General features: G+C 40.8%; 4 protein-coding genes across 4 annotated transcripts in view; 2 read left to right on the top strand and 2 right to left on the bottom strand.

Moving 5' to 3' along the window:
* The window catches only part of rrh (retinal pigment epithelium-derived rhodopsin homolog), a 28,699-nt gene extending 4,276 nt beyond the window's left edge, over positions 1 to 24,423 (bottom strand). The window contains exons 1-4 of the mRNA XM_082515774.1: positions 23,881 to 24,423; positions 21,214 to 21,404; positions 13,993 to 14,092; positions 2,846 to 2,999 (exon numbers count right to left, since the gene is read on the bottom strand). Coding sequence (XP_082371900.1) covers positions 2,846 to 2,999; positions 13,993 to 14,092; positions 21,214 to 21,404; positions 23,881 to 23,992 — 557 coding nt within the window. The 5' untranslated portion in view covers positions 23,993 to 24,423. The remainder of the gene's footprint in view (positions 1 to 2,845; positions 3,000 to 13,992; positions 14,093 to 21,213; positions 21,405 to 23,880) is intronic.
* A 12,278-nt stretch (positions 24,424 to 36,701) lies between these two features.
* Positions 36,702 to 40,169, top strand: cox8a (cytochrome c oxidase subunit 8A). The gene is made up of 2 exons (XM_082515998.1): positions 36,702 to 36,922; positions 39,833 to 40,169. The coding sequence occupies exons 1-2, from the start codon at positions 36,806 to 36,808 to the stop codon at positions 39,926 to 39,928; spliced, it is 213 nt and encodes a 70-aa protein (XP_082372124.1). The 5' UTR covers positions 36,702 to 36,805; the 3' UTR covers positions 39,929 to 40,169.
* Positions 40,170 to 44,261: 4,092 nt separating this feature from the next.
* LOC309695248 (glucosamine-6-phosphate deaminase 2) lies at positions 44,262 to 50,415 on the top strand. Its single transcript, XM_082515788.1, has 7 exons — positions 44,262 to 44,355; positions 44,709 to 44,847; positions 44,942 to 45,043; positions 46,608 to 46,790; positions 48,348 to 48,532; positions 49,203 to 49,377; positions 49,868 to 50,415. Exons 2-7 carry the CDS (start codon positions 44,724 to 44,726, stop codon positions 49,924 to 49,926), a joined length of 828 nt encoding a protein of 275 aa, XP_082371914.1. The 5' UTR covers positions 44,262 to 44,355; positions 44,709 to 44,723; the 3' UTR covers positions 49,927 to 50,415.
* A 5,304-nt stretch (positions 50,416 to 55,719) lies between these two features.
* On the bottom strand, positions 55,720 to 69,035 carry gabrg1 (gamma-aminobutyric acid type A receptor subunit gamma1). Its single transcript, XM_082515771.1, has 9 exons — positions 68,800 to 69,035; positions 65,115 to 65,275; positions 63,713 to 63,780; positions 62,952 to 63,172; positions 62,617 to 62,699; positions 61,752 to 61,889; positions 61,457 to 61,609; positions 59,670 to 59,869; positions 55,720 to 59,578 (listed from the first exon to the last, which is right to left on the bottom strand). Exons 1-9 carry the CDS (start codon positions 68,835 to 68,837, stop codon positions 59,297 to 59,299), a joined length of 1,344 nt encoding a protein of 447 aa, XP_082371897.1. The 5' UTR covers positions 68,838 to 69,035; the 3' UTR covers positions 55,720 to 59,296.
* Between the last annotated feature and the right edge of the window lie 3,054 nt (positions 69,036 to 72,089).

The raw sequence follows: 72,089 nt of genomic DNA, 5'->3' as shown, positions 1-72,089 counted from the left end.
ATAGTGTAGTATTGAATGGGCATGGCCCTGGTAATAAAGGCATTAGACTACATGTCCTTTAGTGGTAGAATGTTGGAGACTCTCACCCACGTTTGTCTGCAGAAGCTGATAACATGGAACCATCTGCCAGTGGAAATTTACTAGAAGGGAGTAAGGCAAGGTCACAGCCTCGCCGGAGCTGAGAAAAGATGTTTTGCAGCTAATGGACAAAAACCTCTGAGTACGCTATGCAACGTGACTACTTAATGCTTGTGTAACACTGTTGTTTAGACTAGAGTGGGACAGCCTGTAATAAAATTGTTAGGCATTTCGAGATTCGCAGCAGCATGTCATGCAGGACGCATCTCCCTTCCGGAAGTGTAAAATGGTCTATTGAGCAGTGTGTTGTCTTCCATCAGATGGCTTTGAGGAATCACAAAAACTTGGTGAAGTGTCGATATTTAACAGGACAGAGCATCTCCTTGGTACATCCCGCACTTGATGGCGACCTGTGCTATGGACTTGTAGTTGGCCTCTAGTGTTGTGTGTCACATCCCCATTGAGTTGCTGATCAAGGCTCTTAGGGTCCTGGTGATCTTGTACAATTCTGGGCACTTAAGGATCCAGGTGTGGGGCATCCAGTCAAAGGCCTTCTTGTAATCAATCCAGGTTGGTCAGCCTAGTCTTGCACTCTCAGGCGACTGCTCTGTCTACCAGTGGCTGGGGTTTCGCTCCTCTGGTATTGTTTCCAACGCCTTTCTGTGCCCCACTCGTGTATTGAGCCATGTACTTATTCATCTTAGCCACTATGACACCTGACACGAGCTGTCTTGCGGTTATTGGCCGGTGGTTGGACGGAACCGGTCCCTTCCGGGGGTCCTTGAGGATCAGGACTGTCAGGCCTTCTGTTAGCCATTCTGGGTGTCTTTCGTCAACTAGCAGCTGGTTCATTTGTGCTGCCAGGCGCTTGTGGAGTGCAGTCAGTTTCTTCAGCCAGTAGGCGTGAACCATGTCGGGGCCTGGTGCTGTCCAACTCTTCATACTGGAGACCCTGTCTTGGATGTCTGCTACTGTGATGGTTACTGGACCCTATTCACCGGAGGTAGCTGTAGTCTGCCCTCAGATCCACTAGCTACTGAGCATTGCCGTTATGGGTTGTGTCCTTCTCCCATATGCTCTTGCAGTATTGCTCCATCTCCAGTCTTGGTGGTGATGTTCTCATATTGTTCCTCTGCCACTGTGAGTACACCTTGGCTGGTTCTGTGGAGAACAGCAGGTTTATTCTCCTGCCTTCGATCTCCCTGGAGTATCTCTTCAAGTAGCTGGCCAAGGCTGTGAGTTTTTTCGCCGGCATTTTCCAAGGCCTCAGGTATGTACAGCTTGCTGTACTTCTTCGGCACCTTCTTTGTTGCACCTTTCTGCAGCTTTGATCTTGGCCTCTAGTCTCCTTCCCCATGAAGGGTACTTTTAACTTGTAGCCAAGCTTCTCACTGAGCACTGCTGCCGTAGTATAGATCATCTGGTTACTCTTGGTAATGGTGTCGGTAAGTATCTTCCGTAGTGCTCCATTTGCATCATCTAGTAGCTCTTCTGAGGGTACTTCACTTAATCTTGGTAACCGGCTACGGAGGATCCAGGTTTCAAGCTTTACCATGATCCTATCTTTCAGGTCAGTTCTTCTCGCACTCAAAGATCCTTCCTCTTGGTACCCAATCTCTGGTGTGGGTGATGATGATGACATCTCCTCCCTGACCTGTCGTCCTGGCTCCCCCTTGCCATAGCATGTGTGTTGTACCTCGTGAGAGTAGTCCCTTCTTCCGAATGTTGGAACACTGAGTTACTAGTTGTTTCGCTGTCAGCATATAGTTAGTGTCTGTTCCAAACATAACCATATTTGACTGATCTGGATAGGCCATGTGCCAGGCCAAGTTGGAATGCCGGAAAACCAAGCTGGAGCATTATTTAGGAGTGAGCCCTAGCACCATCTCCAAATTAAAGGTCAAGTTCCATTTAAAGGGAAATGTCAGACAGGCCACAAAGTGGGCATCCCAAGAAGATGAGACCAAAAAAGACAGTTTCCTTAACCTGTCACCACTTAAAAGACAGCATACAGTCAATCTCCAGTCTCATGTGACGCCCAGGAGGCCCTTCACAATCAGACCTGTTTATGCTGGTGCTGACAACATGTGTACTGTAAGCTGAACATGTGGAGAAACATCATGTTCAGTGGTACAGTTTTGTCAAATTGTGGACACAGAAAATGCAATGGTAATTGCTTAACCAAAAGGCTGAAAGCTTTTGTCGTTACTGGAGGCCATTTCAGTGGAGTGAGATCTTAAAATAAGATTCTGCAACCAGTGACATTCCCATATCTCCACAGTCTAGGACAAAACTGTAGTCTACAAGATGACAATGCTTGACCCAACAGAGTGCAGTTTAAGCCTCCAGAATTTGAGGCTAAAGATGATGCACCTGCCTGCAAGCCTGACCTGGGATTTCTGTCCTTGATCATTGCTGCACCCAATCATGCAGCAGAATATAGGCATTATGAGGGGGGAAATAGTGATAATTTCTATGTATACTATGTATCAGTGAATTTACGTGACCGCTACCACTTATCCAATATGGCAGACAGTTGTTGAGCAACGTGTGCATGATGTTATGTGCAAAACCGCTATATAGTGTCAAATCACCAAAACATTACCTTTGCATCTTGTGATAGTAGAAACACCAATGGCTTTAATTGGGTGGACTGTTTGGGCTATTGAAAAAAACCTGAGCTAATGGAGAGGCAAATATCTGTTCAAACTCTTTTTTAGTAGCTTTTTATCCAAAATATCAAGTACATTATCCCTTAAAGACTCACGCATCATTCTGTCTCCAGTTGATGGTACATGTAGCTCCAGTGGGGTCAGGGGCATAGCCAGCCCAGCCAACAATTGGCATGGAGCACCAGAACACAGCATTCAGCCATGCTGCCAGAATAAGAAGACTGTATGATCGTACCGTCATTTTCTCACCTGGAGAGAGAAATGATGTATAGAAAAAATGAAGGTCAGGAAAGTGCGACAATAAAGTCATTTTGAATTTAATGAGCGATTGTAGTTAGCGCTACAATCGCTCCATAACTAAGAAAGTAAGCACTTTTTTAGGCTGCAGATAGTTGAATAAATGTTTAATAGAGATTAGCAAACTGTTGATTTTTAAGTACAACCACAATTCCACAAAAGCTGGGATAGTGCATAAATATCAGAATCAGAATCAGAAAGGGTTTTATTGCCAAATGTTGAGCAGGTTTACAACATTAGGAAATCGCTGCGATGCTTCAGTGCAAACATACTGTTATAAATTAAGCTTAAATAGACATGAAAATAAAAATGAGAATAAGAATTAAAAGTGCTAAGTAGATAGATAGATATATACATGATATATACATGAGTGCAGGTGGTGATCAGTGCAAACATGGAATGATGCAGTGAACACAGCGTAGGGTCATGTGTTAGTGGTGGGAACAGTCATACGGTTATTGTTCATGTGTCCGACAGCAGAGGGGAAGAAACTGTTCTTATGGCGAGAGGTTCTGGTGCGGATGGACCGGAGCCTCCTGCCTGAGGGGAGCAGGTCAAACAGACTGTGTCCAGGGTGAGAAGGGTCAGCTGAGATCCGGGCTGCACGCCCCAGTGTCCTGGAGGTGTACAGGTCCTGCAGAGATGGGAGTCTGCAGCCAATCACCTTCTCAGCAGAGCGCACAACACGCTGCAGTCTCTGTTTGTCCCTGATAGTGGCTCCAGCGTACCACACGGTGATGGAGGAGGTGAGGATGGACTCGATGATTGCAGTGTAGAATTGCATCATCGTCCGTGTTGGCAGGTTGAATTTCTTCAGCTGCCTCAGAAAGTACATCCTCTGCTGGGCTTTCTTGATGACGGAGGTGATGGTGATAAATATAAATAAATAAACAAAACCTTGCAGTTGTCCATTTTCTCTAGTTCTCACACATGACGTTTGAAGAAAAACATTTTCCCTAATATGTCCCACCCACTAACAGGAGCCATGATGAACAGATAATTTGTATTATTAACTTTACCTGTGAGTGGTCATAATGTCATTTCTAATAGTCCAATGTGGTGGTCCAATGTAGAATTCTAGCTGCTCAAGTATCCTGGCTCTTTGTTACATTTGTCATTTCACAAGGCACCAATCATAGCTCTGCATAAGGAGTAGCCAAATGCAGATTCTTAAGGCAACTGAATAATCTGACATGTACCTTTATTCAACTGGCAGAAGAGTCCAAAATCCTAACAACACGGTCCATACAGGAATCTAATAATGTGGGCAGGGAAGACACAGGGAGCAAAAACAGACACTTGAGGGCAATTAGAGAACATGAACACAACTGGGGTGAACAGGTGAACAGAAACTAGGTAATGAGACTAGGAGGAGCTATAATGAAATGCAAAGCACCACAGACACCAAAGTACCAAAATAAAACAACTAATACAAACGTTAGATATACACCTACACACACTAAGGGAAACACTGGAACTGAAACGTCACTATCTGCGCCTACATGCATATACTCTTTATAGAATATATCAGCAGTCTGCTAAACTGCATACTGCTGATATTGTTTTAAACAACAACAACAACAAAAACAAAAACCCGTCCAGAAGTTGTAGCAAACTGAATTATGGTCTGAATGCTTGGTTGTGCCAAACACAGTTTCTTTCCCAAGAGGTGGGGGACACCCGCCCAACTCCCTGTATATCCTTTAAAGAGGACATGAAACACTAAACATATAAAAGCTAATTTACATCATGAGCCCTGCTCTCAAGAACTGACATAGATGCAACACTGTCTCTGAAGCTGGGTTTAAGAAATAAGAGCCAAAACAATTCAGACCTGTTGCACTGACTTCACGCCTGATGAAGACCATGGAGAGGATCATACTTCACCACCTTCACCCACTAGTCAGGAGAGACCTAGACCCACTGCAGTTTGCCTACCAGCTGAACATCAGGGTGGATGATGCTGCTGCATCGGGCCTTCTCTCATCTGGAGGGCACTAGGTGCACTGTGAGAGTCATGTTTTTTGATTTCTCCAGTGCCTTCAACACAATCCAGCCCTCAGTGCTAATGGGGAAGCTGCAGGGAGAGTAGACCATCAGCTATCCTAGTGGATTATTGACTACCTGAGGCTGTGGGCCTGTGTGTCTGAGGTGGTAGTCTGTAGCAAGGGGGCCCCACAAGGAACAGTGCTCGCCCCTTTCCTCATCACCCTGTACACTGCAGACTTCAGTTAGCATTACAAGTAACGGCGTTACTAACGGCGTTACTTTTCAGTAACGACTAATCTAACTAATTACCATTTCTATCGTTACAACGCCGTCAAACCCACCCACCACTTTAATCGCACTTTAGATCTCGTTCTGACATATTGGCATAGAAACTGAACTAACAGTATTTCCTAAAACAAAAAACCCTCTTTTTCAGATCATTTCTTATTAACATTTAAATATACCACAACAGATTACAAAGCAGTGGTTAACACGATTATTAGAGTACATGTCTTTCTGAAAGTGCTGTAACTAAGCCATTCTAGTCACATAGAGGTCGATTATCTTGTTAATAGTATTACATCTAGGGATGGGTATCGAAAACCGGTTCTTGTTGAGAACCGGTTCCCACTGTTTCAATTCCTTGGAATCGTTTGCCACTTTTAAAAACGATTCCCTTATCGATTCCAGTCGCCCCGAATGACGTCATCACGTTGAGTAGCGTCTTTTACCCAGTAGGAAACACGGCGCCTGAGCGGCACAAACGCTCAAAAGTTTGGTTACACTTTATGAGAAAGGATGACAACAGGGCAACGTGCAATACTTGCAAAGTAGAGATTTCATCAAAGGGAGGAAACACTATGAACATGCAAAAGCATTTGCTCAAAAAACACGCGATTGCTTTCAACGAATGTCGTGTTTTTGATCCGCTCCGGCCTAGCGAAGCTCAACCCAGCAGCAGCGGTAGCGTTTCCACGTCCTCTCCCGTTAATACTGCAGGTAACTAATCAATTAGCATTGCACATTATGTTAGCGCGATTTACCTTATTACAAAACCTGCTATTACTGTGCGTTGCATTTAGATAACCATGATGAGACAGACAGAGTCTGGCTCAGATGCTGGCAGTTCTCGCTGCAGTCTACCGGTAGCGTCTCCTTTCAGGCCAGGATAGACGAATGTCACCGAGCAGTGTCTAAGTTTGTGGTCAAAGGCTTCCACCCATTTGCCACAGCAGATGCCCCGATTTCACTTTGGTAAGTGAATGTGTTTAATTGTAGGCAGGACATTACTGGATATTCTTGTGTAATTGCTACAGAATAATTTATGTTAAACTTTGTTATTGCTACAGGAGAATATTTATTTTATTATTTTACATATAAATTTTTTTTCCTGGGGACCCTGTGACACCCCATTGAAGAGCCGTAGGCTGTGGCTCTCTTTAGATCTCACTGTTGGGTTTGTAAGGCCATGTTACTCCTAAATTTCTATCTTGTTCAAAGAGAAGATATAAAACACAGTTCTAAGCTAATCGACTTTAGTGTTCTCCTTTAAAAAAAAAAAAAAGAATCAATAAGAGAATCGATAAGGAATCGAATCGTTAAAATCTTATCAATACCCATCCCTAATTACATCTTCACTGCATACAACTCTGGATACCCAAACTGAAAACGAAAACCTCAAATCAGAATTACTTGACTCTGTGGTATAACTCTTAAACGTGCACCAGTTCATAAGCTGAAGTTATAAGATGAAACAATTCACTAATTTAGAAGATCATTTTTTAGCCTGTAAGAATAGTTTGTTTTATAGGAAAAAAAGTAAAAAAGAAAGAAAGAAAAAAGACAGAGCTTTTCGCAAAGCAAGAGCATCTCACTTTTCCTCACTTATTGAAAAAATAAAAACAACTCTAGGTTTCTTGTCAGCAGCCTGTAGCCAGGCTGACAAAAAGCCAGGGCTCTGCTGAAAAACTAGTTCATGCATTTATTTCTTACAGGCTGGACGATTGTAATTCATTTTTATCAGACTGTCTTAAAAACTCCTTTAAAAGCCTCCAGTTAACCTAAAATGCTGCAGCAACAGTACTGACAGGGACTACAAAGATGGAGCATATCTTTCCCATACTGCCTTCTCTTCATTGGCTCCCTGTTTACATTGTTAAGACTGTTTGGAAAAGTGCTATATAAATTGTAATAGAGTGAATTGTTGCCCCCCAGTGGTAAAATACAGAAGTGCCTGTTACAGGGCTAGTTCTTGGTTGACCAATATATAACAACAAAAAAGGGTAGTTTTCTGCACCGCTAAGAAACAACAAGTTAGTGTGCGATGTCCTGCTGTTCAATAAAGGCACCTATCCACGTCCTTCTGTCCTGATCCTTTTAAGAGCCTAATCCAGAATATCACAACTGGCGACGAGGATTCTAAAGATTTCCACAGCGTGACAGAGGCTGTAGGAGGGTTGTGTTCACATGTAAAGAAAAAGACAAATCAAGACGTTTTCTTCACGGCTGCAGCGGAACAGCTTTTGGTGAGCTAACATGGCGATGCATGTGGGTCGTGTTGAAGAGTATAATGAATCGAAGGAAGATTTTGAGTCATATTTGGAGCGGTTGGAGCAATGGATGTTGGCAAATGATGTTTCCGATGAGAAGAAAGTGTGCACGTTTCTCTCTGTGATCGGAGCAGATACATACAGGCTGCTAAAGAATCTTGTGTCTCCGAGGGTACCGAGTACCATGGGATATGCAGCGCTGACTGGAGCGTTAAGTGCGCATTATAAGCCGACTCCAGTGGTGATAGCTGAGCGTTTTCGTTTTCAGAAACGTAACCAGAAAGAAGGGGAGGCAGTTTCTGACTATGTTGTCGCCCTGAGGCAGTTGTCAGCCACATGTGATTTTGGACAATATTTGGATGAGGCCCTGAGGGATCGTTTTGTTAGTGGGCTGCGTTCTGATGCTGTGCAGCGCAAGCTACTATCGGAAAAGGATCTTACATTTCCACGTGCATGTGAGATTGCCGTATCCATGGAACTCGCTTCGAAAAATACGATGGAGTTCTCAGGACGCCAGGACCCTCACCACGTAAATGCCTTGACAAATGCTCCAAATTTTTTCAACAAAGGATGGAAAGGACAGAACAGGCAAGAGGGCAATAACAAGCCAAAGAACTGGAAGGGACCTAAAAAAGACACAGGAATGAAGCAACCATGTTATCGTTGTGGTGGAAAGCATTCAGCACGTGAGTGCAAATTTAAGAGCGAAAAGTGTCATGTTTGTGCAAAAATAGGACACATTGCACGTGCTTGCAGGAATAAAAAATTCAGTCAGCAAACTCAGTATTTGGAAACTGAGGATGAATGCTCAAGTAGGAATGATGAAGCTGAACTTTTTGGAGTTTATTCAATGTACTCCATCACCTCCAGTGAGAAGGGATACACAGTGGATGTTGCGCTTGGGAGCAAGAACACCACCATGCTGCTGGATACAGGATCAGCAGTGTCGGTGGTATCAGACAAGTATTATCAGATGCATCTCACTCATTTCCCTATAAAACCAGCCAGTGGGCTAAAGCTCAAGTCCTACTCAGGCCAACACATTGCTGTGCGTGGATATATTATGTTACCAGTACAGTATGGGACTCAAAACATCACCCTACCACTGATCGTTGTTCAGGGAGACAGACCAGCTCTGATTGGACGAAACTGGTTAAAGAAACTACAGCTGAACTGGAAACAGATTTTCACAGTACACAAGGTACTGGTGCAGAAAGAAGCAAAGCCAGGAGTACTAGAAGTGATTCAGCGCCATCAGGCAATGTTTTCAGATGACCAAGGCTGCATAAAGGGATTTAAAGCTAGAATCCACACTAAACCAAACACCACACCAATTTTCTGTAAAGCTCGCCCAGTTCCTTATGCACTAAAAGAAGCTGTGGAAAAGGAGCTGGACAGATTGGAAAAGGTGAAGGTTATTTCAAAGGTTGAGAAAAGTGAGTGGGCATCCCCTATTGTTACTGTGCCAAAGGCAGACAAAACAATTAGGATATGTGGTGACTACAAAGTCAGTGTCAACCAGTGTGTTGAAGAGGAAAGATATCCACTTCCAAATACTGAAGATTTGTTTGCCACTTTAGCTGGAGGAATATCCTTCAGTAAACTTGACCTTTCTCATGCCTATCAGCAGCTACAGTTGGATGAAGAATCAGAGAAGTATCTGGTCATCAACACACACAAAGGTCTCTATAAGTACAATCGCCTCAGCTATGGTGTTTCCAGTGCTCCGGCTCTTTTCCAGTCTGTGATGGATCAAATCCTTCAGGGGATGGAGCATGTCACCTGCTTTTTGGATGACATCCTCATCACTGCTTCATCTGAAAGGGATCATTTGAAGAGGTTGGAGGAAGTACTCACACGTCTGGAGAAGCATGGTGTCAGAGTGAAGCTTTCCAAGTGCCACTTTCTTCAGAGCAGTGTGGAGTACCTGGGACATCGTATTGACAGGGATGGTCTGCATCCTTTAGAGGAAAAGGTAGCAGCCATAGCAAATGCACCAGAACCAACAAACGTCACTGAACTGAAGTCCTTTCTTGGTCTTCTAAATTACTACAGTCGATTTTTGGAAAATCCATCCACCATTCTTCAGCCTTTGCATAACCTGTTGAGAAAAGATGCTAAATGGATTTGGACCATGGAATGTGCAAAAGCATTCAGGGATGCAAAAAGTCTACTGCTGCAGAACAAAGTGTTGGTGCACTACAGCACAAATCTGCCATTGAAGTTAGCCTGCGATGCATCACCTTATGGATTGGGCGCAGTCATCTCTCATGTCATGGAAAATGGAGAGGAAAGGCCTGTGGCTTTCGCATCAAGAGCATTAACTGAAGCTGAGCGAAAGTATGCCCAGATAGAAAAAGAGGCCCTTGCCATAATTTTTGGAGTAAAGAAATTCCATAAATATCTGTATGGAAGGAAATTCACCCTCATAACAGATCATAAGCCACTGCTGGCTATACTAGGGCCAAAGTCAGCTGTCCCAACACTCGCTGCACTAAGAATGCAACGCTGGGCTCTTATTCTAATGGCATACAATTATGACATTGAATATAGAAGATCAGCTGAACATGCTAATGCAGATGCATTGTCACGTCTACCTCGGAATACGCCAGACAACATTGCCGCTGAGGGAAGTATCTTCTATTTCTCACATGTGGAAGAGCTACCAATAGTAGCTAAAGACATTGAGAGAGCAACCATGAAGGATCCAATCCTCAGCAAGGTCTGGAGCTACACCATGAATGGGTGGCCAAGTTATATGCAAGACGAATCACTTAAGCCTTACTTTACACGCAGACACGAGCTGTCAGCAGAACAAGGATGTGTTCTTTGGGGACAACGGGTCATCATTCCACCGGTTTACCAACAGAAAGTGCTGGAAGACCTGCATCATGAACATCCAGGTATCTGTCGTATGAAAGCACTCGCTCGCAGTTACCTGTGGTGGCCAGGCTGTGATGGTGATATACAAGAACTGGTTCAAAGCTGCTCAGTCTGTCAGGCTGTACAGAAGTCACCACCCGTTGCACCACTCCATCCGTGGAAGTGGCCTGAGAGAGTTTGGCAACGGATTCACATTGAACAGAAACAGTCTGAGCAGAAGCGACACCATGATTACAAAACCCAACCTGTTCGTGTTTTTTCGGAGGGAGACGCTGTGCGTATCCGAAACTTCAGGGGGGGGGGGGAACAAAATGGACTCAGGGAACAGTTCTGAAGAAAACGGGAAGTGTTACTTACCTGATACAAGAGAGAACATGCACAATACATGTGGATCACCTGTTACCATGGAGACAGACTGTGGAGAAACCCCCAGTTATATTTTCACCGGTTTCAGAGGGACGGCCAGAAGTGATTATGGACAGTGTTGTTCCAGAGATACCACCAAGTCCACCTGGGATTTTAACATCACACTCCTTACCTCCTGAACCACCTAAACAGACAACCGATGAACCACCAGTATCCAACCCAGAAACCACCCAAAGCCCATCTGTGGAACGCAGATACCCAGAGAGATGCAGAGTTCCCCCAAAGAGACTGAATCTTTGAAAATGTAGAGTTATGTTTTAGTTATTTACTGCCAGTTATTTTAGAAGTGAAGAGTTAATAATGGAAGTAATGGCTACATTTGTTCATTGTTCGTAAGGGCCACAGAATATTTCTTTTTGGTGGGGGCAGTGAAATACATTCTTTAAAGGGTTGCTTACTTCAATTACAAATCTAAAAGGGGAGGAATGTAATAGAGTGAATTGTTGCCCCCCAGTGGTAAAATACAGAAGTGCCTGTTACAGGGCTAGTTCTTGGTTGACCAATATATAACAACAAAAAAGGGTAGTTTTCTGCACCGCTAAGAAACAACAAGTTAGTGTGTGATGTCCTGCTGTTCAATAAAGGCACCTATCCACGTCCTTCTGTCCTGATCCTTTTAAGAGCCTAATCCAGAATATCACATAAATAAACTTGACCTTGACCCAAATACTGAATTGAATTAAACCCTCTTTGGTTTAGGGTATAATTGGCCATTTTTTAAATTCAGAATCAGAATCAGAATCAGAATCAGAATACTTTATTGATCCCTGGGGGAAATTATTTTTTGTTACAGTGCTCCATTTTAAACCAACATTAAGACAAGACAGACAATACGCTAACTAAGAATAGTACAATATATACATATATATACATACATACATACATAAGTCACTCATAAATAAATAGCTGGAAAAGAAACATGTGTAGTTGTAGCAGCAAACAGTGTGTTAAGTGGATGTGTTGTACAGGGAGCCACAGGCAGGAATGATTTCCTGTGTCGTTCAGTGGTGCTTTTCGGTAATCTCAGTCTCTCACTGAACGAGCTCCTGTGACTGACCAACATGTCATGGAGTGGGTGGGAGGTGTTATCCAACATTGTCTTTATCTTGGACAGCATCCGCCTCTCCGACACCACCTTGAGGGAGTCCAGCTCCATCCCCACAACATTGCTGGCCTTACGGATCAGTTTATTAAGTCTGTTGGCATCTGCGACCCTCAGCCTGCTCCCCCAGCATGCAACAGCATAGAGGATCGCACTGGCCACAATAGACTCATAGAAAATCCTCAGCATTTTCTGGCAGATGTTGAAGGACCTCAGTCGCCTCAAAAAATAGAGACGACTCTGGCCCTTCCTGTAAAGTGCTGTGGTGTTTTTAGCCCAGTCCAGTTTATTGTCAATGTGTACTCCAAGGTATTTATAGTCCTCCACAATGTCAACACTGACCCCCTGGATTGAAACAGGGGTCAAGTGTTTCCTGGTCTTCCTGAAGTCCACGATCAGTTCCTTGGTCTTTGCCACGTTGAGCTGCAGATGATTCTGCTCACACCACGTGACAAAGGAGTCGACCACAGCCCGGTACTCTGTCTCATCATCCCTGCTGATGCATCCAACCACCGCAGAGTCATCAGAAAACTTCTGAAGATGGAGGTCTCTGTGCAGTGGCTGAAGTCTGTGGTGTAGAGGGTGAAGAGGAAGGGGGAGAGGACAGTCCCCTGTGGTGCCCCTGTGTTGCTGATCACCTCGTCAGACACACACTGTGGGAGACGTACATATTGTGGTCTTCCTGTCAGGTAATCAACAATCCAGGACACCAGAGAAGCATCCACCTGCATCACTGCTAACTTATCACCCAGGAGGGTCGGCCTGATGGTGTTGAAAGCACTGGAAAAGTCAAAAAACATGACCCTCACAGTGCTCGCCGGCTGGTCCAGATGGGTGTAGACACGATTGAGCAGGTAGATGATGGCGTCCTCAGTTCCGAGACGAGGCTGATAAGCGAACTGAAGGGGATCCAGATGTGGTCTTACTATGGGTCGCAGCTGGTCCAGGATGAGCCTTTCCAGGGTCTTCATGATGTGGGAGGTCAATGCCACGGGCCTGTAATCCTGGGCCTGTAAAATTACTTTTCATTTTACCCTTATATTTAATCAGTAAAAATATTTATCTTGTCTGGTATGGCATCATTCTTTCCATTCTTCTTTTGTGACCTACAGTTATTTTAAAATTCAGACATAATAAATTAACACAATTGACCTACAAGCACACAAAACAAAAGAAACCATCAAATCTGAGTAGAAAAAGTTTGATTTTTTTTCATTGTGTATACCACAAACAATTTTGAATTTAGAAAAGAGAAACATTTTGGCTTCTGGTTCCAAATCCTATATAACACTCCAACAGCATCCATAATCACTAAAGAGCAAATAGCTAACTCATTCAATTTAAACAGAGACATTAGACCAGGATGCCACTATTGCCATCTGCCCTATTGTTGCCACCAGTGAACAATAACTGATTAGCGGTACAGCAAAAAAAAAATTACATAATCACAAAATCAGTTTGTATGCTGATGACATTCTTCTAATCCTAAAAACTCACTTTTGCCATTACACATTCTGATCACATCTTTGATAAGTTTTCTGGTAACTCAGTCAACTGGTCTGAGATTCTCCCTTGAATATACATATATGTGTGTGTGTGTGTGTGTGTGTGTGTGTGTGTGTGTGTGTGTGTGTTTGAAACGCTTTGTTTTTGTTTTCCCTGCTACATTTTATAAGAGGTCCCACCTTTTTTGAAATTTGGGTTGTACTTCCTCAAAACATCTTCAATGAGTCTGTATTTTGGTGAACTTACAAACGATTTATGAATAAAATAGAACAATTTAAGCAGTGGTTAAAAGACAACAGAAGGAACATGAGATTAATCGCACATCACTTTGTGACCAGTATAACTGGTTGTGTGATGAATGATGGAATTAGATGACATGGTAACCCTTGATCATGAATATCTTTGTCAATTTTGTAACAGATAAAAAGGAGTATAACAATGTGGTCGGGTAAATTATATATGCAAATATTAGGCTCTCTAAGTGGGATACCTATATCTGGTCTGCAGATGGAAAGGTAACGATCAATGGCCACCACGGTCAGCAGGCCAATACTAGCCATGCCAAAGAATATGTTGAGAGCTGCATAGATCTGGAGACACAGAAACAAAGAAAAAGACAGGTACTTAGATTCCTTCTTAACGAGAAGGCTATAATCATGGCCCTGTGCTTGAGGCAAGAATTGTTAGCATCCAAAAGATTAAAGCAAGAACCACGGTGCTAACATGTTGTGGTACAATGGCTTTTGGAATTCTGTTACTATGATTTAACAGAAACTTGTAGAAACTTGGAAAAGTTATAAAATTCAGATTTTTACACTGCTCTGACCAAATGTCCTTTCTCAGTCCTGGTCTAGTTATCTGTGTTTGTTAAACATAGCAGTGAGGTATGTTGTCTGCAGTGGTGTATTACAGCCATGTCGGGGAAAGTTATTGTCTTGGTTCAAAGAAAAAGGCCACACAAATGCAGATGATGGCTGTTAGTTTCCTCGCTTCTGTTAATACGTTCATAAGAAGGATTACATGGCTCAACAATATTATGCCATGACAATGCTGTGAAAAAAATCTGCTAAAAGACCGTGAATCAGCCTGGCCACAGATTTTGTAATAAGTAATTTAAGTGTCAAGGTCCCGGGTCTTTTCATCAGTGTTTTGAGTTGGATTATCAACTTGTTTATTTCTTGGAAATTTCCTATTAGCAGTCTTGGATTTAGTTGGTTATGCTGCTGAGTTCTTGCCTTGTTGTTAGTTTCCCTTGGTGCTCACTCCTCCTCTCTCATTCTCTCCCTCGTTTTCTGTATCAAGTCAGCCTTGTCTCCATGTTCATTTGCCTGTTTCTCCAGTCATGTCGCTCCCTGTGTCTCTCGCACTCTCTCTGTGTCTCTTGCTCTTGGCCTTTCTTAGTTTAAGTCCAGTTGTGTTTCCCAGGTGTACCACTAACCCAGCAAAATCGAAGACTGTTTGTTTTGCTTCAGAGTCAGCCAGCATAAAAGATGTGTATCTTGTAGTTGACCCAGTAAACAAAGTAAAACAAAACAGAATTTTTGGGTTCTTGCAAGGGTCAACCATAACTTCATGTGATGTTACTGCGCTGGTGGATAATGAAATCTCATCTACTGTTAATCAAACTATACATGTTTTTAAACCAAACCCTGAACCAGTACAATGTGTATCTGGGTCTGCTCATGATTTGCCTTGTTTTGAAACTGTTTGCAAAGTGGCGGGGTAGCAACTCTAGAGTTAGTGTCACTTCTGAGGACCCTGAAGGGGACCTCTTTGAAGACTGTTTGCTGTGAACCTGTGCAGAACTGGTTCTGTTGCACCCTCTGGGGCTCCCTCTAAAGACTGTGGTACCTCATCTTTGCTTGTTTCTAAGACTGTTCTTCCACCTGTGACCTCGCGTAAGCCATATGCTCTGCCTGCTCCCAGTGTGGCTTGGACCCAGCTTTTCCCTGCACCCATCTCAGTTCCCGGTATTAAGATAGGTAGAGCTCGACCAGTCCCTGTCCCTGCTCCCAAGGCGGTTCTGCCTTCAGCCTTCATCTGCACCCATTCATGCACCTGGGTGTTGGTGACTGAGGCCCAGCCGATCCATGTTCTGGTTTCCAGCTGGTGACAGCTGGTGTCCACCCATCACCTGCACCAGTCCTGGCTCCCAGGGTGATGCCAGCAAAGACCAGATGTATTATTGTAGGGTCTACCTTATAATATAAAGCACCTTGAGGTGACTGTTGTTGTGATTTGAATAAATAAAATTGAATTGAATTGAATAGACCACCTCTGCACCTGTAATAGTTCCTCAGGTGAGAGGAGCTGGCTTCTGGCAGGTTCCTGCACCCATCGCTGATCCTAGGGTGAGGGCAGCCAGAATCTGTTTTCTGTATTAAGCCAGGCAAATAAACATGGAGTCAAGACTATCTGTTTCCCCTGTCTTTCTCTATGTGTCGCTCGCTCTCACTCTATCTTTAATTAGTCAGTCTGAGTCTTGGTGTGCATTTCTCGTACTTCCTGTTTTATTTTGACAGCCTCTCGTGTTTGGTTTTGCTTCCCAGGTCTCGTCAGTGAGATTATGTTCAGCTGTGTCCCCCAGTTGTTTCCTCTCTGCCCCAATTCCCTCTTATGTATATATTGTCTGTATCTCCCTCTGTCCGTTGTCATAATTAGGGATGGTTATCGTTTAGGTTTTATCCGATACCAGTACCAAACCGGTACTTTTGAAACGGTGCCGGTGCTTAAACTGTGCTCGAACCGGTGCTTAAAGAATGGAGAACACACACTTTGTCCAAAAACCTCTCATGTTTAGCTGTTTTTTTGGTAAAAAGATAACAATGTTAGCCTTTTCTGCAGCTATAGAGCATATATGGTATCACTCTTGGCTGGAAGCAGTGCTTAATCATTGGAGAAAACACCAATTTTGTCTAAAAACCTCTCATGTTTAGCCGTTTTCCACTTTTTCTTTGGTCATTTTAGCCTTTTTGGCCAGGGTGAAGGGAGTATCTGCCATCAAACAAGAAGACAGCCGCATGTAGCTATGATGATGTTTGCTAGTTCACCTTACATGCATTAATGTAATAACGTGGTTAGCCTACTCAACGTAAATTACACACAAACAACATTAAGCTCCTCACGCAGAGAAGAACGGCTGCTGCTGCATCATCATCCTCATCATTTCTGCTACACTAGCAGGGCTAGGGGCCAGGACTCTCCTCTTTGGGTTTTTGGAAGATGTTGCTAACTCCGGGTCCGATAACAGGCACCACACCCGCTGTAGATGTGCACGGTGTGAGGTCTCGCAGCAAGCTATCAAATATTGTGCATTTCTCAGCTTTTAAAAAAACGCTATGCGTTGCCAGGTGTTTCATCAGATTCGAGGTGTTACCTCCTTTGCACAGTATCACCTTAAAGCACTTGTTGCAGGCTGCTGAGTTTGCATCTTTTGCTGTGAAGTACAGCCAGACTTTTTATTCTGTAGCTCTGCTCTAAAAGAACGTACGTACCTGGGCCCGCCTACTATCCTTGGTAAGGTAAAATGATTGGCTAGAATCCAAAGTGTATGACATCTCAGGAAATAAAGCACCGAAATGTGCGCTGCTTTTCGGTCTGGTTACTACCGTTTATGTCAGAACCGGTGCCATAATGGCACCGGACACCGGTACCCATCCCTAGTCATGATCTCCTTCTTGGTGTGTGTCACATTTGTTCAGGGCGTCCAGTGTTTGGATGCATAAGTATCTGTCCATTTTGGATTTAATTATTTGTACTTTCCAGCAATAAAGTTAAGTTCAGTCCAACCTGAGAGGCCTGCATTTGGGTCCTAACCTGCCTGCCACACACTGCGTTTCATGACAGTGAGATTGTGGAACACATTTTATAACTTTAAAAGACATTATGTAACAAAGAGGCTATTTCAGATTTTATCTCATAAACAGTGTTGGGAAGGTTACTTTTAAAATGTATTCCACTACAGATTACAGATTACATGCCCCAAAATGTATTTTGTAATGTATTCTGTTACATTACCTAATGAGAGTAACATGTAGGGCTGCCAAGATTAGTCGACTAGTCACGATTACGTCGACGACTAATTTAATAGTCAACACGTCGTTTGAAGCTTTGTAAGCTCACAAAAGACGCAGGAATAAGTAGCAGGATTTAAGAGTGTAATAACGGACTGAAACAGAAGATGGCAGCACTGCATGTACAAGGATGTCAGCTGCTGTTAAACCCCGAAGAAGAAGCTGTGTCCCAGAATTCATAGCGCAGCCCAGCGCAGTTTCCAACAATGGCGGCAGCTAGTTAGTTTTAATATTACTCTTATTATTCTTTCTGGGTCACAAAATAAACATTTAACATATTTTCAGGCGAGAATGTAGCTGTGTAAACCTCAAATATCTGCTCAGTTTATCAAGACACCGCATATTTTCAAAAGCGCTCCGACGTTTTCAGAGACGTCCGTTACCCACTAGCTCGATAGCTAGCCGGGGTTCAAGGCTCACTAGAGCCGTGAGAACACCGGACTCCCCGCAGATCGTTTTCAAACCCACCGCCGTCTTTCGATACTCGGGTTAAACATATATGAGTCACTTAGATAACTTAAAAATGTTATTGTTTGGCTTTTTTTTTAGTATTTTATTTGTTCCGGAGTAAATCGGTTTGGCTGAGATTAAAGTTATAGTTTTTACACAGCTGAATAAACGTCAAGCAGACAGCTGATTATCAGAAGTGTGAGATGCTGGAGAATTTACTCCGGTGTCCTGTTATATTTTAGATAGCAAGGAAACACCGATAGCACCGAAACAATCTGCAAATTTCATTAAAATGTAATAAACTATCATCTTGTCTTTATTTTTAGTTAGCACAGACCTGAAACACTTACAGCTGTAAGCTAATGATAGTTATATAAGAGCAGATGCTGCTGGTGCAATAAGCTGTAGTTTTACGTCTAATGGATGATGATCTGATTAGTCGACTAATCGCATAAATAATCGGTGACTAGTCGACTATCAAAATAATCGTTTGTGGCAGCCCTAGTAACATATTCTGAATACTTTGGATTACTTAATCTATTATCATGCTTTTTACAACTACATAAAATGTATTATTGCTGTGTGATTTATTACTATTACTGAAGGTTACTCGCCATACCAACACCAACACCAACTAGATGTTTAAATCTTAATATAAATGAGTAACAGTAGGTGGACATTAGGTAAGGCTGCACTTTTTGCAGCGATCTCGTATAGAAAACTATTCCTCGCGTATATAAAACAGGTCCGCGGCTCCGAACCGTAGTAAAGGGACCTCTGGCTGATACGTCGGGTTCGTGTCGGCTCATAGCTGAAAACTAGCTTTACTTTGTTGTCTGGGTCAACTCTGCTAGCGAGAGACAGAGAGAGGCGTTGAAAGGCTGCTTATTGTTTCGGAGGAAAACACGAACACAGCGTACAGTCGAGTCTTAATAGCTTACTTACAGCTGGGCTCGTCAGGCTCTCTTTCTTACTTGGCTCTCGGTGAAGGCGGTCGCACTTTTCTCCTCTCCTCCTTCCCCTTATCTTCCCTGCTTAGCCTCTTGTGTCCTTGTCTTGTCTCGCGTGCACTACTTTTCCCTTGAACAGTCTCTCACTGTCGTTCTCTAAAACCTAACAGAGAATTATGGATTTGATCAACTGGTCTCTGAATGCTATTGACACCCTCTTCTCAACGAGAAGTCTGGGCTCGGGAGAGCCCGAGTGCCCTGGAGGGACTTTCCCTGCCGGATACACGATGGATGGGTGGCAGACCTGGAGGATCTTGTGCCTGGCGGGACTGTCGATCGAGGACGCTGAGGATATTTACCTATTCGGAACCATGATAACAGGGTTCTTGCTGATCGGAGCTGGCTTGGCCCTGACTTATCGGAGAAATAAGAGAGCGGAACCAGCTGTTCACACCCCCCCTAAGCTGACCGCTGGAATTGAAGCGATGGGACGAGGCGCGGCCTCCCACACCGAACGCAGCATGGTTAACACCTTGGAGACGCTTACAGCTGCCGTGAAGACTCAAAATAACACCATTGAGCGTATGAGGGGAAACATCAGAGAGAGGCCTGCTCACAATAACACCCTTGAGCGAAAGTTGGATAACATCGCAGAACGGCTCACTGCAGCTGTGAGGTCTCAGAACCAAAAGAATGACAACACCACGGAACAGAAGCTTGATACCATCATGGGGAGGCTCGCAGCGCTCCAACGGGAAATCGAGGCCCCAGTGTCAGAGTGCTAAATTCGCTGCTCGCATAAAGGAGAAATCAACAATATTCTACATTTGGACACCACGGTGCCAGCTGCCCAGGCCCAAGGCTGGAGCCCACCAAAACAACTCCCTGATAACGACTGTGTGATGACTATTCTTCCCATCCCATGAAGGACACCTGGATCGGCTGGAGGACTGTTTACTTAGCCTGATAGGCCGAAGGACACTGTCTCAGCTGAACTATGGACACGCACACACACACACTTACACTGATAAGCACGCACTCGTCCCCCTCCCTTCCAAACGCCTTCGATGCTTGTTCCTGCGGGGGAATGCAGCGGGTCTGTGTGCCGCGCTGAAATGATAGCATGGTGCAGGACGACTGATGTGTTCCTTCGAATCACCCCCCATCCCCCTATCCATCCCCTGTGGCTTGTCATGTGCTCTGATGTTGTGATGTGGACATTAATGTGCTCTCTGTGCAGAGGAGTTTTTTTTGTTTCCTGTTCTCATGCTGTCCTCCCATAGGTTGCCCAGCGTGTGAAGAGGTCTCTTTTTTTCCTCTTGTACTTTTCCCATTGTTGTGTAATTTTTTCGGTGTTATTCTCCTAACGCTGCCGATCTCCGACTGTATTCCCTTGTGTTGTCTTGTTGTTGTGTGTGTAAGTCGGGGGGGGGGGGGGTCCTATTCCTCTGTGGGGCAACCTGCATATGGCCAATAAAGCATTCATTCATTCATTCATTCATTCTTGGCTGCAGTGGTTATTATTATATTTACATGCTTCCAGCTCCTGTTTCTGCTCGGTGATAGCTCCTACTTTTCCTTTTTCTCCCTCCTCGCTCACAGACACATAACGGGTACAGCAGTCCATTCTCCCTGCAGCACGGACTACAGGCTACATTCTTTAGGGCGATGCCTGTAACACTCTGCCTATTGCATCATATTAAATCATTTTTTGAATATTAATTTTTAAAAATATTTCTTCACGTAATTATGCGGACCTCAAATAGAGGTGACATGGGTTGCGAGATTGAGACAGGCATTAGAGCCTCTTATTGTGTGTTTTGTTTTCCACCGGCACCGAATTAGCAAAAATCGAGAGGGCATAGGCCAATATATGAAACAGGAAAAGACTGCCATGTAATCCATTTACTTCAACAAAGTAACTGTATTCTGAATACCACCTTTTAAACGGTAACTGTAACGGAATACAGTTACTCATATTTTGTATTTTAAATACGTAACAGCGGTACATGTACTCCGTTACTCCCCAACACTGCTCATAAATACTCTCCACATATTGACACAGACATGGGTAAAAACTGCCTAGTTTATTTGCGACTGGGTTCACTAACAATGTTAACAAGTGCTAGATTTTTCTATAGCTGCAGTTGGTTGAACATAACCTAAACAACAAACAGCATAAAATGACAAAACTAGATGTGCATGTAGTGGAATTAGAGGCAGTCGTATTCTACACACCTGACAACCAGCATAGCCAAATTTCCAGCTGCCGTGGATGTCTGAAGCAGCGGACATGGGATAGCCAATACCAGCCACTCCAATGTCAGTAAAAGCCAAGTTGATTATTATGAAGTTGGTAGGTGTGCGAAGTTCCTTAAATTTTACAAACATCAATAGCACCACAATGTTGCTCGCTAAACTGATGACACCTGAGAAATGAAAAGAAAGACAGTGTTACAGTGTGAAAGTCAAACATGAAGTTTAAGATTAAGATACCCTATTTGTCACTGTAGTAGGATACAACGAAAATTTATTTGTTGGCTCTCTATTAAACAATGGCAAGGGATAAAAGGAGCTTTTAAAAAAGACAGAAATACAAACAAGAGCACTCAGAGAGTGCAACCCCCCAAGACTTAATACGAGATTTAATATCTTCATCCAAATAAAAGTCGACTGAGGAGAAAGTAAATAAAAGTGCTTTAGGTTCCAGTTGCTTTGTCTAAAGCTAAAAAGGATACTGTAACGTATTTAAATATGTCAACATAGGCAGTGTCAGACTGTATTCTCTGGGGCCTTAGATTCGATAAAACATAGCAAACTCATGTAGCATGTTTTCCAGCTGAAAGAAATTGTAGCAGAATTCTAATATTTATGAATATAAATGACGAAATAAATAGCATAATAGCAAATATTACTATATTTAATATTTTTAAAAATCCAACATACACCAGGCCTCTCCTGTTTGGGGCTCCAGGTTGGTCGTCAAATAGTCAGTTTTGCTTAGGCTGGTTTGTAAATGAGGGAAGTGGCCCTGAAGAAGCTTAAAGTCTTCGTCTTTTAGGAAATAAAGTCTCATATCATTCAAGAATGATAGAAATTATCCACATATCTCACTTATCTTAACTGCACTACTGTATAGCTCTGTGTAAATAATCATTCTGTGCATTCGATAATCTTTAATCCTACAACTGTTTACAACTTGCACAGTTCCCATTTCTGTATAGCTGTATATCTCAGATTTCTGTAAAGTTATTTATTTCATATTCTGTATAGTTTTTCATATTTATATCCTGTTCATATCCTGTACATAGCTTGTACTCACTACAGCCTGTACATACTTATAGTTATAGAATATTCACAACATACTTCATACCGTGTACATTATAACATACCATAATAGACCCACTTCTTTAATATACTTACATATCTATATTATTGCTAATATATATTGTAATATACCTATATCACTAAAGCACTTCTGGATGGATGCAAACTGCATTTCGTTGCCCTGTACCTGTGCATGTGCAATGACAATAAAGTTGAATTCTATTCTATTCTATTCTATTGTAAGAATGTAATCAAACTGTTTCTCGGTCAACTCAAGCCTAACATTAGTTGGACTAATGTTGGTTAATATTGAGCTGCCAGTTTATTGTCAGCTGTCTGGAGCCCAGAGGGGTCACATGTCTAATCTGCTGACAATAAGTAACTGGAACAGTGTTGTAAATAAATAATCGTGTTTATGCACGCGTGATAGAGCCCAGACTTTAGTTTAGGAGATGATTAGTCATTATTATACATAGCATACTATTTCAAAAGGCTTTTTGTAGTCCATGTTCACAACAGTGTAGTTTTAAACTTATGGGATAATGTCATATTAATAGATGGCCTACTATAAGTGCAGTCCTTTTTTTATGGAGGTCAAGAAAAATCATCTATCAGTGTGGACAGGACTCATATAGCAGCGCTTTTCTAGACTGTCTGAGCACTTTACAACAACTTGCCTCGTTCACACAAGCACTTTTTTCTGTGCTCTTTCTAACATTCACGCTGTTCATTACATTCAAACTGTAATGGATTTTTAAAGAGCAACTTGAGGTTAGTATCTTGCCCAAGGATACAACAGACTGGAGCAGACAGGGGGTCAAACCACCAACCTTTCAATTAGCAGGTGACATGCAAGGTATTTTTTTGACCATTCATCTGCAACCCAGCATAAAACGGAGCATTGTGCCAACATCCTATAACCTAGTATAGACTCTTATTTCGAAAATGAACCCAATATGGACTGGAGATGGTATGTGCATTAGCATCAGGGAGAAAGACAAAGATAGAATTAACTTTTGACTACAAGTCTTTGTTGATTTCACTTAAAACCTATAGTTTGATCTGTCCTGCAAATAGCAAATACAAAACAGACATACATGACACCCAGGAGGTTGGCATGATTCTAATCACCTAGGTGGCTGCTGCTAAGTGGTTACAATAGTGATTATCTCCAGTCATACGCTGAAGAATAAACACGACCAACACTCACAAGAATTTCTCTTTAAGCTTGTAAGGAGATGACCTTCCATAAAATAACATACATCAATCAAATTAAAATGTAAAAATTATATGAAAATAAGAACTAGCTGGTTAAAACTCAATAAATGCTGATATCCAAGTTTTGTCAAGAAACCACATTGCTTCGCTGGGCTTGGTTGGATGAATCCTATGACATCTCACTGGTAAAGAAAGAATATCAAAGACACATTTAGGATTTAACCATTAAAATTCAAATGATTATAACAGACTATTATCCCTCTTAACCACACAATGACTGCATTTACACAACTGCAAAACTGAAGAACATAACGCAGAGCAAACATGGCAAAACACAGCATAAGGGTTGTTTGTTGTTACCTGCAGTGATGAGATATCCAGCCACAATGTTATGCTCCAGTTGGGTAAATGCACTCTTCCCCCCATAAGGTGCATCTTCATTTGAAATATTAACCCCAGAGTCCATCCCCATTTAGTGACCTTCTAGATAAAAACAAACAAACAAAAAATACCCGATTAAGGTAAAAACTAAAAAACTTAAAAATGATGGTGATCCTTAAAATTTAAACTGAAGAAAATTAGAAGAAGAATGCAGGCAGGGAGTTTTGTAAAATGCTGTCCTAACTAAAATCTGTATGATGCTATTGTGGAGAAGTGGTGGGTAAACCGTGAGGACTAGGGTTTATGGGATTATTGCATTCCACTGCTCCTCTGTCCCTGTTAGCAGGCGGCAATCTGCACGTAACATTGGTAACAAAGCTCTGTAAGAGAGGATTACCGCTCACATGGAGTGGCTGGCAAGTTATGTCGTCAATGAGCTTTGTCATTACAACATAGAATCGAAGACTGAAATACCTCAAACGGATGACTGGTCGTTTCACAGAGAATGCGTACAGTAGGAACAATAAAGTCTCGTTCAGTCTGGATTACATGTGCCTATGGGTCCACAAAGGCACATTGTGTGGCAACGTTTAGTTAATCAACTGTAACAGAAAGAGCCTTCAGGAAACTCCCATCAAACCATGAGGCCCTGTTTTGTAGAAGGAGTTTTCAATCAAATTATCCAAAAAATATTCAAACAGTAGTGGTGTTAAACACTGTTTTCATTTGGAGTGAGAGATCAGAAGACTTGTTGCTTTGAAGCAGGGACTCTATGTAGACAAAAGCCCTGTTTCTCTGTTCCATTGGTTGAAGCTATTGTTCCAGACACCGCTTTTAATTGGTGTTTTATTCTTTCAGTCCCAAAGATTTCCATTTTGTTGGGGTCCCTGAAGAAGTACCAGTGCAGGTCATTTACCTCCTTCTGTATGCCATACCATGGACCACTGAATGGGAGCATTTCTAAATCTGATGCACATATGCAGCAATCACAAACCTCAGAGAGTAACACAAGTTTGAACTGAACAGCCAATAATTTTTATGCTAAACACACAATATCAACCAAAAATCCAGAATAAACACATTATACAAAAGCTACGATATGCTTGTGATTCACTGAAATAAGTATTTGATCCTCTAATATCCATCTACAGTTCTGGGTCAACAGATTGGTTCTTAAATAGCATTTTTCCTACACCACCTGAGCACTCAATGTGCTTCATGCAACACGCTTTCTATGTGCTATTCAAACCCTGATTCATTTATCAGAGAACAACCTCGGGTTAGTATTTTGTCCAAGGATATTTGGCAGGAGACTGGAGCAGCCAGGGATCTCCAAGCTTACAGTTTGTAATGACCTGCACTACCTCCTGAGCTACAGCCACCCTGAGCTTACAGCACCTGGTGTTTCTAGGTGGAAAAAACACAAAGAAGGGAATAAGATCAGGGGCATTATCTCAGAAGCTCAGAAAATAGTGATCGATCAGCTTATGCATGCACAAAGTCAGCTAATAACTCTCCTAGCGTGGCTGAAAGGAGTGACTCTGACAACACAGATGAACTGTTGTCTGACTTGGTGAGGGTCGGGTTGTTGTCAGACAGGAAACTCTCCAACTGGAGAAAGTTGAAGCATCGCCTGTCCTGACCTCGAGTTTGAAAAACTCCAGTTTCTTCGACATTGTATTGATTTGGTCCTGCACATCAAAAACACTGATGGAGAGTCCCTGTAGTCCCAAATTCAGCTCATTTAAACAAGAAATGTTCAACGAGTATTCCAGCTGATTGAGCCACACAGTGTCTTCAAAAACACCTGGACCTCTCTGTGAAATTCAAAAAGCCTAGAAAGTTTCTCCCCTCTTTAAAGCCATCATACTTCAGTATGGAGCAGAAGCTGGACATGTTTGCTGGCCATCTTATTACAGAGCTCATGGAATAGGAAAGGCCAACCTGGTCTTTATGAAGTTTACAATTTTTACAACTGAGTCTATTACACACTTAAGTTCTTTAGGCATCTTTTTCACCACCAGGACTCAATGGATACTGCAGGGAGTCCAGCTGGCAAATTTAAACTACTGACCTGGATAAAATTAGTACCCATATGATAATTTTCTCCTAATGTTTGTAGGAATGTTAGGGAGAATGTCTGGCTTTAATTTTATGACACAGTCCAGAATTGTTATTGTTATTGTAAACAAAAATACACTCCAAAAAACTAGAGGAAGAAAAAGGAAGGAAACATTGTCCTCTGTGATATACAGCATGAGATCTGAATGAGTGTCAGAGATATGGAACGCCAGAGAAACCTGTCGTTTATGAAAAACTGTGAAAGTTTTACTTGCATTTGGGGAGCATATATAGTGGCTGTGAAAACAAATGTCATGGTTGCATGACCAAATAACTAGATTTGACTTAAAAGCAGAACCAGGTGAGACACGGTTTCACAGTTTTTATTGTGCTCAAACAGGGGAAGGTTAGTAATGGTGTTGGCAGCAGGGGATGAGCAGGCAGGTGAGAAGATGAAGGTAAGGGATCCAGGTAGGTTACAAGGGAGAGCCAGCGATTATTGGAGAATCTTCAACCAGCTGGAAGGAGACTGAAGATAAAGAAAAACCATGTAAAAGTAGGAATGTAGGAAAAATATGGTTTGGCCTGTTACCAGTAGAAAGAGGCTGCTCCTTTTATGAAGCACTGAGTGGCATCGATGAAGGAAATGGCAATGATGTGTATCCAGCTGAAGAGGGGAGGGATAGTGCCTGCATAATGATCAGTGTGGAGAAGAGAAAGACTGGCCTTGTCAAAGATTCAGCACACTCGTCCTAGCGTCATATCAACGTGATCAAAAAATGCAGCCTTCATATACACACTGAAGGGTATGGCAGTTGAGGATGAGGATTTGGGTTACATTGATGAAATACAACATGAGATCCACCTCAGTGATGATAACTATGTAACACAACAACACAGAATAATCCCACACACACAGGGCTGAACACAAAATTGGACCTGGCAATTTTGGTCCAGGTAACCCATCATGATCGCTGAAATTTTTTTTTTAACTAATTAAAAATAAATAAATATACTTCACTTTGTTTTAATTATTGATATGGTAACTTTTGTTTGCTTGTTTTTATCAGCTTGGTACAGTTGCTGTAGTTCTTAGTGTCACTGCACTGCAGCATGTGACAATTAAGTGGCTCATGGTCAATAAAGCCATTTATTCTGCTTGAATCTCTCCCTTCCTGATAACGACCCTCCATCTGTTTTCTTACCATGTCAGTTTCACCTCCCTCTGTCTCTTCCTCACTCTGTTGTTGAGACTGTGCTCGCTCCTCTCTACGGTGTCACAGCCTCCTGTGGCTGCAAAGACTTATTACTGGCTTTCTGTTTTTGCTTTATAAGATCATGTTTATGTGGAAAAGCTGCTCAGTTGCACATGCATGCCATGAGTCTGTCTCATCTCTAAGTGCTTGGAGCCCAGCAACTCAATCTGGTTTAAAACCTATGATGCTACTGTATAAACAAGCAAAGAAAAACCAATCAAGTGACAACACTGCAGGAACACAATGTAAATGGCTTGCATTTGTATAGCGCTTTACTCAGTCACTAAGGACCCCAAAGCGCTTTACACTACATTCAGTCATTCACACACTGGTGATGGCAAGCTACATTGTAGCCACAGCTGCCCTGGGGCGCACTGACAGAGGCGAGGCTGCCGGACACTGGCGCCAGGGGGCCCTCTGACCACCACCAGTAGGCAAACATGGGGTTAGTATCTTGCCCAAGGATATTTGACATGCAGCCAGGAGGCAGCCTGGGATCGAACCACCGACCTTCTGATTAGTGGCTGACCTGCTCAGCCACCTGAGCTACAGCCACCACAATGTCTTAATCTGTGATCATTTTTTGGATTTCTCTTTTTTTTTTGCCTGTCCCATTTGGTTCTTTAGCCGTCAGAATTGTTGTCCGAAGACCAACAAGGATACCCAATGGATTTACTTTGCCAAATGGATCATTATTGCATAGAGCCTGTTCTACATCTAGCCAAGGTTCATCTAAGAGGGTACATTTTAACCATCCTGAGATTTACTGAAGCCTGTTGGCCAAGAAATATTGTTGAAAATTAGGCAGATCTAATCCTCCTTTATCCTTGGTTCTTTGAAGCGTTTTTAAGCTGATACACGGGGGTTTATCTTTCCAAAGGAATTTAGAAATATACGAATCCAGAGATCTGAACCAATCTTGTGATGGTTTGTTCGGGATCATTAAAAATAAATAATTTATTTTTGGCAAGATCATCATTTTTATAGTGGCGACCCTTCCCATGAGTGATATGGGTAAAGATTTCCATCTAGTCAGATCGCCTTCTACTTTCTTTAGAAGTGGGATGTGGTTTCAAATCAAATCAAATCTCTTTTATTGTCACATCACATGTGCAGGTACATTGGTACAGCACATGTGAGTGAAATTCTTGTGTGCGAGCTTCACAAGCAACAGAGTTGTGCAAAATACAATAATGTAAACAAGCAAAATACAAGAATGGCTACATCTGAAACTAATAAATATATGTACAATATATAATAGTATATGCAAAAAAAAAAAATTTTTTTTGGATGTGTATACTAAATGTTTTTCTACGTGTGTGTGTGTGTGTATACACATATTTTACAAATTAAATAGAGTCAACAATAAATAAAATATATAAAATATACAGAGTTGAATATGTGCAAAACAGTGGCATTACTGTACAGTATGGAGTGCATAATGTTGAAGTTCCAGTAGTGAAGCTGAGGTGTCTATGACGTGTTCAGCAGTCTGATGGCCTGGTGGAAGAAGCTGTCTCTCAGTCTGCTGGTACGGGACCGGATGCTGCAGAACCTCCTTCCTGATGGAAGCAGTCTGAACAGTTTATGGCTGGGGTGACTGGAGTCCTTGATGATCCTCCCCGCTTTCCTCAGGCACCGCTTCCTGTAGATGTCTTGGAGGGAGGGAAGCTCACCTCCAATTATCCGTTCAGAGCACCGCACGACTCGCTGGAGAGTAGGTTGTAGGCGGTGCTGTTGCCATACCAGGTGGTGATGCATCCAGTGAGGATGCTCTCAATGGCACAGTGATAGAAGGTCCTGAGGATGCGGGGGCTCATGCCGAATCTTTTCAGTCTCCTGAGAAAGAAGAGGCGCTGCTGCGCCTTCTTCACTGTTTTGTTTGTGTGTACTGACCACGTAAGATCTTCAGCCAGGTGTACGCCAAGGAACCGGAAGCTGCTCACTCTCTCCACAGCAGCGCCGTTGATGGTGATGGGGGTGTGTACTTCTCTGCACCTCCGGAAGTCCACTATCAACTCCTTTGTCTTTGCGACGTTGAGGGTGAGATGGTTGTCTTGACACCAGTGGGTCAGGGCGCTGACCTCCTCCCTGTAAGCTGTCTCATCACCATTGGTGATAAGACCCACCACTGTAGTGTCGTCCGCAAACTTCACAATGATGTTGGAGTTGTTAGTGGCTGTGCAGTCGTAGGTGTTTAATTTAGTTAAGTCTGAAAGCTTAGGAGAAACATTAATACCTAAATATTTAATATTTCCAGATTGTAGTGGGGCAGAGGAAGAATTATGGAAGGAGCAGTTAATTGGAAGAACTGTAGATTTTGACCAGTTAATTGAATAATCTGAAACTCTTGAAAACCAGTTTATTAGAGTAATTACCTCAGAAAGGTTGGTTTGTGAGTTTGGGAGAAAAAGCAACACATCATCTGCATAGAGACTGATTTTATGTTCTATGTTCTTACATTTTATGCCCTTAATTGTTGTAGCCTGTAAATTCTGCTGCTAGTGGTTTGATAAAAATTGCAAAAAGTGAAGGGGAGAGTGGGCATCCCTGTCTGGTGCCCCTCAGGAGACAGAAGCTGGAGGATGTTTGGTTATTTGTTCTGATACGAGCTGTTGGGGAATTGTATAATATTCTTAGCCAGTTTATGAAAGAGTTTCCAAAACCAAATTTGTGTAAAGTTGCAATTAAAAATTTCCAGTTAACTCTGTCAAATGCTTTTTCTGCATCTAGAGACAATATTGTGGTTTCAGTGTTTTTACTGTATGAGTAGTCTATTAAATTAAGTAATCTATGTGCGTTTGCTGATGAGTGTGTGGATTTCTCTTTTTCGAAACTGACTTTTAAATGCATCGAGGGTCTTGTCGCAGAGTTAGTACACAGAATGATTCTCAAAGCCAGCAGCACAGGCGGTGTAACCAGAGGTGTAGCTCATGGTGATATCAAAATACAAAACATCATTTGGTCAATCCTCGTTCTCATTCAAAGGTCCTCAGATTTGAACAGTTTACAGTCTGCAATAAAAATGTTAACAGATGCTGGAGAGCTGCGTGTGTGTGCATGCGCGTGTGCGTGCGTGTGCGTGCGTGTGTGTGCGCGTGCGCATGCATGTGTGTGCATACATGCGTGTGTGTGTGTGTGCGCGTGTGCATGCGTGTGTGTGTGTGAGAAGCACAATGTAACCTCCATTTGGTCTGGTGCAGTGAATATACCAGAATGCTGTTTGGTATCTGTGATGGACCTGCCACATATCAAATACTGTTGCAGGTGATTATCGGTGATCTCATTTTTCAGATCGTTCTTGTGAACCTGGATAACATTTAGTTTTTTTCAGGGACCTTTGAGCAACACTGAGAGAGGCTTGAGACTGTGTTTAAGCGACTGGCAGAATCTGGTTTCAAGGTAAAGTGTGTGGACACAACTATACAAGGTCTGCTGTTAAAAAGTGGAGGGTCCCAGGCTCTGTTAGAGACTCATTTTTAGGGTTCTGCAGCAATTAGAGGAGATTCATTCAGGGGATCTCACAGATTGCTGTTCCACTTTATGACTTTTTAACAGAAGTACAGGTGCCAAGCAAACAGGAAGACCTGGTCCACACTTAGCTGCTGTGTGGCCTCCTGAGTGTGATTTAGCTTTTGAGCAGCTGAACGACAAACTTAATTCTGCTCCCATTTTGGGTTTTGCCAGTTTCACTCAACCCTTCGTAGTAAAGACAGATGCTTGTCAACATGGTTACAGCCTGTATTGTGTAAGCAGCAGGGTCACACCAAGCGGGTCATAGCTTATGCTAGCCGCAGGCTACACCAGGCTGAGAAAAATGACCACAACTACAGTAGCACAAAGTTTGAATTGCTTGCTTTAAAATGTGAAGAACCGTTCAGAGATTATTTGGGGATCAAAGTTCCTTGTGTTAACGGATAATAATCCTCTTTGCCACCTCAAAACAGCCAAGTTGGGTACAAAAAAGCAGAGGTGGGTAGTGCAACTATCAGTTTTTGATTTTAAGTAGAAAGCTTGAGCTTGATTTGATTTAAAAAAAAATGGTATTATGTGTGCTGTAATTGTTAAACACAGAGTCATAATTTACATGTGATTTCGCTGACAGTTAATTGTGTTTAATTCTTTTTCAACTGCTTAAATTTTGCAATCTTTGGACATCTTCGTGGACAAAAAATCTGTGCACATAATCTGTCATGAAATCCTCATAAAGCTATACATTTTTTCTGCTTTGTTGTTCAGAAATCACTTGATTAACTTGAGCCATTGTCAAAATGACCAAACGTTTTCAGGATTTTAACCCATTAAATCCCAGTTTAAACATTTGAAGGACTGCACAATTTCTTTACAAAAAAAACCACAAAACATGAATTATTATCTATATAATCACCCCCAATGCCCCACCCTCTACTGTTTATTATAGAGAAAATAATTCCTTTTTGTGAATTTTATTAAAATAATTAATTGATAATTCCAATTTTTAAACTGGCATTTAAAGGGTTTACATGTAGAAAAGCGCTATATAGCGCTATATAAGACGCAGCCCATTTACCATATCTGGAGGATAGCGGCGGTTAGAACTGGGCAGGTCCTCTCATCCATTGGCTCCCATCTAAGCTCTGCACTGCCTACTGGATCGGAGCCTGGACTTCTTAACCAGAGCAAGACTCTGTAGTGGGATTCTGAGTCCACAGATCGATACACTAAGGTCCAAACTGATTGGGGAAACAAGTTATCAGGCAACAGTTTAACAAGACAATGTATATGTCTTTTAACTGCTGGGGTTAGTGATGGGTATCTGCCGAGCAGCATACTAATAAACCTGGTTACAGCAGGATGATTATGTTAGTAAATGAATCAAACATTTATAGTAACAGTCATACGAACTAATATTATATTATTATTAGATGATGATGATGATGATTATACCTATTTCTACTTTCATGAAGATTACGGGGGTTGTAAGTTATATCAAATGAATGATATATAACACATTTATGAAGTTTTTTTTGTAATAGCTCCACCCACTGCCCCAGATCTGAAATGTCACATATGCGTCACATTGGGCATACAAGGTACATTTGTTCTATATTTAGAAAGTAATTCTGTAAACACTTTCTTGCTTTTAAAAACAGAATTTCCTTTTTATTTTCAAATTCTTAACATGGATAATGATGGTCACACTTCTTGGTTTACTTCAACAAGCTTCTTGGAAAAAAAAATTAAATAAATCAGCCCAATGTTGGAGGTACAATTGAAAATGTCACTGAAAAAACATTAACATTAGAGAGGTGTAATGAACTAAAAACATGAGCATATAAAAACATTGTGCCAAAATAGAAAAGAATGTTACATAAAGTCAATAACTTGCTCAAATGGCTTTTTTTCATTGCAGTTGTTAGAAGTTTACCTTTGGTAATGGTAACTTTTGAAGCAATTTCTTTCCTCTGTGAAACAAAGACGTGCATCACATTTTTCACAGAGGGTGGTAGTTGCATTCACCTTGCAATTTTTGCACCGACCTCGCTTTTCACATTTTACAGGCCAATGTGCAACCTCATCAGTCCGGACATCCTCTGGAACTCCAACACGAACTCTCTTGGGTGGTGGAGATGGTGATGAGATGTTCTGTGATGGGCGCCCCCTGTGTGATTTCCAAAGGATCAGGCTTGTGGCAACTTCTGCCTGGAAGCTTCTTTGTTTCAGTGGCTTTTGGACACCAAGTAGCTTGCAGTCACAACGGTAAATCAACCATGCGTTGACAACACCAAGCATGATGGCTTGCCAGAACAGGTAGAGATACCACCTCCGTGACTTCATGTGGTACTTGTACCTTGCAATGCAGGCGTCAAGCAGGTCAATACCCCCCATGAATGTGTTGTACTCCTTCACAATGTGTGGCCTTTTAACCTCAACAAATGCCTTGCCCGATTTGCTCCAGCGACGGACTGTATCTTGAGGCTCAGTTGCACAATCCGATTATTAAGTGATGACGTGACGAATCCTACTTCCGGGCCTAAAGTAGTCTGCGTTTAATATGGCTTTTGTGTTGTTAACATGTTTAATGTTTTGCATTTTCTTCTATTTAATCTCAAAAAGCTCCTAAAACAGTCAGTGATCACTGTTGACCTCCCTCGGCTTTTATTACCGCTAATCATTTATTTAAGCTCAGTTTTTAAAACCTTAGGATGTAACTACAGCCCAGCCCATGCAGCAGTATATGAATGACTAACCTCGTATTGTGGATGGATTATCTCAGTTGTTCTCCTGGCTGAAGTTTGGTCCTTTTACAGCATCCTGCCATGCGATTACATTTGTTCCTGACCACCGAGAACACTCACGGTAACTTTTATCGAGTGGAAAAAAAGTTAGCTTGTTTATATTATGCTAACATAGCTGTGTCGCTAGCGGTCACGTAGCACATCATTATATACCAGCTAGCCCAACTTCAGTAACCCTACAAACGTCACTGCTGTTTAGTTTTCTGTCTTCATTTATGTTGGAAGTGATAAATGAGCTGTACGTTTTAATTTGTTTCCAAAACCCCGCAGTCAGGACATGCTATATTGTATTTAGATAGAAGCTAGCGAGCTAACTTCCTGCTAACTTCTAACTCCGTTAAATGTCATAAATTCCGTTTTCATGGATGCCTGGATGTTAAACGTCATAGTTACACCTGGTAGAGCAGAACGCTGATCATTTTATTAAAGATGAAAGACTTAAGACAGTGTTTTAACTCTCAGTAATGCCATAGTGATCGTTTGATATATGGACCTGCAGCGGCGTTTAGACCCAGACACGGCTAGTGACGTCAGACTGAACAATCGGATAGGATGAGATGAGGGTAACAGATTTGTTGTCATACCACTTCACAATAACCATGCTCTCCTCCTTATTCACCCTGGCATCAACAGATCCTCTGCCTCTCTGGGCAAGACTTTTTTCATCTTCAAGCTGATAACCTGCTATGCGATTTCCACGAAGTGTTCCTACAAAGTAGATCTGTCGTTGAAGAAGTGTGAGCACAAGTGGGGCTGAGGAGAAGAAGTTATCAGCAAAAACTTTGTAGTTTTGCTCAGCTGGCAGAGTTTCACACAACTTCACCACAACATCTCCTCCAATCCCAAGTAAAGTCTTCTTCCCAGTACCACCTTGATAAACAACAAAATCATGGAGCATACCAGAGGATGAGCACCAGGCCCAGATTTTCAACCCCCAGGGTTGGGGCTTTCCCTTCACATACTGCCTTATTGGGCTGTGTGTCCCCTTGAAGGGTACCATTTGCTCATCAACAGAGTGAATCACTGGATTCACTTGATTCATCACTCTCCACGTCTTTGTGGGGGATGTAATTAGGGTCTTCAGAATCTTCATCTGAGCTACTTTCACATCCCTCATACTCACTGTCCTCTGCAGTGATAAACTCCAGCGGATCTTGAACACTATATTTTTTCTTTTTATCCATTCTACAAAAGACTGAAAATGACAAAAAATTGGGGGTAACTGAAAAACGCCTCAACAAAGCTAAAGTAAAGTTCCATCACAAATTTAGGTATTTTAATAAATTAGTTATGCTTGAATTTAGTTAAATATGACTGAGAATTAACAACAAAGAATACATTTACTTAAAATAACTGAATGAGCTAAACTGACTAAGCTAATGATCAGCTTTTGTCTTTTTGTGACAAATATGTCACATCAGTTTTTTAAAGAAAATTTGGAGTTTAATGCCCGATGTGACATATTTGTCACAGCGATATTTAACAAACTGATTCTAGATCAAATTGTTTCAGAAATATTACCAAACTAGGTTACAAGTGACCTATGACATCTTATCTAAAGTTTAGAATTGCTGAATGAGTAAAAGCTTACCTTTGCAAAAAGAATAGAAAGTTTTTAAAATTAGCATAGTGATCTCATTAGCTAACCAGGTGGACCAAGACTTTGAAAATGGTGTCTTGAACACCCAGAGTGCCTCACTTGTCAGATGACTGAACTAGTTTGTGCAGTAGATGTTAAACCATTATAAATAGTTTTTCTCTAAGTGTAAAGGGGCGGTGACACCAGTGTCACTGTGGGTCCTTAAGGGTTAATAACATTATTAATATATTTCATTACTACAGATGTCCTTCTGAAAGTGCAGCAAGCCCCAAAAGTGTTACGAAGGGATATAATATGATCCACAAGCATAAACTACGATGTACAGATGTATACAATGATTTGTGCGTAACGTTTGAGGACTAACAAATGCATACACCAATGCAGACACAAATACAAAGCAATCTGACCACACGTAAAACTATTTTACAAATGTGTACATCCAAACCTGATAAAGATTGTGATTATTTACGGAAAATATTATAAAGTTCAGCTTCACAAATCATATTGTCTTTCAAAAACTGTTTTTACATACAAATGTCTAAGACTACATGGAATATTCCTCTCGTTCACTACACAACCTTAGATACGTGTGTGGTCTATGGCTGATATAGACCACATCACATGCCCACATGGGCTTTTGAGACAAATTTCACAGTGCCAGCTTCAAACAGATCCATGTCCACGTCCATGTGTAAATACAGAGGAATACAGAAGAAGCCCATATGTCCCAGTTTTATTTGTGACCCCAGCAGATAGCTGACTCTGGATCTGCCAGAGGTTTCTTCCTGTTAAAAGGGAGCTTTTCTTTGTGTTGCCAACTTTTTGTTGTTAGTTTTTATTTGAATGACATATATGCCTTGCAGTTAACAGGTCCGTGAGGCAACTGATGTTGAGAGTTGGCTTTTGAATATAGTCTGCTGTTTAGTTTAGATAGATTGGGATTTGAGGGGCAGATACATTAATCAACTACGATCAGTGTTATATTATGGATCTGTAGTATATGATTCAGCAGCAAACACAAGTCTGTTAAAGTTAAGCTTCCCCATCTTCCCCACAATGCGTTGTGCAGTGTCTTTACCTGACAATATAAAGGCCTGTTAAGTTGTGATTTGGTGCTCTATAAATCACATTTTTTGAGAATGTCTGAATGTCATATGTTTAACCAGATGTTTTGCCAACAGTTCACAATAATTTTTCAGTCATATTTTAATGCCCCCTGTTAACAGTGGTAAGAAATCTCTTTACCTTGATTATATGGTTGGAGTACCCCAAGGATCCTTACTTGAACCACTTTTATTTTCTTTATAATGATTTACCAAATGTTTGTCAGAACATTATGTTAAATTTGGACCACAACATTCAAAATATTAAATGTAAATATTAAATTTAAAAAACTGTCACTCTGCTCATGCCTGTTTATTTATCTATTCTTCTGTTATTAATTGTTATTAATATTTTATGAATAGTTTTTTTTTTAATTCAGAGATATATGGTCATCACAGCCACTACAAACACATGCTTAATCAAACAGGATGCCGGACATTAAACAGAATATAAGGTGTTCTAAATGAGCTCCAGCTGGTGGCGGTAATGCACCAGTTCAACTGTGTGCCAACGGCCAGTTAACAGCACGAAGAAGAAGACGTCGAAGAAGAGCTGCTCTGTTGCCGAGAAGAAACCAACGCATTTCGTAGCCATCATTCGTCAACATGCCTGGAGTTCTAGGAGTGATTGCCCGCCGTGCTGCTCCTGTCCTGAGGGGACACGTCGTGGCTCAGAGAGCCAGCATCTACACTAGACCAGCGAAGGACAAGATCGGCTCCTTTGTAAGTCTGATCTATCGGCGAACTACATTTGACATGTCGCGCTTAAATGTGTTAGCAGCTATGGTTTGTCCTTGGCTGACGAGGTCACTGTCTGTGCAGCGGTCGGAGCTTAATGTATTTTTTGTTCTAACTGTAAGTGTTTTTTTTTTTTTTTAAATATAATAAACTAATCTGAGTCTCTATAATGTTAGAGACTCCAGGGTGTAACGTTCCCGCGTTACATGGGGGGCTTTGGCGTCGCGCTTTGACGTGCTGTAGGCCGGTCGTGCGCCTCAATTTATGTAACCTTGCGCGGATCTCGTGGGAGGCGCGGCCGGTTTTAAGGTGTCGTTTCTGTCAGTTTAAGCAAGTGTGTAGAAGATCGGAGACTATCATATCGTATAGAGGGAGGTCTTACAACCTCCCTCTATACAAGCTTGAGACTCGTTTTCTTTTCAAGAAACTTTGAAGTAAACTTTCATCTTTTTTAAATCTTTCTGCTCACTCCAACTTGCGACGAGGCTTTTTTTATGTTCGCCGCCGAAAATTATATCAACTGCTGGCCCCAGTATACCCGAAGTAATGGGGCCATTAAGGCCGTTGTAGTAGTCGTTTCACTTATCGCAGCAACCTTGCTATACCTGCCATTAAGGCGCAGGAAACCACTGCAGTATCCTCCTGAACGATAGGTGTCGCTGGACGATCTGATGTGTTAGTGTTGTTCCCTTGTCATCATAAATAATGTTGTTCCAGGTTCAACATTGTAAGTGACCAATCACTTGCAATGTGAAAACAAAAAAAACAAACGCCTTCAAAAAATCTACTTCACTTGCGAGAAGAGAAACCGCCTCTGTAAGGACAATATGTATAATGCTTACCGTTTACTAAAGAAAAGTATCCTGAAATTCAAAGAATTCAAGTTCCTGGATCGGCGGACAGAAGCGGTTTCTATTCTTGCAAGTGAAGTAGATTTTTCAAAGGCACAAAAGGGGGACGTCACAACAATGTGATTGGTCACTTGCAATGTTGAACCTGGAACAACATTTATTATGATGATGAGGATATCAGATCATCCAGGTGTTGCTACCCAGACAATATCGCCACATAAGCACTGATATAGGAGGAGATGAAACCAAGACTTTCAGTGGTTTTTTGCAATGTTTCACAATCTGAAGTTTTCAAACTGCTGAAACATCTTCCTCTGTATGTCAGAGCTTCTGAGCTGAATTAGCATAAAGCCTCTGGGGTCAAGGGTTTTGACTACTTTTGATTTTACCTTTTATCTTTCACTTTTAAAAACTGTTGACTTTTCCTTGTTTGGTATCATTATTTTCGGTACAACTGCATGTCTGAATTTACCTGCAGGATGCCAGCCCTCGAGGACTGTAGTTGCTCACCCCCGTTTTAGAGTAAAACACATCGATGAAATTTTTTACAGTCAACGACATTGATTATGGCAATGAATCGTTGCAGCCCTAGTGTCTGGTTTCAATCCGATCTTTAAGTCTGACGTTATTAGCTGTTTCTGGGTCCAAACTCCACTTCAGGTCCCAAAGTCAAACGAGCACTGCGGCGTCACTAAGAGTTAAAAACTGTCTAAATTCTTTCATCTGTAATAAAATGATCAGCGTTGCTGCTTTACCGGGTGTAACAATTAAGTTTAACATCGAGGCATCCATGAAAACAGAATTTATTAAATTTATCAGAGTTAGAAGTTAGCAGGAAGTTAGCTCGCTAGTTTCCACCTAAACATGATATAGCATGTTCTGACTGAGAGATTTGAGAGAATTCAAACGTACAGCTCTGCTATCACTTCCAACATAAATGAAGACAGGAGTGATGTTCGCAGGGTTACTGAAGTTTGCTAGCTGGTATATAATGATGTGCTATGTGATCGCTAGCGACACAGCTATGTTAGCATAATATAAATACATTAACACAGTGAAGCTGGAGGATACACGCTATGCTATGAGTGCTATGAGATGCCATGTTGAATTTCTAGCGACCAGTATGAGAATGATAACACCAAATTTAACAAACCTGCTCCCCAATCACACCTCAGAACTTGTAACGCCAATGAGTCACATGACAAAGGGGAGGGAACATGGCTAAATAGGGGCAATTTGGACATTCTCCCTTAGGGGTATACTCACTTTTGTTGCCAGCAATTAAGACATTAATGGCTGTGTGATGAGTAATTTTGAGGGACATCAAATTTACAGTGTTATACAAGCTGTACACTGATTACTTTACATTCTATCAAAGCGCATATCTTCAGTGGTGTCCCATGATAAGATTTAATCAAATATCTACAAAAATGTGAGGAGTGTACTCACTTTTGTGAGATGCTGTACAACTCCATAAGGCCCTAGTCCTTCTCAACTCTGACTGCAGCTATCGATTACTTTAGTGTTTGAGTAATCTATTGGTTATTCCATGGATTAATTGAGTAATGGGATAGGAAATACTTTTTTACTTGTGACGTGAGCAAAGAAAAAGAAAATTCAAATTAGAAAAGAAACAGGTCTTCCAGAATGAACTGCTCATTGGTTTCCATTATAGAAATTGCAGTGTTGAAACATTTAACTGCATACTACATTTGTCAGAAAAACAACTCTTTGAGTGTATGTGCTGCAGTGAAATTACTGAAATATTTTCCTAAATGCAAAAATATGTAAACATTCAAAGTCAAATAAAATGAGATGTATACAAAATTGAGACATTGGCATGCTACAGGGCTGTGTGTGAAGCATCAATGAATTTGAGGTTTGTTTGTTTTTTCTATAGTTGAATTATTTGAGTTACTCAAAGAATTGTTGCAGTACCCCCCCCCCCCCCCCCCCCTTAAAAGAAAAAGAAGAAAAAAATCTCTTGTGATAGTGCGGGTTCACAGCTGACAATGTGCCCTCTCTTTCACCTTCTGATGTCCAGGAAACTGCTGTTGGACTGGGTATATTCTCCCTGACCATCCTGGGACCATCGGGGTGGATCCTGGCTCATCTGGAGGACTACAAGAAGAAAGAGTAGCATGGCCATTTTAAGAGTTTACTTGGCATGTTCAGTGTCCGTGTTCAGTGACAGCTTGGGACCATCACATTTATTCTAACTGCAGAGACGCTTATGGAACAAGTTTTACCGTTTAACTCTTCTACCTCTCTGACAGTTCCACTCCAACTTCCCCCAAGATTGTCTCTGATGCGTTGAGTTCATGGATATCTGTTGGCATTCCTCACAAGAAGTATGTTACAGAATTAAATTATAAATGACAGTTACTGTTTCTGTGTATTTGTTTGTTTTTGATGAAGGTTTTACATTAACTTAAAAAAAAGGAAAATATATATAAGACTAGTGTATATTTTTACAGGGGCAGTGGTAGGTAGAGTGGTGGCCCCATGATCGGACGGTCGGGGGTTCGATTCCCCTGAACAGCTACCCTGAGGTACCCCTGAGCAAGGTACCGTCCCTACACACTGCTCCCCGGGCGCCCAGTGGCTGCCCACTGCCTCACTGAGTGAATGGGTTAAATGCAGAGAGGGATTTTCCCCACGGGGACCAATAAAGTACACTTTCTTCTTCTTTTGTGAGTGGGATGTTTCCCACCTACTCTGGGGGTAAAAAGAAATCCCGTCACGAAATCTTAAAAAACAAAGGTATAAAGAGTGCTTCAGTTTTACTACACCTTAAACATGAGCAATGACAGGTTTGTGAAAGAACTTTTACCCAACCTTAATTTATCCCAAATACTTGTATAAAAACTCCTTACACTGATCAATTCTATCATGCTGTATAATACTTCATGATTACAGGTTTTATTAGAGTTTAATCTTTTAAGTTTTAGTGGCTTCTAAAGAGAAGTCAACAGATGTTTCCTCGGGTTATTTGAGTTGCAGAACTGATCAGTGGTTAGTCCAAGTTTCACTTTAGCACGAACATGTTTTACCAGGAAAAAACACTTTAGAAGTCTGCAAGAAGTTTGTTCTGTAACATGGTTATCAGTCAGATGGGATATATAGTTGGGGAAAAGCTTTATTTGATCTCCTGCTGAATTTGTAGGCTTGCTTACTTAAAAAGAAATGAACAGTTGATCATTTTTATAGTTGTGATTTAGTGGAAAGAAAATGTCAACCAAAAATCCAGAAAAACACTCAAAAAGTATCCACTGATTTGTGTATCATCAAATGAAATGACTATTTAATTCCCCAACAACCCCGTCAGAGTTCTGGCTCGCAGTGATGGGCACACAGACCATAATCAGTTACAGATGTTCCTGATCGCGACTAATTATTATGAAGCACACCACTCCACAGAATCAATTTCTTCCATTCCACACGCCTCTGTGTGTCCAACGATGTAATTAATATGCGACACGAAAGCTCCAACCGAGGTGGACGTTGAAGCAAGAAAATACCTGCTGCTCGGTCTGTTGGCCATGTACCTACTGTGAAGTCTTGGATGAAAACCTCCTTTCCTCAGCCAGAAGACTGAAGCTGGATCTTCCAGCATGACGATGAATCAAATTATAGTGCCAAGGCAACAAAGGAGAAGCACTTTAAGGTAATGGAGCGGTCAAGCCAGTCTCTGAAACGCATAAAGGCTAATATACACCGAGCCCTGCTAGAAATGACACTATGTCAAGCTTAGATTTTTAAAAACATGTTCAGCACCATCTTCTGTCAGTACAGCACGTCACATCATGTGGTTGGTTGTGGTAATAGATTTATGTTGGCAAACTAGTGATAGGATCGATAACTAACAAGACTAAAATCAGTTTAAGGGGATCACATTCGTGGTGCACCTGACTGCAACGGTGAGTTTCATGTTAAGAAAACCAGGATATACTGCCCACTGTCTGTTTAAATGGTACATGTAGCACTTTTGTATTCTCCCAGAGCACTAAAAGTATTTTACACAACATGCCACAGTCACTTTCTTCAGCTTTAAGTGCTTACTATCTAACATTCACACTCTGATGGATGCATCGGAGAGCAACTTGGGGTTAGCATCTTGCCCAAAGATCTTTGGTACACAGACTGGGGGAGCCAGGGATCGAACCGCCAACCTTCTGATCAGTAGATGACCAGCTTGACCTCCTGAGTGGCTGTTAGTTGTTTGGCTAGTTGGACTCAAACAGGAAAATCCAACTGTTAGTTGTAATGTTGGGGTTTGTAAAGCACTTTATAAATGAGGACTGTGTAGAAGAGACGCTTTACACGTGTAGCGTTTCATGTCCTCTTTAACCTTAAAAAAAGCTGTGGAGGGGGAGGAGTTCGCCAAAATGCCTCCTGAGATCTGTGTAAACCTGGTGATCAACAACAAGATCACAAACATCTTACCACTGTTCTCGCTAACAACCTGTCTGCGCCAAGTACTAAGTTATGTTTTGTGATTAAAACACTTAATTCACTCAATGACATATGAATCAGTTTATAACTTGTGTTTTTTTGTGAGTGTGTGATTTTTAGTTGATATAATTTCTCTCTCCATTAAAATGAAACTCCCTTCAAAATGAGAGATTCTTCATTAATTAGTGTGTGCTCTGTATGCACTCACATAAAAGAGGGCATTTGATGCACCATTTAACTCTTCAGCACAAAGTGGATTGTGTTCTGAGTACTAACAGACTTTGCTATTAAAATAACAGCAAAATGCAACACAGTATCCCAGTATTTGTGTGTGTGTGTGTGTGTGTGTGTGTGTGTGTGTGTGTGTGTGTGTACACATATTTTACAAATTAAATAGAGTAAACAATAAATAAAATATATAAAAATATACAGAGTTGAGACATGTGCAATCCTAAGGTTTGGACACACACACACACACACACACACATAGAAAAATATTTAGTATACACATCCAGAAACGCATATACTATTATATATTGTACATATATTTATTAGTTTCAGATGTAGCCATTCTTGTATTTTGCTTGTTTACATTATTGTATTTTGCACAACTCTGTTGCTTGTGAAGCTCGCACACAAGAATTTCACTCACATGTGCTGTACCAATGTACCTGCACATGTGATGTGACAATAAAAGTGATTTGATTTGATTTGACCTTTGACTGTACTGTACGTGGTTGTGGACAGATGGCTACAAAATCTCCATGTACACAAACTAACTTTACTGTATCCCATTTATGTAAATCTAAATTTGGTCTCACGTTTTGCGGAAGCCAATGTGCTCAGCCATTCACTCTGCTTGATGTCAGCACTGGATGCTACCATTTAAATGTGAAATCAATTAGTGCAGAGGTGTCAAACTCAAATACACAGTGGGCCAAAATTCAAAACTGGAACAAGGTCGCGGGCTAAAGTTAATATTTATTGGAAAAAAAATCTTCCTCCAGATATAAGAATGAATCTCTTCTTATGGACTCAAACAAGTTTTGCTGAAAAACTGAATATGGAACAAGCAAAGCTTAATACTAAACAATATATATATTAGCTGTATAATACCAGTAGGCCAGCTCTAATAGTAATTTGGTATGGCTTCGCGGGCCAAATGTAACTAGGCTGCGGGCCAAATTTGGCCCGCGGGCCAGAGTTTGACACCTATGAATTAGTGGAACCACAAGTTGTCTTTTCTTCTCATTGTTTCTGTTGAGTGTAGTAGTTTCCACATTCAATGTCTCCTATGTTTGATGCTGGGAGAGGGAACAAACCCTCTGGGTTGGGGGTTGTGTAAGTCCAAGCAGGTCTTAAAATCTGCCAAATGGCAGATTGTGAAAGTTGTTCTTATTCTTTCTATGGAGAATTATTTCTTAGCTTTATTGTAATCAATAAAGATATAGTAAAAGAATTCTTGAAAACAAACTTTCTTACTGGAAAGCCTAATGAGTACTTCCAGGTGATGTTAAAGAATTACCTCGAGCTAACATAATGGTCACACAACAGTGAAAAAACTCCAACCACGTGGGGCCCGTGTAAATGTGGAGGATTGCATCAGAACAGTTATTAGTGTCAGATTTTTGGCAAATGAAAACTTCAGATCATCAACAATAAATGGTAAATGGCTTGTATTTGTATAATGCTTTACTCAGTCCCTAAGGACCCCAAAGCGCTTTACACTACATCCAGTCATCCACACATTCACACACTGGTGATGGCAGCTACACTGTAGCCACAGCTGCCCTGGGGCGCACTGACAACGTGATGTTGGATTTTTGAGGCGCAGGTAAACACGGACTGTCACCAGTGCTGTTGACCAGCAGGGTAGGAGATCCACTGAGGCAACGCCCGAGAAGTCAAAGGAAGAAGATGGTGTTGAGAAAAGACTGCCAGCATTATTCAGTGTAAGAAGAATATTCACGTTTGTAACACTGCTGCTAGTGTTTCGATGTAACATGTTTTGGTCCACGCGGACTTCCATATGTTCCACACGTATCAGCTGACGGGCAGATGATCACGTGACGATCACCTGCTTCCTGGTCTGACAAGCGACAGATTTTGCAGGTAACCTGTGTTATCGCTCTAATGTTAGACGCGTGTTAGCTGCGGATTTGTAATTCCCGATCCTGTGCGGAACATTTCCGAGACTGTGCAGTATTACGTGTACACACCACTACACGTGAAATATTCCGCTCCGGTCGACTTGCTTCACTTGTTAGCATTAGCAAGTACTTCCGATCATTTACTAAAGTATAGTTTTGGACACTAATGACTGTTTGTCATTGGCCCTTTCTGCATAGGAATACAGACAGATTGTTCAGATACAAATATTTATCGGAGGAGGCATTTGAAATAAGCTAAGCGCACACTTAGTAGTTTTTACTTTTCCAACTTGTATTTTTCTCACACACACTCAGTGAGAGCTTACTACTATGAGGCTGGTCATTCTCGACGACTATGATCTGGCCAGTGAGTGGGCAGCAAAATACATCCGCAACAGAATAGTCCAGTTTAAGCCTTCTGCTGACAGGTTCTTTACTCTGGGCTTGCCAACAGGTGAGTAACAACAATACCCATGTTGCGAAAAATGAGTCCTGCAATGTGAAGTCTGTGTTTCCCCTCTAAGTAGGATTTGTCTCATTTCTCACAGGTAGCACTCCTTATGGCTGTTACCAGAAGTTAATTGAATACTACAGACATGGTGATATTTCATTCAAATATGTGAAAACGTTTAACATGGATGAATATGTCGGTGAGTTAAAGGATAACTGACTCAGCTTTTTCCTCAGTATTAGTTGTGCAACTCTAAGTGGGCTCTTTGGAGAAAGTGTTTTTGAGGTGGGGCCGTGTACTGGGAGACAAAACCAGAATTTCAGCAGTGTAAACTAGCAGCTTTGCAGCTGGCTCAAGTCTGGTGACAGTGTGTTAACTGTGACTAATGAGCTGCATTAAAGTTGATATGTCACAGTTGACAACAGAAACAAAAATGTTACAGCCAGTTTTAAAACGGGCCCACAGACGTTTATCATCTTATCAGTAGTGTTACAGCATCACAGGCTCAAATCAGAACCACTTGATTCTCGGTTGTAACCCTCAAACACTTACCTAAAAGCAGATAACGCATAAAAGGAAATGGCATCAAAAGAGTTTGTTGCTCTATAAAAAGCTCCCCATAAAGCTTGGATATCATATTTTTCATCACTGATTGGAGAAAATAGACAAACCGTGGGTTTGTCTTCAGCTCTGTATGCAGGCTGATAACGAGTCGGTGCTCTGCTGAGCCAAACATTCCTTTAACCTTAACTTGAAATGACCTTCTTGAAATTCCTCATAAATAAAATTTTAACCATTTGGGGAAAATATTCATAATTGATACTTGCCTATTGATATTTATTTAGACTCTTTCTCTCTGATCACATCCTCCACTGTGTCTATTAGACCCCATTCCTACAATGCTGCTTAATGCCGCTTGCATGCGCAGCACCTATGCCGGGGCCTCGTCTCGGTAGGACGTGCCCGGCCAGAACAACTTATCCAGGAGGCGCCAGCCTTAGCTGTCTCCTTTCGATGTCGTGTAGCGGCTTTAGTCTGAACCCCTCCTGAAGGACTGAATTTACCCTGTTGCTAAGGGGAGCCCATCCACCTTTCAGAGAAAGTTAGTTTCCTCTGCTTGTATCTGCGATTTCATTCTAATAGTGTTAACAGAAAGATGAGGCACAGATGAACAGATTTATGCAGCCGTCTCGCACCAGATGGCAGGAGACACAATAATTTAGTGGCGTTGGGCATCAATTAAAATGTTAACAAATCTCCATATTAGCTTATCTTAATTGGATCCCTGTTAAATCCAGAATTTAATTTAAAATCCTTCCCCTTGCATACAAAGTCCCATTTTTTTTATGTTAAGGACCTCATAGTACCGCATCACCCCAACAGAGCACTTTGATCTTAGGCTGCTTAAATAACCTCATGATCAGGTTATGTGTTCAGCTTAGGTGTCAGTGGTGACTTAGCCAAGTAAAAAGAGACAGTTTCATGACACAGAAACATGTGACCTCGAGCTCAGAACTGCTCACTAAACCATTTATTTCTCATTGTAGTCCACCATCAGGCTTAACAGGACTAAAATACTCAGTAGCTTTGGGCTAGCAGTAACAGAATGTACTAACATTAGTAAGTTGTATGAAGAGATTTTCATCAAACTGAGTGATCAAGAGTGATACTCTACACGATTAGTTACTTTGAGCTATTTATTTCTTTTTCATTCGGCTTTTCTTACTAATTTCACTCTCAGTAAACACGTTTTTGCTGTTCAGGTCTACCTCGTGCTCATCCCGAGAGTTACCACTCCTACATGTGGAACAATTTCTTCAAGCACATTGACATTGATCCAGCCAACGCTCACATTCTTGATGGAAATGCACAGAACTTGGAGGAGGAGTGTCAGGCTTATGAGCAGAAGATCGCTGAAGCTGGAGGAATCGAGTTGTTTGTTGGAGGTCAGACGTGTGGCTTTTGATATAGATTGCACAGCAGTGCTGCGTGGTATGCAAACTATTTGTGAAAGTGTTGTGACTGCAGATTGTGGCTGTTTCACTACATTATTATTATTATTGTTGTTTCTATCTCTGCACAAGTGGAGTGGCGTTTTTCTGTTGGGATATTATTAATATAAGTAATACACCAATGGTATACAAAGAAATAAAAGATAAACCCAACAGCTAAAACAATAAAAAATCTATTCTTGGCTTCCTTTTTCTTCGATTTGGAGTTCTAAGCTTTGGCATGACTTAACCTTTGATTAGAAGGAAAACCTGCTAGCTTAGAGTAAACTGTACCTTTGCCACATCTCGTTCGCTGTTATTGTGCAAAGTTGCCTGAACTCAAGGCAGTTGTTCTTTTCTGTGCTTGAGTCGATCACAGACAGCTCCTCATTTGAACTGTTTTTTTCGTTTCTTCATCATCCATCAATATTTACTCTTCTTGAATGTAGCAATGTTTATGCTAACGTGCTAGATAGCATTACTTGTGTGCTCAGTGGCCAGATAATTTAATATATGGTCACTGGGCACACCGGCTGTGGCAAACTCCTGTGAATAAGCGAGCAGCCAAAAATAGCTTTATCGTTACAAATTGTTTGGTTTACAAATTCTGTGTTCCATGTTGTTTGCTCTGTTGTTAAATTTGCATTATGTAAGTAAGTAAAGTTTATTTATTAAGTGCTGTATGGCTGAAGCAGTTCATGATATGTGGAGTCATGTGACCGTGGAGGGCTCTGAAAGGATCACTGAAGTCCGCATGTGTCACATGAAGCCTCGCAGCAGCATTGTGAACCATCTATAGGCAATCCAAAGATGATTTGCTCAGGCAGAGGAATAACAAATGACAGTGATCAGAGCGAGATGAAAGCATGCGTAATCATTTCCATTTGACTTTGAGACACAACATATTCACGACGGATGCAGCAGCGCCCCCTGCACAGCCATCCCGCCCCCAGACAGGGTTTAGGAAAGTGGGGTGGAAGAAGACCCACCTGCTCTCCTCCCTGCTTGTCTGTTATAAAGTGGCCTGTTGGTTGCATGTGTTGGTTTGCCTTAGTGTATGAGGTGTTAAGAGTGTGATTGAGGGGATAGATGCAACACAAGCACGAGCACTCGATGCGCCTCTTAAAGCCCTCGAGATCTGAGGTCCACATAAATGCACTGTACTTTTTAAAAAGAGGGTCAATAACAGTCTGATTAAAATGCGTAGGGACACAGCCAGGCGTCAGAGAATGAGTAATTCTCTTATGAACTCAGGGTCAGATGGCGTAAGAGCTTTTTGAACAGTAAGGTTGGCTGATTGTGGCAAATAAAAGGTTTGAATTCCCTCGGCCGCTGTAGATGAAATTAGAAAAATATGTAGCCCTCGCATCTTTGTCTGTGTTGTTAAAGGAGTGAAGTAGTTAGAAAACTATGTGCAAAATTTCACCGTTGCAGCACCTACTACTATGTCATAGGGATCAATTCATTTCATTTTATGCTCTTTACCACATGCTGTTGAATTTTGTTCTGTAGGTATTGGTCCTGATGGTCACATAGCATTCAACGAGCCTGGCTCCAGCCTGGTTTCCAGAACGAGAGTGAAAACCCTCGCAAAGGACACCATTGTGGCAAATGCTCGTTTCTTTGGCAATGACCTCTCCAAGGTTCCCACAATGGCTCTGACTGTTGGTGTAGGAACTGTCATGGATGCCAAGGAGGTCAGATTAAAGGGCACTTATTTCAGTCCTTTTTTTGTCCTGTTTACACACTTTACATGCAAAATATTTGCACAAATTTTACCTCTTGTGTGTGTAAAGGCCTTAAGAAAAGCCAGCACGCAGAATTTTGACAGCGAATATTTTACCAGCTGATGTTTATTGAGACTGTTTCTCTTCTGTAAGGGCTACTCCGTCTCAAGTTGCAGACATTTTCTACTCGGCCGTCTCCAGTTTGTACAAAAATGTTATCGTGCAAAAAATTTGAACATAAATAATAAGTGCTGTGAAACTTTAGCTTCATATATCAAATACTTGTCAAGATGTACTTTTTGAAAAATGCTCCACTGACCTTCTTTCCAACCCTTTTAAACTGCAAAAGTTTGAACATTACTATCTCCAAACTTCCAACAAATCACTACAAACGGACGTTTTCACTAGTCTCTCTCACCATTAAAGACGAATCAGGATCTAATTTGGGATAGGTGCATTAAAAACAGTGTCTATTGTATTTCATTTATATATGAAAAAAGTCCAGCACTCCTGTCACGTACTCGATCACACACGAATAACAATTACAATATAAAGTTGCTTGAATAACCATGGTTGTGGCTGCTGCTAAATATAGTCATTTCAGTACAATAAAACTTTAACACACTTTTCCTCTGCTCAGGTGATGATTCTTATCACGGGAGCACACAAAGCTTTTGCTCTCTACAAAGCCATAGAGGAGGGAGTTAACCACATGTGGACAGTATCAGCGTTCCAGCAGCACCCACGCACCATTTTTGTCTGTGATGAGGATGCCACCTTGGAACTCAGAGTCAAAACTGTCAAATACTTCAAAGGTACCAGTCACTCCTGTTGTGTGTGCCTGTTTCTAATACCTGCTTATTTTTAACTAAAAAGCTACAGTGCAGGTAACTGATTAGAAAAATGCTAACTGACTTAAATGTGTACCGTAAGTACAGGTATGTGAACCAAAAGGACTAAAATGTCATCCTTAAAGCGATCAAACAATTTAGCTTTAGCTAACAAATGATAAATGGGCTTGTTCTTATGTTTCTCTACCTGACTGCTTTATACAACTTTCCTCATGCAACATATTTAAATATGTTGAAAAATGCAAAAGCTTGTAGAATAAAATCAACAATGTGTGGAAAACCTTAACTAGTACATTTTTTTTAACACACTTGTGTTTAAATTTAGCTACACAAATAGACCGAGAGCTGCAAACTTACATATTTACTTATATATGCTTAGCATTAGCTTAGATATTTGACAGGCATTGAGTCCACATCCCAGCAGTTTGTTTTACTCTTTTCATTTTTGTTGTAGGTTTAATGCATGTCCATAATAAACTGGTGGACCCAGTGCTCAGCATAAAAGACCAGTAAAGGAGCCAGTGAATAAGGAAGACAACTGAAGGTTGTGACCAATGATTTCTGGATTCAACATCTGTTCCACGTCTGAAGAGCTGGTGTTTGAGTCCTTAACTGTGCATGTTGCTTATTCAGAAACTTACTTTGAATGTTATTCTTTTCAGACTGTTACTGATTATTAGTGAAAGGTCACTGTTCATTTATGTTGCGATGTAGTTATAACACAAGTTTACCTATCCGAGGTGTTTTGTTTAATCTTTAACTAATTAAAACTAGTTAATGTTTAACTCGTTTTTTCAGGATTACTTTTTTCTATAAAGTAATGACCATAAACAAAACGCCCAAATTTGTTTGGTGGTTGAAGCGAACCTAGACTCTTTGTCCATATTTATTCCCAAAGTAGAAGGCAACAATGTGCGGACAACAGTTCAACAAAAGAAGCAAATGTGATGTGTATGTTGGTCAAATCTTGTCAACCAAATAAACACTGTACATGTAGATATATTTTAGGGTCCTCGTCAATTAATTAAAGAGAGCCTGTTACTGTCCAACAATAATTATCGGTCGGTGGATTTGAGTGTCTCACATGTGGATACTGTGAGTGGTTTTGAGGTGATGTTCCCAGTGTTTGAAGACTGAGATATGGTTTAATGCTCCTGTTAGAAAACCTTCTGTTGGGATGATTTTCTTTCACACTGCCAAAGAACAAAAATTAGTGTCAAAGTGAAAAACTCCACCCAGTTTTCTTTTACAAGGGGTTCATAACATGTGTCCCAGACATGTAAGGTGTTGGTTTCATACACTTACTGGACGAGTGTGTATTCCTATGTAATTAATTAATGCTGTTACACCTGAGTGTACTGAAATGCAGTGTGACTGCAGCATAAATTAAATTTGTCCTAACTTTACTTGAAACACATTCTTGTATATGTGCTTCACAATAACGGCTGCTTGACTTTTTGCTTCATGGTAAAATGGCCTGCATTTGTATAGCGCTTTTCTAGTCCCTAAGGACCCCAAAGCGCTTTACACTACATTCAGTCATTCATGGATCCGTCTCACTTGGATGTGGCCTTAGAAGGCAAGGGCCTGTTTCGTAGGTGGCCTATTGCCTAATCTGATTACGCCTCATAGCAGGATTTTACAAATGTCCAAAGCCTTGGGTTGGGCTCATACATCAGTTTTGATTTGGTGGGGATAATTAACAAAAGTGACAAAACATATTTTTATCACAGCCCTGATCACTTGACCATATATTGATACATACAAAACTACACATTTATACCTGAACATTGATATCACCATATGGGAAGACAGAATCACAATATAATGTCGGCATATATGTCATGATCTTGGTCTAAGTGGTCTTGTGTACCCCTACCACACGATGTTCACAGTGATTCTACAGTTGTTTACCAGCAGAATAGTGTAATGTAACAAGATGATTGAACTGAATCTGTGTTTTTTAAGTAAATTTGAAGACTATTTTTAAAAAAAATGTATTTATTACACCCAAGGTTTTATCATTGATATTGGTTCTGTCTGTTGGACTTTGGGAAACACATACATAAAATGAAACGATATGATATGATACACTGCTGCTCTGTCCCATATAGCCAGTGGTGTCAACCAAAGGGAGAGGAATTTATTGCCTTTGGGAGAGCAAAGAAGAGGATCCCAGACTTATATCTGTAGCTGCCTTTGTTGATTTACATAATTTGTTTAAAGAGCAAACCAGCAAATGACCCAAAAAATGGTGTTAATGGGTCAAAAACACTTGGCCTAGGTGTTGCCAGTGTCAAATCAAATCAAATCACTTTTATTGTCACATCACATGTGCAGGTACATTGGTACAGCACATGTGAGTGAAATTCTTGTGTGTGAGCTTCACAAGCAACAGAGTTGTGCAAAATACAATAACGTAAACAAGCAAAATACAAGAATGGCTACATCTGAAACGAATAAATATATGTACAATATATAATAGTATATGCATTTCTGGATGTGTATACTAAATATTTTCCTGTGTGTGTGTGTGTGTGTGTGTGTGTGTGTGTACACATATTTTACAAATTAAATAGAGTAAACAATAAATAAAATATATAAAATATACAGAGTTGAATATGTGCAGAACAAGTGGCATTTATATACAGTGTGGAGTGCATAATGTTGAAGTTCCAGTAGTGAAGCTGAGGTGTCTATGACGTGTTCAGCAGTCTGATGGCCTGGTGGAAGAAGCTGTCTCTCAGTCTGCTGGTACGGGACCGGATGCTGCAGAACCTCCTTCCTGATGGAAGCAGTCTGAACAGTTTATGGCTGGGGTGACTGGAGTCCTTGATGATCCTCCCCGCTTTCCTCAGGCACCGCTTCCTGTAGATGTCTTGGAGGGAGGGAAGCTCACCTCCAATTATCCGTTCAGAGCACCACACTACTCGCTGGAGAGCTTTGCGGTTGTAGGCGGTGCTGTTGCCGTACCAGGTGGTGATGCATCCAGTGAGGATGCTCTCAATGGCACAGTGATAGAAGGTCCTGAGGATGCGGGGGCTCATGCCGAATCTTTTCAGTCTCCTGAGAAAGAAGAGGCGCTGCTGCGCCTTCTTCACTGTTTTGTTTGTGTTGCCCTAACTATAAGCTAAAACTATAAGTTTTAAACCTAATCTTAAAAGTAAACAGGGTGTCTCTTCCTCTGAATCCAACTGGTTCCCATTACAACTTTTAAATATGCTAGCAACCACAAGTAAGAGGCCAACAAGTGCTCAGCATCTCTGGGAACTCCTTCAAGACTGTTGGAAAACCATTTCAGGTGACGAAATCCTGAAGCTCATCAAGAGAATGCCAAGAGTGTGCAAAGCAGAATCAAAGCAAAATAATCTAAAATATGAAGCATGTTTTGAGTTATTTCACACTCTTTTGTTTACTGCATAATTCCCCATGGGTTCATTCATAGTTTGATGCCTTCAATGTAATTATTCATGAAAATACAGAAAACCCATTAAATGAGAAGGTGTGTCCAAACTTCTGACTGGTAGTAGAATAGAATAAACCTTTATTTTCCCACAGATGAGAAATGTGGGTGTTACACAGCTTTTATAGCAAGGGGAATATAAAATATAAAAGGAAGACACAAGGTGGTCCTATTTACATAAGCGATTGAAGTTCGTACATACAGGTAACAATGTACAGAATATGTATAGAAAAACTGTACATAACTATATATAAAATGTACAGTGAAACAAGCTGATGAGTAGGATGACCATGTTAAACTGTGTAATTTAGTCTGACAGCTGCTGGTAAGAATGACCTGCGATAGCGCTCCTTCCTACACTGTGGGTGCAAAAGTCTACTGCTGAACGAGCTGCTCAGTGCTCCTGACCAGTTTGAGTTCCCCCCTGTCCCTCTCTGCCATTCCACCACTCCAGCAGACCACAGCATAGAAAATAGCAGACGCCACCGCAGTGTCGTAAAACGTCCTTAGGAGTGTCCTGTTCACCCCGAAGGATCTCAGCCGCCGTAGCAGGTGGAGACGACTTAGACCCTTTTTGTAAAGTGTTTGTGGACCAGTCCAGTTTGTTACTGAGGTGAACACCCAGGTATTTGTTCTCCTCCACCATTTCAATGTCCAAACCCTGGATGTTCACTGGTGTAATAGGAGGTGGCTTCTTGCAGAAGTCAGTCACCAGCTCCTTCATCATGCTGGCATTGATGCAAAGATGGTTCTGTTTGCACCAACTGACGAAGTCGTTGATGACCCCCCTGTATTCCAGTTCGTTTCCCTCCGACACCCGGGCCACAATGGCGGCGTCATCCGAGAATTTCTGGAGATGGCAAGTGTCCGTGTTATAACTGAAGTCTGCAGTGTACGGGGTGAAGAGGAAAGGGGCGAGCACTGTTCCTTGTGGGGCCCCCGTGCTACAGACTACCACCTCAGGCACACAGTCCTGCAGCCTCACATACTGGGGTCTGATTCTTATATAGCGCTTTCCTACTCTCCTGGAGTTCTCAACACCACATGCCTCATACACCCTTTCACACCCACTCACATCACTTCTAAACTCAAGTGCAAACTAACCAACATTCACACTCCGATGAACGCATCGGACGGCAACTTGGGGTTCGTATCTTGCCCCAGGATATTTGGCGTGCAGGCTGGGGAAGCCAAGGATTGAACCACCAACCTTCCAATAAGTAGCTGATTTGGCATTATTTGAACTGAATTAAATTTCTCTCACTGGAGCCGTTAATGTGGCAGTCCTTTTGAGATGCAATTGAGAAGCTTTTCCAGCAAGACACTGCTGCCATTGCTGGTCAGTTTGATGCTGTTGCTTTGTCTGACTTGTCAAAGTATTAGTATTTAGTATTTATTTATTTATTGTCATTGTCAAGAACAATGAAATTGCGTTTGGGGCTTCCATACAACCCAAAAAAAAGAAGAAAATAATAAATACCCCTTAAAACCCAAGTGTACATATTTAACCCAGTGTGACTCCAATGCAATAAGACAAAGCTGGCTCAGGGTTGCGGGATGAGCATTCTAAGCAGAGATGCCCAGACCTCCCTCCTCAAAGTCATCTTCTCCACTTCTTCTGGTGAGACACTGAGAGATGCTGGAGAGATTATGTGAACCATGACACATAATCTCTCCAGCATTTCTTGAGCTTCTTCCAGGGTTTATATTTCCAAAACACCTCACCTAAGAACCACCCTAGTTAATGTCTCAACCACCTGAACTTGTCAAGAAACCAACAGAATGATGGACCTGTTTATTTATAGACTAAGTGGACAAAGAAAATCCTTGTCTGTGATGCTGTGATATCATCAGAGAGATGACAAAGATTTTACAGGTTGTCCAAAGACATGCAATCAGTCACTAAAGCTTACAGGGATCAGAAAATGCTGAGAAGTATACACAGAAACAGGTTAATTCCAGTACTAGACTGGCAGAAATCAAGCAAACCCTACATGACTGAGGCCTGACACAATGATCTGATGATGACTGACTGTTTGCTTCAGTCTTAAGAGGCCAGAATAATAACCTGATGAGCAACGGGTGAGCTAATCAGCTGATCTCTTACAGGTGAGCAACCGACAAGGAAGTGGAGAAGCCTAGGTCTTGGTCCCCCACATTATAACTGTGTTCTGTGGGAAACAGGCGATGAGAAAAGAAAGCACAGGGCTGCATTTTATCAATCATTCTCTGGGACAACACTGCATCTACCCCAGAACCTGAAGCATCGACCTCCACAGTGAACTGCAGAGAAGGACCCAGTTGAGCCAGAAACAGGTAAAGACGAAAACCAATGCTTAAGGCTTCCTGGGCTGAAGTCAGGTTAACGGAGCAAAGATTTTTGTATAGATCCTGATTTTTATTCTGGCCCTCACCACCCGTCACCTTTGGCATAATAAGACTTTGAGATAATAATGTGAATAACAAGATAAAATAAGATTAACAAGAGGAACCCAGAGTCTATAGCGCTCCTCTTGGCAAAGCAAATGTGTATGACACAACAAAGTCCAGAAGTGTGCTCCTGAAACTGCCGGACAGGACAAGTTTAAAAGAAAATAGATAAACAATTTTATATAAGGAATATCATCAACAAAATATTCAATTGCATAAACAACAAGTTGTTAACTATCACAAGAAGCATGGCTAAAAGTAATTGTGTGACTGGAATAAATACACGAATTCAGTGGCAGGCTATGAAATACTGATTGAAAAAACATGGTTAATACTGACTGACAGTTTCTCACATGATAAACATTAGTGAGGTTTTCCCACTTCAACATCCAGTCATGTAAAACCATTGGAACCGTTTTTAGGCACTGATTTATTTTGTCACAGTGTATTGAGATAGTAGCCACAATACAGTATGAGCAACAATTACAGAGAATGGCACTGTATCACAGATGTGTGCTAGATGTGTTAATATGGCTTGAGTAGAATGAACATACAGCTCTATACCAGTCTTCCTCTCACAATGCTCATGATCACACAACATGCTTTGAGGTTTCTGGGCTGAATGAAAACAGCGCTTTTTTTTTTAAAATGAGCTACTTTACAAAACAATGCTGTGGAAAATATTATTCAATCATTAGAGCAAATATTTAGGTAATCATTCCAGGTATTTGTAAGCAATAAACATTTGTTATATTTGTTTTAATAAATAAAAAGCATTGGAATCATCTTAAGTTACAAGAGGGGTGTGTTGAAGCTGTGGCGAATGAAAGACCATCACATTTTGTAGACCCTGTCTCGCCATAGACAAGCTATCAGTGCTAACACTAAAGACACAGCTTTGACAAAATGCACACTTTTTTATGAACGATTAGTAATCAAAAGCAAAATATCATTTTATCTCATCAGCACTATATTGAAATGCAATCTGTGGTATTTAAAAGCACTGTCATGATGAGCGTCAGGCCACAGTTTGGTAAACCATGTATGTCATTTCCTTTTGGTACAGTAACAGGATTATAAGGCTGCATCAACTTCTGCACTGCATTCTTTCAGCTTTTAATTATTTTGACCTGAATCAGCAAAAATGACATATTTGACTTCTATAGAAGATCAGAGACTTCTGCTTGATTTTTGGTTTCAGAGTTCGAACGTCATTACTAATGATCTGTTATCTAATTATTTACTGTTTTGTTAATACTAATAATTGCAGTAATCCTTATTTTACATAATTTGGTTCGATCAGTGACGGTTAACTAGAAATGAACACACTTTAACAATAACTACACTGTCAATGTTTGCATAGTTTACCACTTCTTTGTCTTCTTTGAGAATGACATGTCTATTGACACCTTCGAGCGAGTAAATCATCTTCATGTCACCTTTGTCAGAACAACTGTGTTATGGCTATAAGGAAACGCTATGGGCAAGGTTAAGACTACTGTGCATGGAGACCTGATTACATTTGCAGCCCCCCCCCCACACACACACCCCACAGCAAAACAAGACATGCACAGAATTTATGCAAAGAAACTAAAGTGTAACATTTATACACAGTATTCTACTAAATGTCATTTAATGTTTCTTTGGTGTATCTGAAAATGCACTAAACTATTATCTGTAGTTTTCTTATGGGAGAGTTTGCTGTAGCATATCTATTCATATTATCTCCAAGTCTGACGTTTTAAAGAATAAGAATGGTCTGCCTAGCAATATAAAGCGACTGTTGTTGTAATTTGGCGCTTCATGAATAAAACTGAATTGAATCTGACCTTTGTTTTAATCTCTTTTTGCTTTACCAGTTCTATGCAGACACATAGTATGCGCTAGCATAACTAGTATATCTGTGAAGGTTCTCAGTCATCCAGGTCGTCGTAGTCTTTGGAGCTCCTTAAACCATAACTAGTACATTTATTAAGAATGAGTATTTTTAGGAATGAAAGCTGCGTCCTTCAACAGTTACATGTAATTCTCAGTATTTTTTCATAATGCTGTGAGTTCATTTCAGCACTTTGTGTTTGCACATTTGTTAAACAGTAGGAAATTACCCAATCCTAAATGTATTAGTACACACAGTCATTGTTTATATAAAATCCAATATCTTAACACTGGCTAACATCACCACAATTGCGTAGTACTGAGCCCTTTTAAAAACAAAGTTTGAGCTTCATGATTTACATTATTTGTCGCAAATTAAAACTGCAGCGCTTTTTTTGACGTGGCTATTTGAAGTAGCAACACTGAATCCAAAAGTAGTTCTTTAACAGTGAATCTTCAAGCAAAGGCACCGCCTTCTCTTTCCTCTTCTCCATCTGACATGTTTCTGTTGGTGCTGAGCACGATGGTAGGAAATGCTCAGGTACTGGCCATCAGGTATACGCTATTTTCACGAGGCATTGTGGGATACTTTGATGGCATCATGAAGAGAAATCTGTCTTAAAATGGTTACGAATGCGTACAATATGATCCACAAGCATAAACTAAGACTTACAAATGTGTGCAGTGATTTGTGTGTAACTTTTGTGGACTCACTAATGCGCAAGACACAAATATGAAGCACGTGAAACTATTTTACAAATGTGTTTAAACCAAATCTGAATAAATACTGATTATTTTTCCACAACTTATTACGTTCAGCTCCTGTGTGGTCACATTGCTTTGTGTCTGTATGTGGAGCCACACTTGTGAGTCTGCACAAGTCCCACAGAAATCGCTGATTTGTAAATCTTAGTTCACGCTTGTGGATCATATCACAACTTCGTAACACTTTCAAAGGTAACTTCTCTCCGTACTCCAGACAGCAAATGAGAAATTTACTGTACAGTCCAATATCCAGCAAGTAGTGAATGATTTTAGCCATAGCCCTAATTTTGATTTGAGTATTGCAGAACAACAGAAGTCCAAAATATTAAGATCATCATTTTGAGAACAGGAGTCCAAATTTCCACTGGCGTGACTTAAACAGTGATATATGGTGAATGGTGCTTTCTACCTCACTGCAAAATACATAGCTACAAGATTTATGAGCCTCTGTCATCTCTGAGGAAAAATAGGAAACAAAGCAAGCTTTAAGTAAAAATCTTAAATTGTTGAAAGCTGCCATTAAAATGTTGTTGAAAATGTTGTAATTCTAAGACAATATTACTGAAAATGTTTCAGTACACTTTGCTCTTTGTCATGTGGCAAAAGTCACGCTGTGTTTTATACGCAGCAAAAATGTATAAAAGGAAATGCAAGTCTAGTTTGATTCTTCCTTTAAATTCAGAATTGTGCCTTCAGCAGTGCATCATCTTTATGATGTTATGATATAAAATCAGGCCTCTGTAAAAACCACCGCTTCTCGACAACTCAACGTTTGGCCAATACTACAAATTTATCCTTCCTAGATTCTGAGCAGAAGCTGGTCCAGTTGATGCTCCGGTTTTTCAGCTATTTAACGACTAATGACCAACAGGACCAGACATTTCTCAAACACACTGCTGATATTTCAAATATTGGCTGCTGACCTGCTGACAATCAGGTTAGTTATATGATAAGAGCTACTGGCTTTTCTAAAAGAGTTAAAAAAATCTAATAGTTTGCCATTATATATTACAGCTACAATGCACCTTCTTCTTCCTACTTTACAATGTCAATAGCACAGTGGCAAGGAATAAACAAACTATATTAAAAAGTGACGCCAAAAACTCCTCCGTGTTCTCTCGAGTTTAACCCGTGCAAACATTTGATGTAATTCCAAATGTCCACAACTATAGCTTCAATGAAATTCAGGGTTCTTTTCCTATTTTGACTTTTGCATCTTGCTGGAATCGGACGGCTGGTAACAGTAAGCCGTTAAAATGACTACCTCCTATTTCTAACTATATACAAGTAGCTCAGTCTCTGGGAAATTTTGTATATGATACACTCCGGTTGTCCTTTGAGGTGCCAGTTTTATAAATATAAATAACCTATCCAATAAACCAGATTGAAAAGGCCAAAAGCAGTAGGAAAGAATATTCGTGAATAAGAATCGATCTTGGAAACTCGCACGTGCACCCTGTTTTCACGCCAGGCACCTGAACGGCAGTCGTCAAAGCAGCAGAAGAAGCTGGCACAGTCTTTTCCATCTAAACACTCATAAGCGTAATCATCCTCCCCGTGATAGGGTACAATGTTATTCATCTGCAACAGCGACGGGCCGGGCCGGATATTCACCATGCTTGATGCTTTCTGCTGTAGAGGGAACACACACAGTCATTTCCCCGTGTTAGTACTTGATGCTGTGGCTCTTTAATGAAGAAGGGATCAAATAAAAATCTGGTACCTGTGTGTTGCTGGCTTTAGACTTCTTTGTCTGCCTGTTGCTGGTGAAATAGTGCAGAGTGCCATACTCCATCAGAGCAGCAAAGGTGAAGATGAAGCAGACAGAGACAAAAAGGTCCATGGCGGTGATGTAGGAAACCTTTGGCAGGGACTTCCTGGAGATGGTACTGAGAGTCGTCATGGTAAGCACTGTGGTGATGCCTAAAAGGATTGAGACGAATTTAGTGGTAGAATATCAGTCCTACAAATATTCATGAACACATAAAAACAAGGTGGTTTCAATGTTGGACTTGTTTTTAGCTTGACTTGAACGGAAGAATTGCAGTAGTATAAGCAGCAGCACCTCGTAAGACTTAAAGACATAAAGGAAACTTCTACGTTGCAGAACAGACAAGTAATATTTTTAATGTGTATGCAACATCAGCCTTTACTTGGACATTGTTTCCTAACTTTGTCCAAAGTAAAACATAACAAATATTCATTTATTTGGTTAAATTACTTTTCGTTAGTCATCTAAATTATGACAGGATAAAGAAAAGGAAAAATAAAAACACATATATGTTATTCACCTAATTTATATGTAATAGCTGAGTGTTCAGTCACTATTGTGTCCTTTTACTATATCACTGTGAATGCTCCTGCTCACGAGCACATGGCACACATGATAAGAGACAGGGGAAGTGAAATAATATGAACTGAGTTTACCACAATGCTTCCAAAGTTTCTAAAGAATTAGCATAGCAAGAGTGGAAGCATACAAGACAGAAAGCTGATTCTGTTCAACATGAAGCAGCATTTTCAGTGGTTCCATCATGCATTCAATGACCGCAGGTCTTCCCAGCCTTAAAAAAGTAAATCTGCATAATTACCAAACTGGCACCAGTGACTAACACGTGACTAACACGTGACTAACACGGGCCATGAGGTCAGTTTCATGATCCTTAATATACAAATTGCCATAACCATTGATCAGTCTTTCCACATAAACGGCCTCCTTGTCTCCCTGCTCAGACCAGCAGGATGTGAAAGAGTCCAGTAAAAATACAAAATAGTACTTTTACTGGAGTATATTTTTACACTAGTACTTCTACTTAAGTACAGCATATGTGTACTTCTGCCATCTTCACCTGTTAATTCAATTCAATTCAATTTTATTTATATAGCTCCAAATCACAACAGCAGTCGCCTCAAGGCGATCTATAGATCAGTTTTTAAGTTTTGACTCTCATCGTCCACTGGAATATACATTGGGTGGGCGAACACCATCCCCATAGACGCAGTGAGCACAGAAGAAGGCATCATATCAAAAAGACCCAGAGGATAGAGTGTATGCTGTAACCGAACGACCTCTGGCTATGACACGACACAGAGCACGACCTCGTATGGCCGGGTCTATCAGTGATGAGGATGTGCTGGACAGGGACGCTGGTATGAGCAGTGATGAAACACTTACTCCACTGAAAAAGCAACGCAGTAAACAACTTTCAATTTAAGACTGGCTGATTGTGAAAAATAAGGTTACGTTTATTTATTGGGCAGAGAGTATGCAATCTTCCTTTTATAGTCCTGCATACCTTAAACCAGTAACACCATCACAGGGAGAATACTTAACCCTCAACTTTCAGATATCACAGACCATAATGTGTGCTGTATAATTTATAGTAAGAATAGTCAAAAGCTGATTGCAGCTCATTATATAGAAATATTTCAAAGATTAAAGGATATTACAGTAATTTACAGAAACATTTACAGCCTGATTTTATCTGTGCCTGAATTAAATGATCAAACCTAGAGATGTTCGTGCTGGGACGGCGTCCTTGTTAATCCAGAAGGAGACCCAGGATAAAACCACAATCATGCTGCAGGGGATGTAGGTCTGGATGGTGAAGTAACCCATTCTCCGACTCAGGTCAAAAAAGATTGTCATGATGACATATTCCCCTGAAAGTTTAATAAATGAAGGGCAAAAGCAAATTCACGTGACAATGTTGACTCTCTGCTTTCACAAAACAACGACAGCTTGTAGCATAAGATTAAAGTCAACTTTGATACTATGATAGTGAACTTGGTTACAGTCTCTAACCTGATTGCGTGTGTGCGACATCAGACGTGTTCCTCAACCCCACAAAGGCAAACTGGTAGAGTCTCCAGTACCGCTGGTCCGCCACCTCTACTGCTCGTCTCTGCCACCGATACATGATCTCGTTTTTAGGATAACCATCTACAGCCCAAACATAAACATACCTAAACATACATAACTGTGTTTTTGACAAGAAGCTCCACCTGAGGTGTGTATTAAAAAAAAGGAAAAGTCTTTATACATTCATCTGACTTCTATAATGTTTACATGTTCGAAGGTTTAAATGATTCAAAATGCACATTTAAGGATGTCGTTCTAATACTTCTAAGGTTATGGGTTACATGTTAACAAAGCTTAAGAAAGGCCTATGTTTAGGAAATACAATGGCTCCGATTAAGATAAAAGCAAATATCAACTTTTATTTGCATTGACATGCTCAGACTTCATTAACAAGATAAACAAAAAAGTATGAAAAGCTGTTTTTACACCAAATGTCTGTAATGCGTTTGTCCTTCTTCTAGCATGGAAGAAGCGAAACTACGAAGAAGATTGAGACAATAAGAGATGAGCAGCCAAAGCACAATGCAAGTGACAAATGAAGGATGAAACGGACAACGTGACAGCACAGAAAAAAGTGCATAATTCATTAAGTCTGTCCAAGACATGGGACTGTGTGGCTTCCTCTCTCTCCTGGTGAAGTAGATGATAGATTGGCACAAGCTTAAAGTAGCCAGCCTCAAGCAGATGGGGCAGTGGGCAAGGAGAGGGCGAATAAAGGCTTAGTCGGTATGATTTTCTGATAAATTACAGAAACTGCAGTTGAGATGACAGACTCAGCAATGAGAGGGGAATATGTTTGACCACCTACAGCTTGAAAACTCCAGTGGACACGAGTGCTCATCCATTGGAAAGTTATGCAGCTTAAGGTAACACTCCGCATTTATAGTCAACCTGACAGAAACAGAATTATGTCAGAAAAAAAAAAAAAATGTCGGAATTGTTTTTCCCTGCCTAATAGTATTAAAGTCACCGTATGTCTTGTCTTTATTTAAGAGCGTAAATACATAAAAAACTATCAGACTTTGACAAATTGGATTCACTTAAAAGAGAACTACATGACAAAAAGCAGATGTACACACTAAAGCTGCACAAATGACAAATACTTTCAAAGACGTTAGCAAACTGGCTACAAAACTGTCCTACCTTAATGTGTACATGACTCTCCCATTGCTCCACAACCTAAGGAGGCGGTTGGGAGTAGTGATCCAGTGGGCATTTGATTTTCGGGAATTCCGGAAGAATGTGTCAGGAATCCATATTTTGCCTACCATGTTACTGTTGAGCATGAGCAGCTTCATTGAGCTATTGAACTTCAGGCGGCTGTCATACCATGTCTGGGCAAAGAAGATGTCAATTGTGTATTCCTGCAACAGATGTTGGGAATCATGCAAACAAACCAGAACAATTTTTAAACAGTTACTAGAAGAATTTGCTTTTGCCACCTCTATAATGTGTTGCATATTTGACTCAGATGTTCTCTTATCACTTCTCTTTTTTCACTGAGATGTTATAAAAATGACACAAGTTTGTTCAAATGCCTTTGAATGACTTTGATGACACGTTGACCATAGAGAGTGAAATCAAATGATCAACATTCATTAAATAAGAGTTAAAACTGCTAAATAATTAAATCAATTACAATCTTAAATATTGAGATTTCCCCTTAATAAATTGTTGGCACTGTGAACCACGTTTCACTTTATTTAAACAGAGTTTTCAACAAGGAGGACTCTTCCTCAGTGGGTTGAAGTTGAAAGCCATGGAAAAATACTGTTAGGGGACTTCTTTGAAAGAGCATTCAAACTGTAGCATGAATACAAGTTGTCCAGATACTGTTCAGGTTTGTAAAGACATTCAGTAACCCTGGATAAAGAATCTAGAGATATGTTGAGAGGCAGGCTTACCATGTTGATAGGGTCCACTGGTCCAATGCTGTTGACATACACAGCTGTTTCAATCACTGTGGGCCTCACTGAAACACAACAAAGAGATATACTGCACATCACTGATTTGGAGGTGGGGGTGAAGTTATGTTTACTGAAAGCGTGGTCAGAATTGCAGAAATGATGGAAAATTATTTGACCTTTTCTAAGATGTGTCTTAATTTAACTCTAAACAGCAACTCTCGTGTTTGCATAAGATGGAAGATCAAAGATTCAATTCAATTTTATTTATATAGCACCAAATCACAACAACAGTGGCCTCGAGGCGCTTTATATTGTATAGAATAATACAATAATACTATTATTCTACTATTATTCCAAAATTGCCCTGAAGATCAACTCTGCACAACCTGACAGTGGAAGAGAGAAGCCAAAGGGGAGCTGATACTCACGACAGCACACAAGTTCATATGCTGAGCGACACTATTTGGCGAACTATATTCTTCACAGACTTTACTTATGTAACAGTAATGAGGTGACTCGTTACTCTTACTGAACTTTTAATTAAAAAAGAAAGAAAAAATATTTATCATTAAATCTGAATTCATAAGAGTCTATCTAAATACTTGTGGAAGCATGCAGTGCAGACTTAATCACTCTATAATTGTCATGGTTCTGGGTCTTGGATCCAGTGTTTCTGGACATTACTGCTTATTAAGAATATTCTATGTGATTCTGAGGTTCATGGCCTTCGGTTCTTAGTAATCTTAGAGTTCTTCCTCAGTCCTGTGTTTAGTCAGCCTTGTCTTCATGTTGTTTATCTCCTGTCTCCGTGTTTGATGTTCCCTTTCTGTCTTCTCAGTCAGTCATGTCTGTCTTTTCCCCCGGCTCTCACTGTCCTGCCTGTGTCTTAGTCTTTGTTTATCGTACTTCCTGTTTTATTTTGACAGTCTCTTGTCCTGTGTACACTGTATCCTGTTTTCTTCCCCCTGTCCTGTTGGTCTGTATCAACCCCAGCTCTGTTTCCACCTGTTGCCTCCTCTCATTATCCTGTGTGTATTTAAGTCCTCAGTCTCCTTCTGCTCGTTGTCATGTCGCCCTGTTTGTCGTGTGTTCCCATGTCTCCTGTGAACGCTGTATTTCCCCTCATAACCTCTGAGCCTCCTAGTTCTCTGTCACTAGTTCTCTAGTTTTTTGGTTGTTTCTGTTAGTCTTTTTGTATTTTTGTTTGTAGTATGGTGTTAGAGCAAATAAAGTTGCCTTCTTTAGTTACTCCCTTTGTTTCTAAGTGCATTTGGGTCCAAGCTCTGCCTGCCACACAGTGTCACATGACTTAATGTTGTAATATCTTTATCATACAATGAAAAGTCCCTTAAGATAACTATAATTGTGAATTTAGGTCAGCTAAATTGAAGTGATGTACCTCCAATGTCAGGCCGTAGTTTGTTGTCATAACCTTGCAGCAGTTTATTAAGGATCAGCGTTACATCGCTCTCATAGACCTTTGGTGATAACACCCAGGTCTTATTTATGGGTACATCTTCATAGTCCTCTTCGTCCTGTTTACTGGGTCCAATAGCTGAACTGTGGAGGAGAAAACATTGTGAAAATCAAACACACACACACACACACACACATATACTACCAGCAAAACATTTGGACACACCTTCTCCTTTATTGGTTGGTTCCTTATTTTTACCACTTTCTACATTGTAGGTACACACTGAGGACATTAAATATATGACACAAGATATAAGGAATGATGCAGCAAAGAAAAATGGATAAAAATGTCTTATGTTTCAGATTCCTGTAAGCAGCCGCCCTTTGCTTTGTTGACAGCGCTGCCAACCCTCAGCCTCTCAATGAGCTTCATGATGTCGTCACCTGAGATGGTTTCACCTCACAGGTGTGCCTGTCAGGGTTTGTTTGTGGAAGGCTCTGCCTCCCATTCTACTTTTAACCCTAAGAAGCACAAGTAAGTCTGCAGTCTGGCAGCAAAATGCTCAATTGGGCTGTACTATCAGGTCTTCAAGATAAGATGGGGCCTGATTATTCAGTACCTTGTATGTGAGGAGCAGGATTTTAAATTTTATTCTGGATTTAATGTAGTATATTATAGGGGTATGGGAGAAATCTGCTCTCTTTCTAGTCCCTGTCAGGACTCTTGCTGCAGCATTTTGGATTAGCTGAAGGCTTTTCAGGGAGTTTTTAGGACTTCCTGATAATAATGAATTACAGTCGTCCAGCCTGGAAGTAATAAATCCATGAATAAATCCCCAGCAAACGGTATGGGGACTGTAATTAATTTTAGATCACTTTAATAGTTAATTGCATACTGAGCACTCAGAATAAAATAAGTACAAAAGTTGTTGAGAGTTGTTTGTGCAGACTTAGTGGAAGGCCAAGTGTAGGAACTTAGTACGTAGCCTGAAGCTGATGACTCGTGAGCTGGAGAGGAAATGGCGTGTCACAAATTTAGAGGATCATCAGTTAGCCTGGAGAAATAGTTTTGCTGCTTTATAAGAAAGCCCTCCGCAAAGCCAGAACATCTTACTATTCATCACTGATTGAAGACAATAAGAACATCATAATCATAACTGTAAGCTGTTGGAGTGGGAGGCTCAATATAACACAGTAGAGAAAAAAAACTGGGTATTCAGTGGTCGGGGTCCTCCACTGTTACCTCCTGGTTACCCACACTTCACTCCAGTGGCCACACCACATGAAAGCTGCACCCAGATCATTCAGTGGTCTCTCTGAAGTACTCTTTCTGCAGTGATTTGGATTTACTGAAGGCTTTTAAAGTAGCCTAGAAATAATAACTGCATGAACTAGCTTTTCAGTATCACTCAGAGACAGAACGCTTCTCTTTTAGCAATATTAAGCAGATAAAAGGACAGGGGTGCAACGCAGTTGTTTATTGAGCAAAATCTCTCACAGGTTAGAGTAACGTTATAGAAACACTATTACAATTTTAGAGTAAAGCACAATTCCTGAGCTTCCACAGAACTGTTACACATATTTTTTGTTTGTTTCTTTATTTTCTCTGTTGCTTTTCAATCTTCAGTGCTCCCAGTTTGGGTGAGCCTGGGTCCACTAGAGTCTTCAATGATTCACACTCCAATGGATGCATCAAAGAGCAACTTGGGGTTTGTATCTTGTCCAAGGATATTTGGCATGCAGACTGGAGCAAACAGGGATTGATCCACCAACCTTCCGATTAGTAGGTGACCTGTTCTAATACCTGAGCAACAGCCACAAATATCCAGAATAAACAAATATCCAGGACGTCTGTCATCTCTGCTAAAATATTGCTAAAGTTGGACCTATCTCATTCAGGCTGCTGGGAAACATGACCATGCATTTGTTAATTCTAGGCTGGAATTCACAGAATCCCGACTATGGTTTCTTACAGACTGCTCCTTTTAAAAGACTTTTATTAGCAGGCTTTTCTAAAAGTTCCCTGAAAGTTCCCATTGTTGCAATTTCTGACCTTTTTCTTTCAAATAGGCTTTATAACACACGCTCACATCCACTCTCTTTATCACTCACAAACACACATGCACCCACACACCAACACACACACAGTGAAAATATATATTTGCTTGTGTACCTTCCTGTTTTGTCTTTCAGGTGTCGTGTATTGCTTGTGAGTGCTTTGTTACAGATCCAGATTGTCTGTTTGCTTCCTCCTGGATTTTCCCCCATCACCATTCTTTTCTCTCTTTCCTCTCTCCACTTTTTTCTCTTATCTTTTGCCAATCTGTTCTAGACCCACTGCCTGCTCCAGCATAATATCCACACAGACAATAATATGGATAATAACACAACCAAAACATTACCAAGAGGAGCCTACAGAGAGTCTACGTTGGCCCTGTTGGGAAATATGTTTGGCACAACAAAGCATTTAGACCATTAATCTGCTTGCTACAACTGCTGGACAGGACAGGTTAAAAAAAAGTTCCCTGAGAAGACTTCAGCTGATCCAAAACGAGTGAGAGTGGGATAGATATCCTTTTTTATTACTCTGTGTTAAATCCAGAATTGTTTGTAAAATGATTCTTCTCATATACAAAGTCCTGAATAATCAGGCCATATCACGTCTTAAAGACCTGTTAGTATTGCGTGCTAACAGTAAAGCATTTTGTTCTTAGACTTCAGGCTTATTTTTGGTTTGGTGAGTTTCCAAAAGTAGAATGTGAGGCAGAGCCTTCAGCTATCAGGCTCCTGTGGAATAAGCTCCGAGCTAGGATTTACCGGACACGCCCTCTCTACTTTTAAGAGAAGGCTTAAAACCTTCCTTTTAATAATACTTTTAACTATACTTATGGACCAAGCCTCATTTTTGTAGCTAAAGGCTTTAGGATGCTGGAGGACTTCCAATGATGCATTGAGCAGTTATTCAGTTCTCCACTCCCCTCTTTTGGCGTCTGCATTAATTTTAATCTTCTGTCTCTCTATGCTCTCGTTTCTTCTTTTCTCCTTCCTACCAAACCCCAACTAGTCACAGTAGATGGATGCGGCTCCTTGAACCTGGGTCTGCTGCACATCAACTGATGAGTCTCTCTCAAATATTTGTTTTTACCTTACAAAGTCCTTAAAGTGACTGTTTCAGAGAACTGGTGCCAGGGTTGTGTTAATAAAGCTGAAGTTGATTCAGAGAGTCATGACATAATTTACACCTTGGTGACAGAAGTCCTGAGTATTAAAAGTCTTTTGCGTCAGTCCAAGAACTAAATAATCAGCTATGTGTTCACGAAGAGCTCCAGGATATTCTACTGATGTAACAAGGCAGATAAAGCCTTATTACCTTCTCAGTAATAAACCTGTATGGAGGTCAAATAAAAATCTATTAGACGCGACTGAGAAAAACGCTGAAATGAAAGCCAAACTGTTTTGCTGACAAATAAGGATTATTTGCGCTGTGGTCTCCTCCAACACCACAGCTCAAATAGCATCCTGCTATAAAACCACCACAAGAAAAACGCAGCGGATTATGTCGAGGACAGAGCGCAGAGGCGGCGACATCTGCAGCCATGATCTCAATTCGTTTGTCGGTGTTAACTCGATCGAGACATTGCTGCTCATTTGCATCAACACACACTTACCAGACACCCAGAAACACGTAGAGCAGCCAGTGATACATGTCTTTGTCTTGCGCTTCTCTGAAAAGCAGGAGTTTTATCCTCTCCTCTGGAGCGAAGCACGCAGCGCTGTCCACGCCAAAAATGGAAATCGCGGAATTTCGTCAGGTCGCGTATAAATCCTACCGATGATGCTCAGTGTAGCGACGGAACAATGTGAGATGGGTCCATGATAAGTGTGGAGGGGGAGGAGGCTGCTGCCAAAGAGCTGACTCTGCTGTAGTTCATCTGCAGTGGTAGCAACAGTGTTCTGATAGATGCTGCGCTGATAGCCCAGCGGTGTCACGGAATCATCCGTCCTTTTGGATTAAATGATCTAAAACTTAACCGTTTTACCACAATGCCTCAAAGGACAGGTTTTGTTTTATTGTATTACACTACAAGTCACAATCAAGGCTTCAGTGCATGTTATTCTATACACTCGAAGCCTTTATCTGCCCACACACTCGTTCACAGACAGATGCATCCAATGCGTAATGAGCTTTAGTGGCTAGATCAAGGACATTTGGATGTGGGTGTAAAAACAGGGATCAAGCCATCACATGACTGGGTGACCTCCTCTGAACATCAGTCTTTCTGAAAGGAAGAAAACAGAGGTCATCGTGAAGATGTAGCCTGGTGCAGCGCAGTGCTGCTGTGCAATCAATCCATAATGTGCACGATCTGCTGTGCACAGCCTGTCCACCTGTCCGCTGGGAACAACCACAGGCCGTCAACCTTTGCTTGAACAGTTGATGAACTGATTCAGTGCTGTGTTGTTCATGAATGGAGTTTTAAGAAGGAAGGCAGTTGCATTAATTCCACTCTATACTCTTCAGGATTTCTCCGTTTGTCAGCAGGTCCTTGAAATATATATGCACTGTAAGAAGTCATCTATAGAATTTACCCAATAAATCCGAGATAACAATTTGCATTGACTTTTTGGAGTAGATTTAATTCAATATATTGTGTATAAAATACCTTCAATAAAAAGCTATGAAATAATTAAATTGGGTCAAATTTACCCCATATTTACGTATCTATTCAACAGCTACTTACTCATTGGAATTAGGTAAAATTATCTCTTGTTTGCTAGTTGGTAATACCTGATAATAACTAATAAAATTAAATTATTATTAATTGATAAACATTCATATAAGGTAAAATGTCCCCCCCCCCCCAAAAAAAAGACAGATGGTTCATCATCTCAATGATTTTATTCCATAAAAACACAGAATAAAGTGCAACACAAGCAAGATTTCAAGTAATGAACCTGTTTTATAACTTCTAAACTAACAACTTTAAGGTGTGCTGCTTATGAAATCCATGAAGTGCTACAGAGAAAGTTACATTTTATTTAAGTAATTAACACATTTTGAACTCTTAAAGAAATATAACAAAAGGAAAGACACCCACACTCAAAAAAATAAGTCATTGGATGAACTCAATTGGACTGATGGCAGGTTTTCCACGTAATACATCTATTTTGGTCCAACCTAATCTACATACATCATGACAATTCAATTAAATTGAGTCAGTAGAACACAATTTCGTAAATACTGCTAAAATGAAAAAAAGTACATTAAAATGATGTGAAAGGTTTTGGTTGGTCCAACTCAATACAATGTCATTCACTTGAGCTAGATTTTCATTGCATTGAAATCATTATTTTGAGTTCAACTAAATCATAATTTTCATTACCAGAAAACTAATTTAATTATTAAAATAATGACAAAATGAATTTGTTTTTACAACTCAGGTTTATTCACTTGAATTAAAAGCAGAAACAGAATATTTTGTAAATAAACATACATGTCACATGGTCAAATCAACCTTAACAAAAATCAAAGTGCTCACAAAAAAGTGCTGACGTACATTTGTAATGAATGTCAAATCTGAATAGCACACACCTCTGTACTACTAGGCAATACTGAAAACAAACTGGAATCTGTAAAATCAGATTTCACTTCAGAATCATTGTATATATTTATAGTGACACTTGCAAATTCACAATGATAACCTACTAAACATTGCAATTCACACCATAGTATGGCAGTCACTGAAGATTTGAAACAACCCAACAATACATAAATACACACACATAAATACACACACACACATATATATATATATATATATATATATATATATATATATATATATATATATATATATGTGTGTGTGTGTGTGTGTGTGTGTGTGTGTGTGTGTGTGTGTGTGTGTGTGTTTTCATGACGAACATTTTTCTGTTACCAAGGGGGAGGTATTTTAATAAAAAAAAATCTTTCAACTTTACTTCTCCAAAACCAATTACATGTAAACATTTACAAGCTTATAAGAACGGGAAGACCAACTTTAAAACACTGGAAGACACAAAACTTGTCAACATTTTTCTATTACCTTTGCAAATCCCAAAAGCAATCAAAAAGAAAATGGTGGTTACAACCATGAAACTTTTTCTGAGCTAAATCCCCAGTCCTTTCATCCATCTATAGTAGTACAGATTAAAGGTCACATCACTCACAACATAACAGCAGACAAAAATAGACAACTTCCATTTGGCCAAAAAAAAGAAAGAAAAAAAGGTCACAGTTTGAACAAAAGATATAAAAAGGCCAAAATCAACTTTTGTGCTGGGTCTTGTTTGCCTAAGCAAACATCTTCATTTTCATTTGCTGCATCTTTGTACTGAGCCTTTGTCCATCCAGATTCATCAAAATCTTCTGACAGAACTCAAACGTGTACTTGTGGTCATTTGGATAGCTCAGATCAAGTGCATAAATCAGTCCAAAGAGGACGATGAATGCCATGATGACACTACCGAGGTTGTTCATAACTGTAGTACCTTCAATGACAACTCCAACATCCTCTGGCTCCTGAATCCCTTCTCTCCTGATGGTGTAAATACAGTGACAGTTGCTGCAGTGGACCTCAACCGTTCATCCTCAGTGGAGGAGGTCTGAAAAACAGGTTGTTTCAGGTTTAAGGGCTCTGTCACTTGGAAGGGGACATATTATGCAAAACTCAGCTTTTGTATCCTTTTGTGCTGAAACATAGGTCTCTACCGCCTCTATAAACACTCCAAACATAAATAAAACCCGTCAATCTGTTTCCTATCAATAGTTTGGGTTCAGGTATTATGTACCTCCCTTTGGGAGGGGCTTGATATAGAGCAGGAGCTCCTCCAGTGTCTATCAGTGTGTGTGTGTGTGTGGGCTGGGTCAATTTCCCTTATTTCATCACAATTGGGAACCTTTTGAAACAGCTTGTTTTAT

This window comes from Aulonocara stuartgranti (assembly GCF_965226115.1).
Source record: "Aulonocara stuartgranti genome assembly, chromosome: 19".
NCBI lineage: Eukaryota > Metazoa > Chordata > Actinopteri > Cichliformes > Cichlidae > Aulonocara > Aulonocara stuartgranti.
This window is presented reverse-complemented; position numbering and strand designations above follow the sequence as displayed.

Coding starts and splice junctions, on each gene's coding strand:
- cox8a (XM_082515998.1), top strand. CDS start 36,806: ATGCCTGGAGTTCTAGGAGTGATTGCCCGCCGTGCTGCTCCTGTCCTG. Junction 36,923..39,832: donor AGGACAAGATCGGCTCCTTT/GTAAGTCTGATC, acceptor TCTGATGTCCAG/GAAACTGCTGTTGGACTGGG.
- LOC309695248 (XM_082515788.1), top strand. CDS start 44,724: ATGAGGCTGGTCATTCTCGACGACTATGATCTGGCCAGTGAGTGGGCA. Junction 46,791..48,347: donor AATCGAGTTGTTTGTTGGAG/GTCAGACGTGTG, acceptor TTTGTTCTGTAG/GTATTGGTCCTGATGGTCAC. Junction 49,378..49,867: donor AACTGTCAAATACTTCAAAG/GTACCAGTCACT, acceptor TTTTTGTTGTAG/GTTTAATGCATGTCCATAAT.
- gabrg1 (XM_082515771.1), bottom strand. CDS start 68,837: ATGTATCACTGGCTGCTCTACGTGTTTCTGGGTGTCTG. Junction 61,610..61,751: donor TGTCGCACACACGCAATCAG/GTTAGAGACTGT, acceptor TTAAACTTTCAG/GGGAATATGTCATCATGACA. Junction 59,870..61,456: donor CCCAGCACGAACATCTCTAG/GTTTGATCATTT, acceptor CAATCCTTTTAG/GCATCACCACAGTGCTTACC.